The sequence below is a fragment of the Neodiprion lecontei genome, chromosome 1 (genome assembly GCF_021901455.1).
Source record: "Neodiprion lecontei isolate iyNeoLeco1 chromosome 1, iyNeoLeco1.1, whole genome shotgun sequence".
NCBI lineage: Eukaryota > Metazoa > Arthropoda > Insecta > Hymenoptera > Diprionidae > Neodiprion > Neodiprion lecontei.
This window is the reverse complement of record NC_060260.1, coordinates 41,168,385-41,229,481: the sequence shown is the minus strand read 5'-3', so window position 1 is coordinate 41,229,481 and position 61,097 is coordinate 41,168,385. Positions and strand designations below refer to the sequence as shown.

At 38.5% G+C, this 61,097-nt stretch overlaps 6 protein-coding genes across 15 annotated transcripts; 4 read left to right on the top strand and 2 right to left on the bottom strand.

Annotated features, from left to right (window-relative positions):
- Window positions 1-4,950: 4,950 nt before the first annotated feature.
- On the bottom strand, window positions 4,951-10,165 carry LOC107216655 (ADP-ribosylation factor 6). Of its 3 annotated transcripts, none has more exons than XM_046741231.1 (5): window positions 10,021-10,165; window positions 8,352-8,464; window positions 8,075-8,178; window positions 7,611-7,809; window positions 4,951-7,408 (listed from the first exon to the last, which is right to left on the bottom strand). In XM_046741231.1, the coding sequence occupies exons 2-5, from the start codon at window positions 8,431-8,433 to the stop codon at window positions 7,266-7,268; spliced, it is 528 nt and encodes a 175-aa protein (XP_046597187.1). In that variant the 5' UTR covers window positions 8,434-8,464; window positions 10,021-10,165; the 3' UTR covers window positions 4,951-7,265. The 3 variants fall into 3 exon arrangements, with proteins under 3 accessions (XP_046597187.1, XP_046597202.1, XP_015509395.1); XM_046741246.1 differs by lacking the exon at window positions 10,021-10,165 and adding an exon at window positions 9,925-9,946; XM_015653909.2 differs by lacking the exon at window positions 10,021-10,165 and adding an exon at window positions 9,195-9,860.
- Window positions 10,166-12,046: 1,881 nt separating this feature from the next.
- On the top strand, window positions 12,047-18,765 carry LOC107216646 (neuronal acetylcholine receptor subunit beta-3-like). The gene is made up of 9 exons (XM_015653898.2): window positions 12,047-12,317; window positions 12,456-12,622; window positions 14,399-14,443; window positions 14,792-14,901; window positions 15,023-15,236; window positions 15,466-15,643; window positions 16,165-16,317; window positions 16,422-17,105; window positions 18,714-18,765. Exons 1-8 carry the CDS (start codon window positions 12,254-12,256, stop codon window positions 16,781-16,783), a joined length of 1,293 nt encoding a protein of 430 aa, XP_015509384.1. The 5' UTR covers window positions 12,047-12,253; the 3' UTR covers window positions 16,784-17,105; window positions 18,714-18,765.
- LOC107216657 (beta-hexosaminidase subunit alpha) lies at window positions 17,795-23,349 on the top strand. 4 transcript variants are annotated; one of them, XM_046741167.1, is made up of 8 exons: window positions 17,795-17,910; window positions 18,663-19,011; window positions 19,360-19,573; window positions 20,655-20,776; window positions 20,979-21,354; window positions 21,651-21,943; window positions 22,685-22,944; window positions 23,079-23,349. In XM_046741167.1, the coding sequence occupies exons 2-8, from the start codon at window positions 18,829-18,831 to the stop codon at window positions 23,257-23,259; spliced, it is 1,629 nt and encodes a 542-aa protein (XP_046597123.1). In that variant the 5' UTR covers window positions 17,795-17,910; window positions 18,663-18,828; the 3' UTR covers window positions 23,260-23,349. The 4 variants fall into 4 exon arrangements, with proteins under 4 accessions (XP_046597123.1, XP_015509400.2, XP_046597130.1 ...); XM_015653914.2 differs by having other exon boundaries at window positions 17,808-18,089; window positions 18,796-19,011; XM_046741174.1 differs by having other exon boundaries at window positions 17,810-17,910; window positions 18,796-19,011.
- Window positions 23,350-25,977: 2,628 nt separating this feature from the next.
- LOC107216648 (probable dimethyladenosine transferase) lies at window positions 25,978-28,404 on the top strand. Of its 2 annotated transcripts, none has more exons than XM_015653901.2 (5): window positions 25,978-26,193; window positions 26,502-26,868; window positions 27,012-27,357; window positions 27,418-27,524; window positions 28,261-28,404. In XM_015653901.2, exons 1-5 carry the CDS (start codon window positions 26,136-26,138, stop codon window positions 28,301-28,303), a joined length of 921 nt encoding a protein of 306 aa, XP_015509387.1. In that variant the 5' UTR covers window positions 25,978-26,135; the 3' UTR covers window positions 28,304-28,404. The 2 variants fall into 2 exon arrangements, with proteins under 2 accessions (XP_015509387.1, XP_046591335.1); XM_046735379.1 differs by lacking the exon at window positions 25,978-26,193 and adding an exon at window positions 26,248-26,402.
- A 538-nt stretch (window positions 28,405-28,942) lies between these two features.
- LOC107216658 (E3 ubiquitin-protein ligase Topors) lies at window positions 28,943-33,552 on the bottom strand. 2 transcript variants are annotated; one of them, XM_015653915.2, is made up of 7 exons: window positions 33,390-33,552; window positions 32,512-32,996; window positions 32,033-32,260; window positions 31,528-31,802; window positions 30,922-31,080; window positions 30,547-30,760; window positions 28,943-30,442 (listed from the first exon to the last, which is right to left on the bottom strand). In XM_015653915.2, the coding sequence occupies exons 2-7, from the start codon at window positions 32,946-32,948 to the stop codon at window positions 29,200-29,202; spliced, it is 2,556 nt and encodes an 851-aa protein (XP_015509401.1). In that variant the 5' UTR covers window positions 32,949-32,996; window positions 33,390-33,552; the 3' UTR covers window positions 28,943-29,199. The 2 variants fall into 2 exon arrangements, with proteins under 2 accessions (XP_015509401.1, XP_046591314.1); XM_046735358.1 differs by lacking the exon at window positions 33,390-33,552 and adding an exon at window positions 33,199-33,300.
- Window positions 33,553-40,328: 6,776 nt separating this feature from the next.
- Window positions 40,329-50,649, top strand: LOC107216653 (dnaJ homolog subfamily C member 13). Of its 3 annotated transcripts, none has more exons than XM_015653907.2 (19): window positions 40,329-40,498; window positions 40,669-40,747; window positions 41,152-41,419; window positions 42,339-43,184; window positions 43,409-43,852; window positions 44,110-44,520; window positions 44,612-45,180; window positions 45,269-46,184; window positions 46,263-46,619; window positions 46,728-46,919; window positions 47,018-47,530; window positions 47,635-48,213; window positions 48,294-48,723; window positions 48,797-49,079; window positions 49,150-49,363; window positions 49,524-49,709; window positions 49,870-50,010; window positions 50,112-50,352; window positions 50,445-50,649. In XM_015653907.2, exons 2-19 carry the CDS (start codon window positions 40,680-40,682, stop codon window positions 50,558-50,560), a joined length of 6,774 nt encoding a protein of 2,257 aa, XP_015509393.2. In that variant the 5' UTR covers window positions 40,329-40,498; window positions 40,669-40,679; the 3' UTR covers window positions 50,561-50,649. The 3 variants fall into 3 exon arrangements, with proteins under 3 accessions (XP_015509393.2, XP_015509394.2, XP_046591077.1); XM_015653908.2 differs by having other exon boundaries at window positions 40,330-40,498; window positions 43,484-43,852; XM_046735121.1 differs by lacking the exons at window positions 40,329-40,498; window positions 40,669-40,747 and adding an exon at window positions 40,974-41,044.
- The last annotated feature ends 10,448 nt before the right edge of the window (window positions 50,650-61,097 follow it).

Sequence of the window (61,097 nt, the reverse complement as noted above, 5' to 3'; positions counted from 1 at the left end):
TTTGAACAGTTTTGGCCCTACTGAATTAGCACTGTAAGAAGCTGCTCGTCCCGCGTACAGATCCGTTGGGTCCCCAGAGTGAAGGAACATGAGAAAATATTATCCAGAAAATGTTTCCAGGTTGTTTTATGTCTCGTTATAGTACGATGTCTAAAAGACGTGGCACGCCGTCTTTATATCATAAAATGTTTCTCAACCCTTAGCGGCCACACGGGGTAACTGGTTAGCCCAGGCTCGGAACAAGTGAAATTGGAGGTCTAAAACCTTTGGAATTGATACAAGTAACGACATCTGCCGGTAGTAGACAAGTGCGATATAAATAATCAGAAATGTTGAAGAACTCTTCGACAAACATGAAACAATCGGTTAGAAGTCTTAAAACACCCATATGTCTTGTACAACTAGGTTTTTCAGCGTGGGGTAATCAGTTAAATCACGTGGCCGCTAAGGGTTAAACATCGTAAAACGGGACGTACGATCATCCGGAGACGACGTCTCGAATTTTTCACATGTTTTTTTGCTATCTGCAGGGTTGGCTCAGTTTGTCGTGAGGTACGTACGAATGAAATGACACGTATCTATAATATATGCAATTGACTGTTGATTTGTTTTTACCATATTATTAATTATAATGACTATTGTTGTTATTACTACGCAGCTATTGCTATACTAATACTACTAAGAATATGAAATACCAACTTATCTTCAAGACTTTTGACGCCTCACACTAAATCTTGCAATACTATACATACATATGGTCTGAGAAGTTGAGCTGAAAGAACGAATGTGAGTGAAAATAAGATAAATTGAATGCGCTGAGAGTGTAGGGCTAATACACCTGATACATTTATGAACTGAAATGTGGAAGAAGCTAAAAAGTATCGAGCGTGTTGGGTAAATACTTTTAAAGCATCCGAAGGATGCTGTCAAGTCTTCCATTATCTATATAACTCTATCATATTACCAAATTATATTATCAAAAGTAACTATGTATGATATACATATAATATGAATATAGTGAATTAAGCATAACATGGTTATGAGTATATTAAATAGATATGTATAATTGAAATTGTTTGAGGGATGCGAACAATTATATATTAAAACAAATCATTTCATGTAATTGATTACATCATTATACTAAATTTGTATTTAGTGAATTTGAAGACGTGCACTTTTGTTGAACGATTCGCAATCTTTGGACATGTGTGATTATACGCATGTACAATACAAGCCTTATTGAGTCTTCTAGATTGGAAATAATTGTCACTTAATTATCAATATTTCGTTCTCTAAAATAATTCACCTTTTTATCAAGTTAATCTTCCGTTCGTGTTCACATTCAATAATCGCTTTGTTATTGCGTCTGCCTCATATATTGCAACAATATGCCTCTCCAATAACTCATTCGCGTTACTCTTCCCAATTACAAATGAGTCTCATCCACTGGTATGTGACTACACGTCTCATCTTACTAGGCGTTTTCTTCGAAACTCGCTGCTCAGCGCCTATAGATCGGCAAACGAATTGAGTTACATTCACGGTCCATAGTACCTTTTCTAAAAGGATCTTAGTTGAGAATATCTTTTCAGAAATAGCAATACAGATACCTGAAATGTAGCTTCGGCTGCTGACGAGTTTTACAGAAAACTACAATTCAGACATTTGTCCATACATATAGTTCACAAAATAAAATAGGTATGTGTAAGCGCACATAATTGCTCTATTCTACCGCACGTGCTTGAAACCCCGTGTTTTCCAACGTCTGAAACGGTATGGAAGTCACAGTATCCTGTCCGGGATAATAAACAGGGAAAAAACTCGCCACGGGTAACTCTGGCAACAGGTAAGAAAAACTCTGGCGACATAGGTAGAAAAAAACTCTCGTAGCAATAAAATAAATCTCAAAAGTACTGCCCCTAGCGAAGAACTCAATTGAGTACGATGTTTCCATGACGGGTAGTTTAAGAATCGAAGCAGCGCTTTTGATTGTCCTAGCCACGCTTTCATCCGCGTCAGTGGAAAATGAAAGGAACACTCGTTTTTGGGTCAATTTTTTGTTTTTTTTCGATCTGAGGTCTTCGCTCCCTGGACCCCTTTGAATGATTTTTCCAACTTTCCTCTCTATCGAATCCTCCATGTTATACTATTCGTATCCGAGTAAGCTGCCTGGCGTAACCTAACAATAAGTGATTTGTAATTTCAAACATGCCTTTTCACTCGTTTTCAATGCATGTACGGTAGAAAATATCTTATGCACCACGGGAAGGAAGCATTTCTCCCCTAGATGCATAACATACTATTTGTATTAACGGGGAATGTGTGTACCTTTTCAAATAATATTTGTATATTTCATTTTTTTGCGGTCAAATCTGAAATCAGCTGTCGTTTTTAAATTAGCTTCATTCAATTATACCGCATTTCTAGAAATTATTCGGAGCCGCAGTAACCGGCGACCATGATAGTTTGAATAGTGCGTTGCAACTTGCATTTCGAAAAAACATGTACCGGGTAAATGTGGCCGGAACACGTGTATTATAAATGGGGAAATCTACCCTCTTCGGAGCACGGGTTAGAGGTGAGATAAATATCTGGAAAAAATTAGGGAATTGTTTTTGAATTATTTGCAGTAGATTTGAGGGGCGGCCTGGGATAAATTCGTCAACACGCTAAGGAAGAACCACCCCAGTGCACACTATAGAAAATTGAGCGACTTACTCATATAACGCCAAGGTTTATTGACAAACATGTCGACTCCAAAGGTTCAAGTAAACGAGTAAATGCCTTTCATATTTCTATTCAACTATATCATTTTGACTCTCGGGTCCCAGAGACGCGATCCAATTGGAAGTCGTTGGAATTTTAGGGAAAAAAGAAACAGAAATCCATTTTTTGTGCGCTCCAAACATTATTCAATGTTTTTTTGTAATTTAAATATTCTGTTAAAACCTGAACAATTTAAAAGCCTGCAATCAGGTCGCATGTAAAAAGAGGTTAGACGAAAACATGACAGACAATTAAGGCTGCGGGGTCTGCTGCTGCAGATTCCTTTGTGTGATTTTACAATGGATTTTGAAGTGTTAGGAATGAGAGTTAGAAACGAAGAACGAGCATTTCTTATTTGCCGGTGTTTTTAATAACACCGACTGGCTTGCTTACGTACTTATCTAATCAACAGTTAAATTTATCGCTATTGCCATATTAAAATCATATTTTCACCGAATATGTTGTAGAATCAATTCGGCAGCTGAGAGCAACATCCTATCTTAGAATTTGGTACAACAAAACCTAATCTCAAAGTTTGGTTGATCAACAAAATCCCATCTCAGAATTTTGTTCAACAGCATTGTATGATTCGTATGTCCGAAGTGATCTCAAAGGACATACGACGTTTTTAAATGAAATTTTGAGATGGGGTTTTTTTACTCTCGGCGAACGAATTATGCTAACTCCTCGTAGATATAGATTTTCTTTTACAGATAATTAATCCAGCGATGGAGTGTGGTAGAAAATCTTATAAAATAATATTGCATTTTGAATGTAGAAACCAAATTTCATTTTCTTCATAACTTTCGGAGTGTACGATATTCAACCCCCGCCAAGTCACATATCACATGCGTCAGTATTCGTTGTAAGTCAGAACACCATGCAATTCCTTGAAGCTGCATAGCAATGTCGGTAAGGATGTAACGAGTCCACCTGGATTGACTAACAATCTAATAAAGCCGTCCTGACTTAAAGACCTTGATACAACGTGTGCGGTTTACAAATAGTGCAATATGGCAGCAAAATATTTGTGCAGATTATTGTGGGGTTAAACGAGCCTTATAGTTACAAAATATGAAGTTCGCTATTGTTTATCTGTGAGAATATTTGTTTATAAAATAAACCCGCGACTAGGAGAACGCGTCAAACAAAATGAAGGATTTCAAATTGATGATTCATTTGGTTCAAGCAGCATTGTTATTCTGCCACAAAAGTGAAGTAAACTGTCATTGTGACAAGTGTAATAATTTCGTTTTCTAATCATTAAAATATTTGTGGTGCCCATCTTGTTTTTGGTTATATAAAGTGTAATGTACTATGCAAAATAATTATAATATGTTAGTATAAGCTTACGATGAAAAATAAATTCTGGGATTTCCAACTTGTGATGCTGATATTTGAATAATTTACACCTCAAGAATATTTTGTAGTGGGCGAGAGCTTGATCCGAAGGGTCTATACTTCAGTATTGTTCGGGCTGAGGTTTTTTTAGGCTCTATGACTGTCCCAGTTGAGATACGAATGTGTCAAGATCACGGATAGGGCGATACCATTCACGCATATTTCATACCGTTAATATGCATTCTTTCATGGGTACGTTATGGTTACTAATTTATTATAAAAGAAACACGATTGCGCGTGTTCTTAAGCCACTAAGAATTAGGGTGAACGAGAAGTTAAAATTGGAAAACGAAAGAAAGTTGTTGTATTTTAGCTACTGTTGAACACGCGATGTTCCGGTTATTTTTTTCACATTCAAGTTTTAACGGATGTTGAAAAATCCTAGAATGAATTTATTCAGACCTTATATCATCGTAACTTAATGAGCGAAAACTATTGCGCACAGTCTAAAGTCGCTGCACGCACGTCAGGTAAACAATCTTACGGTTAACGGCTCAAGTCGCCTAATCGCTAGCAACTCAAGCAACTACCCCAAGCACCTAATCGTAGGCAACCTTAACGACTTACTCTTCAGTTTCGCTCAGTTTTCACTTCGCTCTTGTAGAACCTGCTACTCATCGGAAAAGGCTAAAATTAATTATTCGATAGACGCGGAAAATGATTGGAATATGTTCCAAGGCATGCTGAAAATATAATCAAAAATCGTAGGAATTTTATTGTATTCGCAAGACACGGGGCCTACGACGTTTTGAGTGTATTATACGATCATTTACGAATACAGTGTTGAATTCGAACAATCTTTATTATACAAGATGTAGTAATGTACATGCAGATAATTGTTTTTCGCTTCTGTTTGTAAGTTATACAGTTTTGCATTTATAAAATGTGACTAATTTTATTATTATTAAAAATTAGTACTAATCAGTAACTGTTACATGAGCGTACCATATAATACGTATAGATGTATAACAATGTTATAAGCAATGTATCCAATTCTGAAATAACTGCACTCAATCGAACTTAGAGAAAAAGATCACCTAACAGCTAAATGGCCCCTAGCATGTCAGAGTACATAACAATGAAAAATTGAAATTTCACTACACGTATTTGCACACTAAACTCTGCTTTTGTTCGATGATATGCATATACATGAAAGGAATATTGTAAAATTTGAAATTTCTATGTAAAAACTTTAAACATTTACGTAATATTTCAGCTTACTCAGTCAAGGCAACGGATGCAAAAATTTGAAAGATTTTGGCAAATTGCATACCTTGGAGACCGTTCATTCAGTCAACTTTGTGTGACAATAATGTAAGTTTGCTTTTAGAAGCACACCAAAATAGTAGAAGAGTGAACAGATCCAATAGCCAATCAAGTATAGCTACTGATACCTAAATACAATTATTATTACAGATTATTGGTGCTCGAATAGCCCTCGTTATTTTGCAGCTATAAAAAATTCCAAGCTCTCTCCACTCAGTTGCACAGATTCGTAATTCATATTTTGGACTTTCATTTGGCAGTAGTCGCACAAGTTACGTATTGGTAAGCATGGATTTTTAAATAAACGTGAGTTTTATTTCGGATACACATCACTAGACAAAGTAATAAAGGTATATGTCAACTTGACGTGGCACGACTCACGACGAGGAACGTATATTATTCACTGATTTCTTAATTGAAACTTTCCTCAAGCTTTCAGCAATTGGAATGAGATTAGGAATCTAGGCAAATGACTGGACGTACTCTCGTGATGAAATTTTAAAGAAAGCACATCGCTGTAGCTGAAAGCTTGTCGATAGTTGGTACAAAAGTATTTTTCTTCGCTTATATAAGACTACCAACGACAGATATTTTTATACATAGTATATAATGTATGTGCAGTAAAAATAATGAATATGATTCTCTGAAAATAATATTATGACATTGGAATTACAAATACCGCAATTTTTCTATCGTCCATTTAGTATTAAATACTTGTGTTGTCTGGTTTCATGTTACTTCCTCTTACCAGATTCCCCTAGCCATACTAAAACTTTAGTCCTGACGGATCATTGCCTCTTGCAATTAGAAAGCAAAATACGTGGCTTGATTTAAATTTTCATATTCTGCAGTTGCAAGTGTGACCAGGATCGCCTTTGATTGTTATCGTCTCTTTCAACAATTTACCTCTCAATTTCATATTCCACAGTAATAATATATAGAAGGTCATTTTGGTTGAGGAATTATATTCACTTAACCGACATATCATTTTATAAATAACGATTTCACCGTGATAAAAGAAAATAACATAAAATTTTAAATGAATACATTACGTTATGTGAAGGTTTGAGCCTAATTGCAGTGTTGTATTTATAAAATACAGCAAGTACTCAATTTTTTTTTATGACTGTGGATAGAATGTTTTTCATTGACAAACTCTTTTGGTACTATTTCATATTTATTACTCTTGAATTGCAACATCTTATTACGTAGACCTTAAAAACTAGAAAGTGAACAAATTTTTACATCTGACGGGGAAAGAAAGAAGGTAGTGGAAAACAACACGCTCATCGAGATGATATCTCGAGATGACTGATGGCTTTATTATAAATACTTGACAATTCGGCTCAATTTCCGAAATGGATTTATCTGAGGCTGCAGGTTGACTAAGTGAAAAGAAAATTTCTTGCCGTCGTTGCGGATCAGAAAATATGCATGCGATTGATATAACTTGTATGGAAAATATTTGTCAATCGTGAACTAATTTTCCTATCAGATCATAGTGTGACAGTATTCTGAGAAGAATAATACCTATCAAGTAAAGATGTGATCACTTATTATTATTTGGAATTTGTACAACTGAGCTTTTCTTGAAGTACTTGAGCTACCAGCCGGCAACATGTAGTCAGTGTCAGAGTTGAAATTAAAAATGACATAGGAACGCTCGTAATTTTGTGATTTCAATTATTTATAAGCTCTAAAATAAAAGAGATGTAGAAAATTGAACTGTTCGTCAAGTATTTGTAAAGTTGGTAACTTGGTCGGATACAATATGATCAGGAGCGTGTGTGGCGGCCCGGTGTTGGATCAAAGGGGCGCGTTAAACTATTTGTTCATAACTTATGATTACTAGTGAGCCACGTAAGCCCCTCAAACAGGCCATCGCCGGTTGTTGCGCACGAAGGCTGGACATACCAGTTTCTATCACGTATCCTGGTCAGCCCAAGTTTTTCCTGGATCTCGTGTGGCTTCATTGCTAAAGGAAGTATTTCCGTTTTCATGATATACCATCAAATTATCAAGGTTCAATAATTGCATGAAAATCGCTCGTCACTTGGCCCCTACGCTTTCAAAATTTGTATCAAGGAATGACGGATGCAAAATAACTCTACAAAAAATATCAACAACCGAAAATTTCGCTGTTGATAATGCTCTAAATAATTATAATAAGTACTTACCATCAGGAAGATCTTGTTTGTTGGCAAAAATTAGAATAATAGCATCGTGCATCTCTCGATCATTTATTATGCGATGTAGTTCTTGTCGTGCTTCGTCTATTCGATCCCTGTCTGCGCAATCGACCACAAATATAAGTCCTTGCGTTCCTGTATAGTAGTGGCGCCACAGTGGTCTTATTTTATCTTGCCCCCCTACATCCTGAACGTACCAAAAAAAAAATTAGTGAACGGTTTGTTTAATGCAAGAAGTACTTATGCGTCAACAAGTATCTAATGACTGTACTTATAAAAATCATATATATTTAATATCAGGTCACAGAAAAAATGTTTCAGAAACTTGTATCTAATCCCTAAATTGTTTGTTTTAGTCATATGCACTGTACAGCCACTAAAAGTACAACACTTTAAATTAGGTACTACACATAAAAAAGAGTCCAATGTGTGTAACTCATACTTGTGCTTACCCAAACGTTAAATTTAACATTTTTATACGTGACAGTTTCTACATTGAATCCTACGGTGGGTATCGTTGTCACAGATTGACCTAGTTTGAGTTTATAGAGTATAGCTGATGTATGAGGTAAGGATTATATGAAAATGCTTAGAAACAGACAGATTAATACAATACTCAAGGAAGACAAGATCTTGTGTTGCATGTATTTTTGGTTCTTTTTAGTTTGGCAACACTATCCCAAGAACTTTGTTTTGGAATATTTAACAATCATTGAAGTGAAAGGATACTGGTTTTCCCAGCAGCGTCCAGCCCCAGCATTAGAATGCGCATCTCTTTGTTGCCGAAAATCTTCGACAGGAGCTTGCCCATCTTGGCGGCTCACTCGCTATATGTTCTGCACCTAAATATGAATGAAAGATATTGAAATTTTGCGGAAAATTATGAAAGTAATAACAATACGAAGTTAAAATATTACAGTATTCCATAATTAGCTGTTATTAACAAGTCAAGCTGGATTGTAAAATTCAGAGTAGCCTTGGCTGTGCTTCAAAAACACTTGTTATTTCGTAAGTGATTTAAACTTTACAGTTGGTTACATGGAAATTTACCATGGAAAAAAATAAGAACCAATGTCGGAAATCTGTTAACTAAGCTAGGATATCAAAAGCAATTAATTTTGTACTACAAATAATCTTCTTCAACAAAATTTTTTAATTCTACTCAATCAAGAACACGTTATCAATGTTTGAAACATGTTTCTACTTGGAAACCTGACTACTGCTAGCAGGAAACATCTGAATTATCCCCTACATCGACCCTAATTGCATTAATTAAATAGGTAATTCTAATCGTTGGAATGACAGTGTTTTAAAAATGAGACACATTATACGACACTCTTAAACATTCTACTTGACTCATTGCGTCGTTGCCACGAATTTTTTATGGTGAATTCATGTATTTCAACCTAACATCAAGTAACGTACATCTGTTACAAACGGCATACCAGAAATTGAACAAATCAGGCATTCTCTACTGTCCATCGTTCTTCACAATTAGCCAATGAGATTGTATGTAGCACTTATAATGGGACGTCGACAGACTAACAGACTTTGAAAGCATATAGAACTTACTGTGTAACGAAATCGGTCAACATTTACAATGATTATTGTTGAACTTGTGTCAAAATTGGGAAGCTCGTCGATTAACCGGACGATTGACATATCATCAGAATATTTAACTGCTTTGTAACAATGTTTGTGCAAAATCACATAAGCATAAAGTAATTTTTAGCAAACCAGCGAAATTGGTTACGGCTGATAAGGGCGAGGCAAGGCTAGGTGATGTCCCCCCTCTGCCCACCCCCGAAGTATGCTGACAGATCTTGAATCGTCAGAATATAAGTGGGGATAGCGGGAATGGGTGTCACTTCCTGGAAACTTGAAGTTAACACTTTTCTTATGGACGAGTTTGGAGTTGGAAGGAAAATGAAGAATTTAAATACATTCGATGATATGCCAAGGGCGGGTGTTGGGCGTGCGTCGAGCTTGATTACTAGATTTAATAACAGGCGTGTATTCTCAGTTTAGAAGGCTAATAAAAACGAAATAATATCAGAGTTCAGAGATAATAGAAAGGTTAGGTATCTTCGATAACGAATGTTTCATCGCGGCTGTGATATCTACTGCCTAACTTTCGGCACGTGAAATTCGAAGGAATTCATTCACGTGGCAATTGATGGACAGATCGTAAGCTGGGCGTGAGCTCTGTGAGAGGAGAATCGGTAAATCGGTGGTAGAACTAAAAGGCGAGTGAAGTTTCAGACCGGAGTATGGCGACTCGGAGCTAAGAGTAACAACTCACATATTACACGATATCTTAACCACCGTGCGCTCGAGTGCTCGGAAAATTCGTGTCGCGTACAAAAACGCGCCTATCAGCGATGATATAACCACTTACCAAGAAACATCTACACAATAGCCGAAATTTATCGTCAACAAACGGGCACATCGCAACACAACACCATTTTCTCTAACGTCCGGCTGGCGCTGGCGGTTGCCTGTCTCTTGTCAGGACTGTCTATTTGCTGTCCGAATTCCATGCCGCAATTCAGGCCCCAGGGCCGTACGAATCTTGCACGCATCGCATCCTGTAACCAAAACTAGGTTTGTATTGGGATTGTCACTTGCAACCGTGACGCGTCATATGGTGGAAAAAAATCAAACTAATGCAACTAGGCTGACAGCTGACCGGTATCCGTGTTTTTTGGCATGTGAATGGTAAAACAGGTATATTATTGATTACCTTTCATTAATTTATCTGACATGAATAATTTGAAACCTCAATAATCACGATTTGACTCCATTAGAATTAAAGACTTAGGTTATGCGGTGAGAAAATGGCGCCGACAACCAGGCTCTGACGTCATGAGGACATTTTCGAATACATTTTGCACGCGGACTAGATATAAGGAAAACGATCGGCATAGGCGTTTTGGCCTTCTTTGCGGCCAGAAAAGAGGAGAATGAACATTTTCTTACAATGTCCACTAGGGTGGCGCTGGTGACGTTAATGTTGGGTTGATGACGTCTGTTCGTCATTGTATTACAGCATTCCCCCGCTTTCTCAGAGCTTGTTATTATATATAATATAGATATATTAGAAATGGACCGGGCGGTCCGTGTACCGAGCTGTCAAAAATACATATCTGTAGTTTAGTATCCTTGCCGAGCTGTAGCCCTGATTAGAAAGAGAAAGCAACAGCGGGAGCCCGACCGCTCACTCTAAGAGGTAACTTGGCGGGGGAAATACCTAGCTTGTATTCCCCGCTTGCCTTATTGCTTTCCCCGCCTGGCGGCTACTCCCCACTCTTTCAACCGTACAACAGAGAGGTCGGACTCCCGCTGGTGCTTCATCTTTTTAATTAGAGCTTCAGCTCGGTGCACAGACGCCGCAGTCTATCTCTATAAGTCTATGCTCTGTCCCCGGCATTCTCCCACTTTCGGATGCTTAAATTTCAAAAAACCTGACACTAGCAACTTTAGCGTCGCTAGTGTAGAAGGATCTTTCTGCAAAGTTTCGGCCGTTTCTTGCACATTAGGATCGTTCTTCATATATCTTAGCGCTCTGAGGTATCGTCATACACAGTAGGTATGTATGTAGGTACACAAAATGCTAACGTGCAACGCATACGTCAAACTTATAGTGTTACGTTGCTGTCGTTACGGATCATCGCTATAGCGTCAGTATAATATGAATGAGTAATGACAGATTATTGTCTCATAAGAAAAGCGATTGGTATTGGAAATGAATGTTAATTTCAGGTTTCGTAAGTTTTAAGCAATCTAAACATTTAGGTAATCGTAATGTTATAAAAAAATCACTCGTTGCAATATAGGACAGGTTCCCGGATTTCAGAAATCCTTCATACGAACTAAGGTCTTTGTTTAAAATATATCTCTCACTGAAACTCCGATTATGTACTCAAAGCTGATTGGCTTCCTCGAAAGTCGAGATATCGAAGTTCGAGAGCAATCATTCGAGAATTTATTGTTCGATCAATTTCGAAATCCTTTAATTCGATCAAGATTAAAAATCTTTTGTCAAGATATTACATTGTGACGTATATCGGTAATTTATCTCAATCCTGCAGAAAAAAAGGTCCAAGTCGGACTCTATAACGTAATATATGCTTATAACGAATCCCAAGAACAAGTCCATGGAACGAATCCTACTTCTTGTACATCACGTCTGTAGAGTGACGTTAGTGCTGGGATAATTTGATTTTTTACCACAGTGAAAATTGGAAAAGCTTAACTGATCATGGGTTATATAGTCAGAATCTTGCATACGTCGTGCGCGGAGGGAATCTGGTGTACGGAACCTGCTCTTGGCGATAAATTAACTGACACATTTATCCCCAACACTAGTGCGGCAATGAGATCTCTGTACTAACGATCGTGATCTAGTACATTTACATTCAAGTGAAACTACGTTTCCCGACCAAGGTATCATTGAATGAAATCGGCCCTTGATAAGCTCGACCTGCCTATGGGGGCGTTATTCACAATCAGTGTCAAATTTCATGGGCGTGATACATGTACCCATTTCACACTTCTCTGTGGCTCATCGTCAGATTTATTAAACTCTTGTTACGCCTTCAATCCACGTTGTGTTGGCCGACTCTCGAGCCATGACGAGGTTGCTGGTGTTGGGGTTCATCTTGTTAGCAATTAATAATACAATACAATTCTCAGGTGAGTGTTGAGAATCAATTCGAACTCTGATTTTACTGATTTTGTTATCGCGCCTGAAAACAATTTATTGAATCATCACATTCGAAAATCTCTCCTTACTACCTCGATCCATGACTTTAATTCAAACTTGTGATATAGTTGACAAATACTCGCAGTGTCCCGAGGATCGAGTGAAGAATCGTTCGATGACTTTACAACTAAGAAAACATTTATTTTGCGACTACGATAATTACGTCCGTCCATCCCTTCAACAAGATAATGCTACGAAGGTGTACTTGGAACTCATCCCAAAGTTCATCGAATTCGTAAGATATTCTAGAGTTTGAGAATACAGATCATCTTTAGAAGAGAACGGGGCTAAGTGAACTCCTCTTTTATTCTTTGGAAATAAGCATGGGACTCCGTAAACCCTTTCAAAAAAAATGAAAAATTGATAATTGATAGTGTAAATAGGGTATATTGAGGATTGTAATCTAACTTATAACATTATCTCAAATTAACGTCAATAATTTTTCAACTCAATAAGTTCATAACTTAATACTCGATTACTTACACTCGCACAAGAATCATATGCTCAATATTCGGCATTGGAAAATTGAATCTGAAATTCAGTTGATTCTGAGTACAATTCTCTAGAATAAATACATGACGCATCGTCTGCGTTGGACTGATTAACACGTGGCGTTGGTTTTGATGATTTTCGCGTTCGTTTTGCAATCCGAGTTTTGCTTTTACAGTTTTCACTTTTCACCGCTTGTGGTGTTACAAGAAAAGTATTAGTTTAACTGAAAAATGACCTTTTTAATTTCAACGAATCTTCAAGTTTTCGGGCTTTTGGTATCCGGGAAACAGGTTTTCATAGAAAAGTCGGTCTTTTTGTCAGTCTGGGCGTCTATCTCAACAAGCTTTCGCAACGATTTTCGAAGCGGTTAGGTCGAAAAAATTTGTAATCTGTCGGACCTTAGATTCGAATGATGTGCTTGAAAAATTAAATAGGATTGTAAACTGGTGAGAAGTACCTGTTTCTACAACTTGTTTTTACTAATCTTAAAACGGTTCGTTTTACCCAGCATTGATTGACTTTTTTTCATTGAATATAACCGAATTCAAGCTACGGTGTGTATTCGAAAAATTAACAAATATATAAAATGACCTAGAAATTATATTTTGTCTTGATTTTTTTTCAGTATGGCTATTTAGCTCCGTTCTCTCTTGCACATATAACGTTTGATAAATAATCATTCTAATTATAGCAATGGTATTTTCTCACATCATTCAAAATACTTTGAACTATGCGGGACCGTTATAACTAGAGGGATTAAGGAATTCATTGATCATGCATGCAGGTATTGGATTCGCGGGAAAATTTTCTGGTTTCTTTCCAAATTCAGCACTCCGGCTAATTTTGTCTGTCAAATACTGCACAGAAGCTGTTGACGCCTCCACAGACGTATCCTACACTACATGGATGCATGATTTGTATGGTTTAATTAATTGATTAATTTTAATATCCCGATCTGCGAAGTGTACAGGTAATTCATCAAAAGGCAGGTATGGCGAGACCATGAGAGTATAAAGCAAGAGCTCACTAAATCAGTTTGATCGGATATCAGCACAGATGAAATGGCGGGCTGGGATTTGAGGGTAACAAACCCGTTGCATAAATACGGACATTGTTAAACTTATAAGGAACATTAGTTTGGTATCGCTCTCCGATGTCGTTTCAACTCATGTATGCTGTAGAGCATTGAAAACTGAAAGACACCTGTTGGCTTACGTGGTTTCATGCAAATCCATTAAGCGCATCAAGAAATCGCCCCGTTGGGTGCCCATTTTTGGGGGTCACGTCCAACATCTTCAAACCGTTTTCCTACCATTAAAAAAAGTACGTGTTTTTTATTGTACAACGTTCTACAACATACATAAATTGCTGCAATTCGAAGGGGGTACCAAATTGGTGTTCCTTGTCAGCGATAAGGGTCTTTTACACGTCTTGTGATGAACGACACTGTACGTTAAACCTGATGTACAGTTTCACACTGACGCACTCTAAATAGCTGTTATAATTTTGACTGTTGTAGGACGATCATGCAAATACCCTCGTACTCCACGCTTGGATGGCATTGGTACGTTGTCGAAGAAGTTCTTTATGATAGGCACATTTATACGTAGAAGTTCTTTATGATAGGCACATTTATACGTATTCTGAAACAGGGTGTTCATTCTTATAAAAACCAGCGCGTAAATTACTTACATACTTCGAAGTAGTATACCAATAACCACTAGTTAAAATGTAAATTAATGTTAAATTAAATTAAGAATAGTAAATTAAATAACTTATTTCAGATCGTTCTGAGTGTCAAACTAAATGAAAATATTAAATAGCTCGAGACATGACTTTTGAAACGTTGAAAGTTGGAGTCATGTCAATTTTACAGACAACGGTAAATTAAAAATTTGGATCTAACTTTCAGATTTGGACGGACGAGCATCTCAGTTGGAATATATCAAAATTTGGCAATCTCAACTCACTTCAGGTGTCCAGTGACGAACTTTGGATACCTCATTTATATGTTTACAACTCGTAAGACACTGTTAAAAATTAGGTTTCGATTAATTGAATTCGTACTTTTCAACTTGTGTTATAATTTAGAATTCCAAAATAGATCGGTTAATGAAGATTTAAATGTTTCTGTTACTCGCAGCGGGAACTTAGACCGTGAACAGTATGGGATACCAAAAACTGATTGTGTACTACATAGCAGTGGACGTGTAGCTTGTGTCCCGGCACTGAAATACACGTCACACTGCATAGCAAATTATCAGCACTGGCCCTTTGACAGTCATAACTGTACCCTTTATCTTGGCTCCTGGTCTCACACAGGGGAAGAGATAGATTATAGCTTTATCCATCGCGGGGTAACGTAGCACAATTTCAATTCCATTCATTTCTCGTTTACCACCAGGTAACAATTAGACAAATCATTAACAGATAGTATGAGCCTGAAATGAAACCTGCCACCTCAATTCCGTGATATTAAGTCACCAAGTTTGCAACTACATACCTGTTACATTTATATGTTTAAGATAGTGAAGTATCCGTAATCTAAACAACAACGGGCTCTCCATAAATTCACTTAATTTCTAGGTGATTCAAATGCCCGATTTTACCCCTAATCCACAATGGAAACTATTGTCAATAAGCGCTCAGAAAAAAGTTGAAAGGTTTGAGGCAATGAATTACACATTCCCCAGATTGGTTTTTAATGTCGTTGTTGAACGGCATTCAACTTTCATGCAGACTACCATCCTTGCTCCTGCAATTGGTGAGCGATTATGCATGCGTGCAGTACACACTTCTTAGCAAGTTTCGATGCAAGTTCATAAGAACTTAAAATCTCACGCGTGTCGAACGTTATTTTCTATAACAGCACGCGTGAAGTAAACTTTTTTTTAGATCGCGATTCCCGTGCGTAAAACGCTTCTTTCTGGCATACCGTGCATAAAGTGAGGTCATTTCGATACAGCGTTTCGAAGTAGATATTCACGTTGCACACGGTATGCCCAGAAGGTAGCACTTTACGCACGGAAATGAGGATACAAAAATCTCACATTACGCAATTGGTTGGAAAAATGTATTTATGCAACGCAAGCGTGGCTTGCGGATCTTTTACGCCTGTGTTCCGTACTTATAGTAGTCTCTTTCGCGACGGTACAAAAAGAGGATCTTTACGTCCACGTACTTGAAAGTCTACGTTTTTGTACTCCGAACAGTACAAAAAAAAAAAAAAATTGTAAACTATACTTTTGTTTCAAAAACTTACGCTCGGCGTATCTACTATTCTAGTACTAATCGTCTTGACCATGATGGTACTGTGGCTAAATCCAATGACCAGTGAACGAATGGTACTGGCTGCCCTCAATTTGATCTGTCATTTACTCTGCATCATCGATGTTAACTGGCAGGTTCCTTTCAACGGTGACACTTTACCCTCGATATGTAAGACATACTATGTACAATTATTTCCAGATAATTGTTCGTACCGACCAATGGTCGGGGAATTAGGTGACATGTATTAACAGTATGGTAACGATAATTTTCAGTGGTCTTCCATCAAAATTCCTTGGTCATTGCCAGCGTGGTGCTTTTCTTAACCGCACTGCTCCGACAGCTGAAACAAATATCGATACCCGCGCCGGTTTGTCTTACATCGATAACTTCCTTTATATTGGAAAGAAAGGCTGGCCAGTTCATTCTGCTCGCAACTTTGGACCCAAAAAACTCTACGACACTGGGAACTACAGACGACAATGTTGGGTTGATCCAATCGAGTGCTACATCGTCTCGAATTAATCCAGAGAGTTTCAACGCGTGGCATCATTTCGCCACTTTACTGAACCGATTGTCTTTCATTGCCGTGCTTTTAACATATGTTATCATGATATCAGTACTCCTTCCTAAGTAAAACAACGAGGGTGTGCCTAACTTATCATCTCTGAGAAAATATTCTGCACAAGAGCATCCTGTCGTCAATATAATCATTCATTATAAATTCATGTACTACGTACCAGTTGGGACTGGTTCGCGTCAAATAGAAAGCTGGAATGTCTGGCAGTTTCACGTTATGGCATAGCATGTATTCGCATCTCGAATCACGTCTTGCGACTGTCAGTATACTTACATGTTGGTGACATAATATTTTGACGATACATTTAATAAAATTACATCTATCCGCGCTACTGTGTCTTATACCTATAATATACCCATGTGAGATTACTAGGTCAAGTGTAAGCTCAAATTGCAGAGTATAAATGTCTATGAGTTGCAGGACAACGATATACATCGTATTCCAACTCTTGTCGTACATGACAGGGCAATTACGCATTTAATACCATTGACCATCACAAAACCCATCGTGTGGCTGCACAATGTAAAATTATTAAATTGTATAGTGTACTTTATTTTGGCACATTCTGAAGTATTTTTGTGAGGTACGGAATTTGCTTACATTATTCAATGAAGCTATTATTATGGCGTTGTTGTACGAGCAAAAATGTATGAGGGCTCTGATTGATTTCTGAAGTGATACTCGAACAAGTTCTTCTAAGGTTTACGGCCTTCAGTTTGAGATCTGAAATTGTATGAAAACGTTTGTTTTTGAATTACTACACATCGATGGATCAACCATGTAAGTTCGAGGACGTGACCCCTCCTTATGATAATTGATAAAAAATATGGAAACATACACTTTCACTTCCAAAATTATATTATACACTTTCAACTACATAGTTTTATCTGATTATTTATTGAAATCGTCGCAGAAGGCAGGGAAATGATCAGCCTACCAATCACCGATTATATATGTGGAAAATAACTTCGAAAGTTGACAATCATGTAGCACTAAAGATAAGTCAGTGGCATTAAATATAACCCCGATGCTTGTTGGGCGCCGTGCACTATAGCCGTTCATACGCTATAAAATATTCAAGTTGCCGAGTCGTTTGTGACGTCGCCAGTCAGTCGCCGCTGCTTGGCCCGACAAAAGGTCCGATAACCTCGTAATGTATTTTGTACGTAACACTCGTCGGTCGAGTAAGTCAAGTATTTTAATTCAATCGTTTACAAAACTTGTTATTCAAGTAAATGACCAAATGTAATCAGTACCTACTAATTGTTACAACCAACAAATTAATTTAAAACCAGACTGTAATTGAACTGGAATAAGAACACTGAACGGTATTAGATAGCTTGGCCGTAATTAAAATCTATAGGTAAGTAATGTACCATTGATACGTCTGAAGTTTTGGAATTCATTAGTTTTTGTCGTATAAGTGTTGGGCAGTCATTTAAATATGGCCAAACCACAAGCACTGTCTGTCACTATCACTGCTACTCCATAACGCAAATGATTGGTGCTAGGTATAACATTCGTCGTGTGTGAGAGACATAGAATTACGACTACAATTATTCATGTAATTCGCGCATTAAATGCACAGCCATACGTGACGAACCAATCATACTCAAATCGATCAGTTTTACTTCTTTTTCGATAGGTTACAGAGTTGAAGAAATACTATGAAGTATCGTGCAGTAAGTAACGCGTATATTTGTCAAAATTGGAGGTTTCTGTATATACTGACCTATGCAATGACATACGACGTTCCAGGACTCTGGATACCAAGAATTAATTTAGCATTATACTTTATTCTTGGAATACGTAACCAATTTTACACTTATTGTTAGGACCAACGTGTAATTTTCGAATAGAGTGTTTTCTTTCTTTTGTATGTATATTAATATCTTCATATCATTTCTATTTATCCTACAGTGTTCTTTTTTTTCAGCATATTCGATCGAAGGACAAATTAACGAGCCTTATTGTTTCATTTACGTAGAAAGTTCTTCGTGTTAGCATTCCTTGCTTCGGATGCATTAACGCTTGGAGCTCAATACATGTGTACTGATCGTTTGGTTTAGAGGTCATCTGGAAAATAACCCTAAAGATAAATAATGATGTTTTGGACATTACTGGGAATCTTGTGCGTATCCACGTCGGTGGTAATTTCAAACCCATATCGTGTTAATCCCGGACCATTGGTGACCGCTACTCGAGGTGAGCCATGGCCTCAACCTTATCAAACCACAAAACACGACGGATTCCTCATTCTTCGGCCATCGGTATTCCAGATCCTGGTGAGTTGGTAACTTAAGAAATACCCTACATCATCGAAAAAATTATATTATATTGGGTCGTTTTCCTTGAGGAGACACAGCACAATCTCAGGGCAGAGAGATCCGATATGCTTTTTTTCCGCAATCGCATCGATTCATCAGATACCTCGGAGTTTTAGCTACACATGCACCAACGTACTTTATAGCTGGTGTACACGATCCGCGTCATAATTAAACTTCAACTTACAGTACTAAATGTCATCGTATGTTTTGGCAGAGATTCAGTGTAATTGTACCGGATTTCGAAGCTCCTTCTAATCGTAAGCCGTAACAATTAATTTTATTTACTTGCTCACTGGTCTCTTGTAGATAACTGGAGAGACTTGTGATATTCTCGAAGACGCGGTTCAACGTTACACAGCCATCGTAACTTTGGAAGCTAGTGTGGCTTCCAGGGAACTCCGATCGGCACCACGGGCACACGCAAGGCAGTACTCTTCTTTTGCCGGAAACCTTGCCTCCTTGAACGTCCGTCTAATAAACCCGTGCGAGGATATGCCTCATCTGAACATGAACGAATCCTGTAAGACGATTTTTCTTCTGACGGCGTATAATTTCAGCCTGACTTCTGACAATGCGGTGAAAACTTTTTGATCATAAGGTATACTTGCAATGGTGCTTTCTACAAAGGTGAAACAGACCAACACGCTACTACACAAAATGGTACCATTGGTTATGTGTGTGATCAACGACACCAGTCATATTCTTTTTGTTGAGTTATGTCATTAGATGAAAAGCACCCGAACTTCTGCTTGTGCTGACAACCGTGATAATTTATACATAGATATACGAATGTACTTCAATTTGCATATTCTTGAGAATTCGCAAACCGAATTAGGTTCATCTAGCAATAATCGGATCAATTATAATTTATTCTATTTTTCTATGCATAGATATTTTCAATATAAATATCTTGTATTATGTATTTTTCTGGCCCGATTATGATCGTGTATCGGACTGAATTTGAATGTGGTGATGCTATTCATGAACGAACGAAAATATTTCTATCAACCACAAGACGGGATGATTAGGCGTGTAAATATTTTTCAATGCCCTGCATGTATCCGAACTAAATTTCGAGGAATTGTACTGTGATAACTCTGTTATTAGACCCCTCGATATCTTGTTTCGCTTTTGCAGCGTATGTAACAACACTATCACAGTATTGCCAAGAACTAAAAAAAAAAAGATTGGCAAAGAACTTCTTTGATTTGGAAATTCTGAACACTCAACGATAGACGTTACATAGTCGATAGATAGATTCAGAAAAAAAAAACAACACATTTCGTGTAAAAATAATTTTTCGACGATATTGAGAAGCAATACGAGTTTCTATTCACTAAAAATGATGTTGCTTTTTTTACAATTGAAGACTATTGGTAAAAGGGACGACCCTATACTGATAGGTTGGCAAAATCGACACGAAGTGATTTTTTGAAACGTGTTTCGACTTCACTTTTGTATTAATCATGGTTCATGTACTTTCATATCACGTCTACCTCTCCTCCATCTACCGGTGTAGGTAATCGTTTTATTTCATCTGTCAATTTCTGTCTCAACACACGCTAAAAATATGACCCAACAAATTATTTTGCCTCAAACAGATGTCTTGGATGTACGCAATACAACAGAAGCAGGAAGCCTCATGGCCAAGAGTATATGGGGCATTCTTCGAGGTCTTGAAACGTTTACCCACCTCCTATCACGTTCCGGGGACGGGCCGAATGTAAGAATAATAAAAAACAATAATAGAACGCTATAATACGTAACGTATTATGTATATTAGTATTAGAGTTATTTTTTCTTAACATTCTTATAATTTAATCCGTAACTCGACTTGCAAAAAAAAAATTCTGTTCTTGTTTGAAGGCGAACGAGACTGATGGTTAATATCTTGTAGAGGTTTTCAACGAATAATTAACTTACAGCTTGCATTGAAGTGTCAGACCATCATTGACAAGCCACTATTACAACATCGTGGTCTCCTTCTGGATACTTCACGTCACTATCTTCCAATATCCGACATACTGCGAACCCTGGATGCAATGTCATACAACAAGATGAACGTATTTCATTGGCATATTACTGATGACCAAAGTTTCCCGTATCAGAGTACCCGATTTCCAGAGCTCTCCGCCAAGGGTGCCTTCCATCCCACGCTAACATATACGCGGGAAAACGTACAGAAGATTATTGAATATGCGAGGTACCGGGGTATCCGTGTCATACCCGAATTCGACACACCAGGTCATACCAGGTCTTGGGGAGAATCTCACCCTGACCTACTCACACCATGCTACAACGGTTGGTGCTGCTTTACTCTTGTTATATTATTCGATAAGTATCTTAATGCAGTTTCCATTTTTACATTTTTCCTTTCAAATGAAGTAAAATCTCCGTGTTCAAAAATGTTTCTGTCCAATCAAACTTTCCAATTATTGTTCACAAGTAGTAAACAACCCTACGGCAGTATCAATTTCCTGGCGATTAAAAATTTTACAAAGAAATGTTTATCTCTACAGCGCATACTGCCATGCGTATCATTTACATTGATTCCTTAAATAATACATGTAAGGTAAATGCGGGGTTTCAATGTTCAGATAGCACAGGAGCTCCGGATGGCACCTTGGGTCCACTTGACCCAACGGAGTCTAAACTCTATCCATTCATTCGTGAATTATTTGCCGAGATCGGCGTCACCTTTCCCGAACGGTACATTCACCTTGGTGGCGACGAAGTGCCGTTTGATTGCTGGGCCAGTAATCCACGCATTCGTCAGTACATGCACGAGCATCACATGAACGATAGCTATGAACAACTAGAGGCAGAGTACATTCAGAATCTTCTGAATATCACTCGGGATCTCAATATGACCTCTATTGTTTGGCAGGAGGTATGTTACAGAGTGACAAATATATTTATGTTCGAGTATCTACTGATATTTAACTATAGGATTTTTCGAACAAGGCGACCACGCCGACCAGAGTAAACTCAACTCTATAGGGATTCTGAGTGTATTGCAATAATATTAGACAAGAATGTTGTATTGTCAAAAAACAATTGACCTCAGATTTATAGGTACACTAAAAGTGTGAAAAACTATTCACTATAGAAATAATTGTTCGATGCAAATGACACTTTAGGGTAATGCAGTATACGAAACGGTTTGAATATTAATCTGCAATTTGTACTATTGAGATGTTTTTGGCATTTTAACCCTAGAACGGTACACTGGTTGTGGCATGCCCAGCTCGTCAATTCCATCGTCCTCTTGGCCACCAAGCTCTACCGACTACGATTTATCTATAAATAATTGTAGCAAAATTCGACTTTATGCTACTTCCCCACATTTCGAATCGTTCAACGTACAATTCTGTGTTGGATTCATGAAGAAATCTTGAGTGCAGACGAAACCACAGTTGCTCCAAGTTCGCGGGGTGGCAAACACTGTTTGCAACCAGGTGCACTGTTACCACACAGTGATCAGTTGCGGAAGTGTACCATTCTTGGGTTAAATACGTTGTCGCCAGTGATACAATTACTGTAATCACTCTAATTTTAAATAATTATATAATTTGAATACGTAAGATGTCACCTTTGACGTACTACAGCAGACCCTTTGTGAATGTTTAAGGTTTTCGATAACGGTGTTCATCTTTCACCGGAAACGGTGGTCCATGTATGGACGGGAAATCAAAAGAGCAAACTAGCGGCTGTAACGAAGGCAGGATTTCATGTTTTGCTATCAGCATGCTGGTACCTCGACCATCTTCAGAATGGTGGGGATTGGCGCAAATTTTACGCTTGTGATCCTCTTGCATTTCCAAGTACCGTTCAACAGCGAGAGTTGGTGTTGGGAGGCGAAGCCTGCATGTGGGGAGAAGTTGTCGACAGGTACTCAAAATAAATATAACGCAAAGAATTAGTATTAGTGCCCCGTCCATCGAATAACGATACGGATACGGATACGGATCTTGATCAGATTCCGAACGTGAAACACGATTGATTGTACATAATTTTTATTCTAGTACGAACGTCCATCCAAGAATATGGCCAAGAGCAAGTGCTGCGGCCGAGAGACTGTGGAGCCACGAACGAAACCCTTCTGTGATTTATGCTGCTCAACGCCTCGAAGAGCACGCGTGTCGTATGAATAGACGCGGCATACCCGCGCAGCCGCCGAATGGCCCTGGATTCTGTATCCAATGATGCATGAATTCGTTTTCCTTCCAAGTATGTTTTATTTACACGGATAATTGCAACAGGAAATAAAATTCCATAAGCATACTGATTGAAAAACTGCTAATTGTATCTTCAAACAGCATTGTTAATTTGGAAAATACATCGATTTCCGGAAAAACATTTCAGTTGACTTGAAATCAATCGAAATGTTGAAAATACATAAACAGAATTTAAATCAGCGACGTTTCGTTGACAGTTTCTGGAATATTAAGTAATGATTCACGAGAAATACTTTGTTTGAAAAATAATAAAAATACCTTATTTCGCGGAGAGAAATTTTATCTCAATCGAATTATTAGAGGATGACTGTAAAAGGAATATCATTGCCGTATAATGTTCAAGTATTGTTGCGATTACAAGAAAATGTCGTACAAGTAACTGTTTGGTGTGATCGGAGTGTTCGATACTACATTTTTTGATGTATAGTATAGGACCTCGATATCCGAACCTCAGTTATTCGACCCCTCAATTACCCAATCCGTGACTTGATTTGACCGAACTCTTTAGCAGTATATGCTCTAAGGACTGTTTTTAACAGCCTTCAACGCTATCTGAGCCCTAATAGTCGCTGTCTTTATCGGCATGCTCCGCTCTTTTAAAATAACGTCGATATAGTGCATCAAGCAGTTGATTCCAGCATCATCCAGAATTGTCAAAATTTTCACTGAATATCCAAAGGGGTTTGCCTTAATTTTTTTAATAAGATATTTTCAATTTCAGAATCGATTTGTATGATCCTTTCTAGGCTAATTAGACCCTCAGAGACGCAGGAAAAGCACCAAGAAGAGCGTAGGACCAACAGCGGAGAAAATATGAGGAAACGACTCGCAGCAGCGAAATTTTAAAAAGGAAATCTGTCATTTTTTGGTTATAGGTAACTCTTGATACGTTGCTCTAAGCGTGTTTGAACCGCGCGCAGTCGATATCTCGTCCAAAATTACGTCGATATAGCGGATCAAAAAATTAACTCCAGCATTATCCAAAATCGTCAAACTGCAGGTAGCGTACCTACTCCGCAGAAACCACGAAGCGCTTGTCCTGGAAGTCAAGTTCCTGCGGGTAGTGGACCTTGAGTTGAGAACCTACCGAGCGCTTGTCCTGGAAGTCGAGTTTCACCAGGTGCCGGACCTGGAGCGCAGTAACTACGGAGCGCTTGTCCTGGAAGTCGAGTTCCTGCAGATAGTGGACCTTGAGCGCAGAAACTACCGAGCGCTTGTCCTGGAAGTCGAGGTTCACCAGGTAGCGGACCTGGAGTGCAGGAACCAGGAGGTAGAGAACCCGGTACTCGGAGCGCGATTCTCATACGTCCTCTCTACTGCGCGGTTGTTTCCAGACTGAGGAATTCGGCCAGCTCATTTCCGTCGTCGACGATTACTATAGATCGATGATGTCAAGAGAAGAAAAAAATTTTGGGTCACGTCACTTTCTGAACATCCGAACATCCAAACTTTGGTTTCAAACTTTAATACTATGTTTGATGCATGATGTATGATGTGTGATGTATGATGATATGATATGATGTATAATGATTTCAGTTTTTACATTTCACAATCAGACAAGAAATACGCACTTTATCTTTTCTGCCGATTGCAGACTCAAGCGGCTAGGCCCTTCGATGGTCAGTCGTTCACTAAAGATATATTCTTCAGTTAACGGGTCTGCTAATAACGCTGCCGTTCTGCGACAGTTGGATGATAACAATTTTTTCTGGTACCTTTCAAATGTGTGTTAAAATGCACTCCAAGTTTTAAGAAGCTCCGTTCTATCTCTCCCTATTAAAAAACAAATCACCGACAATCACCTTTTTAGGTCTTTAAATCAGGACACTGCGCTAAATACTGTCTCATATACGGAGCATCCATTTCATCTCGATCAAAATTAGCGCATCCGTGACGCATTACACTTACTCTGAATTTTTTTCCATACGAACACTTTTTGAAAAACAATTCTCCTTCTTTACCCAACGTATATAATTCACTTGCGACTAGCTGAAACAGCCTCTCGATTCTATGCCTACGAAAATTAAAGATCGAGAGAGCAAATCAAAAGTCGTTGGAATAATTATGAATATTAATGTTTCGAATACATTGAGCGCGTGACGAATAGAATCCGATTTCGGAATGAATAATTCTTCTATTTTCACATTATAGCCGTATTATTGTAGATAATCTAGTTTTTCTGTTGGAAAATATAAAATTTATAGTACGCATCACGTATTAATCGTAAATGGATCATACATATTAATGAGTAAATATATATATTATAAACATATATATTAAACATATATATTAATATTGTACATGGACCGCATATATGTACATATATACTATTTTGGTCTCTGCATCATTATTACATCTGATCTATTATTATTTATGATCTATGTATACGTTCTTCTCTCGGGTACCTATACCTTAACTAAATCACTGTTTTGCTAGGAATTTCGGAAGAAATTTATTCTCATTATTAATTTCTTATATCGCCGACAAGTCGGTAAGTACACACAGGCTACGTTAATGGCTTGGGCTTACCGGGCTGGGCTTACCATTGCGAAGACTGTGTTACTCGGAAGGTGAATGCAGCCGGCATTATGTCGAAATCGGTAACTCTCTGATGTTCTGCAATAAGTTCTCAACTCTACCGTTGGAACATCTCAGGGGACGCGAGTACACGACGATTTTCGGTTGTCACACCAAAGCCCATTAGGGACAACTGTCTTTATATTCTTCAGTCAAAGCTTCAGTCAACCATGTGTATAAATATGTATTAACGTATTGTGCTTGGACCACTAGTATAGTGAAATACATATACCATATAACCTCTACAAGCTGTGTAAACTGTTGAAAATGCCAAAAATCCGCGTTGATAAAAGGTCTCGCATCCACCAAGAGGTTTCCAAACAAGGTTTGTATTCGATACAGCTATCGGTATTCGACACAGCTATAGGTTTATGCGGATTTCGTCGTGTGGCTCTTTCCACTCTTACCGTACGGTTATTTCCATCAAGGAATATACCAAATGTTTTCTATTTACTGTAATAATTGCGAACAGGAGCACAGTTTCTCTAGCATACAACCATTCGTGATGGACGAAATATAAGGGAACTGCACTTGGTGCGTACCAAGTGTAAAAAGTAGAAAACTCTTTCAAACATCGTAAACAATAACTGCTTGAATTCGAAAGAGGATAGTAATGTTTTCCTCTATTTTCAGGCATTGTGTTTAACAAGGACTTTGGTCAGCACATTTTGAAAAATCCATTGATCATACAAGGAATGTTGGAGAAATCTGCTCTGCGACCGACCGATGTGGTCCTTGAAATAGGTCCAGGTACCGGAAACATGACTGTCAAGATGTTAGAAAAAGTTAAAAAAGTTATCGCGTGCGAAGTAGATCCCAGGATGGTCGCTGAATTACAGAAACGTGTCCAAGGTACTCCGTTTCAAGCCAAGCTTAAGATTATGGTTGGGGATGCCCTCAAGACGGATCTGCCATTCTTTGACATATGCGTTGCAAATGTGCCTTATCAAATATCCTCACCATTAGTGTTCAAATTGCTTTTGCACCGACCTTTCTTCAGGTAAACCAAAATCATACTCAAAGTATCTTGTTACTTGAAAATACGTTGGCATGCGTAAATAGAATTTTGGCAGAGACAACTAATACTGCCTGCCATGATTTCGATAGTCAGTATTCTGTATTCTGATATTTTTAATTTTTCAGATGCGCAGTTCTCATGTTTCAACGAGAATTCGCGCAAAGGCTAGTGGCAAAGCCAGGGGATAAATTGTACTGTAGACTGAGTATCAATACACAGTTATTGGCAAGGGTCGATATGCTGATGAAAGTCGGCAAAAATAATTTCAGACCCCCACCAAAAGTTGAATCTAGTGTAGTTCGAATCGAACCAAGAAATCCTCCGCCTCCAATAAATTACAAAGAATGGGACGGTCTGACTAGAATAGCATTTGTCAGGAAAAATAAGACATTGGCTGCTGCGTTCAAACAGACCGCAGTTACGACTCTCTTAGAAAAAAATTACAGGCTTCACTGCAGTTTAAAAAATACTGTGAGTTGACACACATTACCTGTAAAACTCAATAGAGCTGTCAATGTAAAATTTTTGCAGAGCGTACCGGATGATTTTGATTTGAAAACCAAGATCAATGATATTTTGACCGAAGCAGGAGCCACAGAGAAACGAGCAAGGTCCATGGACATCGACGACTTCATGAGGTAATTCGTATTTATTTATGTTTTTATTTCTATTCATAACATCCTTTTTTGAATAACGCTTGTACCTATAAGTAACGTGGCGCTACTTGAAATAAACATTATAGTACAATGTCAGTAAACTAAAAATTAACTATCATATTTCGGGTGAAATTATATATAAAAAAAGAAAAACAATATCTTGCAATTTATTGCCATATTTATATGGACCTAATCCCGTATCCATGAAAGACATAACCCTCTTTATAAATGTCCAATTCAGAAATGTACTGTTTATCTGAATACCACCACTTTCTCAATTAATATTTCAAAAGCATTGAACTGACCATTCAAGTGAACAACGTTGAGTGGTAGATCGCCCCTTACGTCAAATTGATTGCAATTTGAGTCTCGATGTGTGATGTTCACACATTTTTATTGATATTTGTTGGAATTGATACTAAACAGGTAAAACGTATAATAGCTCAACTATATTTCCAATATTGAATATTGATTTGAAGTCAAATTTACAGAGCTCACGAATTTTCGGAATAGGCAAAATTTGTAAAGACATGCATATTATTTCCATGTAAATATGGCATTTTCAGTGCATTTTATTGTTCCTGCAAATATCAAACTGAAGCGTTCAGTACCAATTGCATAGAATCCGTTTGCATGGTATAAATAGGTAACAAAAGATGTCAACTCTTTAATTTTCGGGGACAATAAATATGTATGATCACAATTTTATTTGTTTCAGCCTTCTGCATGCGTTCAACACGGAAGGCATTCATTTTTCCTAACCGAATCTGTGCAGATTAATGCAAGTAAGGCGGTTGTATTGTGTGTAGACTTAAAAAAAAACTTATGTACAATATGAAAGTAAATATAAAATTAAACAAAATTTTGAAGGCTTTTGATTTTATCCTTCAAGAGAATGCGTTTCTGTTTGTATAATTCTGTCTCGTCGCCGCACGTCATCGATTAATAAAGCAGGGAGCTTATCACTTTTGTATCACTTAGAAAAATAGAAGTATTGAATATTGCCATTACTTATACTCAATATTACTAACGTACGTTTACGAAATTACGACAGTTTAAACGCATGGTTTACTACTGAACTTTAAGGCCACGGATCACTAACAGGCCAAAACTGACAATGAATTCGGGAAGGCTCGAAAAAACAGGAATAAAATTAATTAGAAAAGTTGCTCCGACGTACTAAAAGTGTGCTCAAACATATTTCAAATAGGACTTTGAAATAGTGTGAGAAATTTTTTTGACGTATCGAAAATTTAACGTACATTTTTTTATGATTCACGGAATTCTTTCATTCAATTCTGAGCAAAAAAATGATTCAATTCGAAAACGTGTTATCGTTGTATTTTTTTTTTTTTTCGTCCGTATTTACTGCATAAAAAAGAAGAGGGTGGGGGGGGGGCCTTTAATAAAAATAGAACATAGGTGTAAGAAACGTTCAATTACTCTCGTGAATTGTGTATTCTATGATCACCCTTCAATCAATTATTTCCATAACGTATATCTATGAATTATGCAGGTCCTATTTTTGCTAGCGCACGCTAGCGTTGGGAATTATTATCAACAAGATATTTCATCTAGACATGATTTGTGAGAGTTAAATCTTGCCGCGCACGAACAGAGAACTGAACGTTAATGAACAAATTTGTTAATACATGTTTTATTCCGAGTCAGAGCTGGAGGACGATCTAATACGGCGTTTCTTTTTCTTGGACCTTGATTTAGATTCGCTCTTAGATCGTTTATGAGACTTTCTGGATTCCTTGTATTTTTTGTGGGATCTACGTCTCTCCTTAGAACTCGAACGTTTTTTAGAACTGGCATATCTAGATGAAAGAAGTGTGTCACTTCTAATGGATGAAGTTACAGATGCCGTTGAAACACTTGGTGTGCAATTGTCATCGGCCTGGAATGAATCTGTGACAGTAGCAGCAACAGTCTTGCTGTCGGATTTGCGACTTCCCTTTTCTTTTCGTCTATCCTTGTGTTTTGATTTTTTCTTACCAACATATGCTTTACTCGACCGTGCGCTGCAATAGCTACTTGAGCGACCATTCAACACATTCCTCTCAGAATCTGTCGTGCTGTAGTCGACTTTAAAATTAGCTTCTGTTAGTTTTTTACTTGACATCCCATTGTCTTCAAAAGAATTATATTCGTCGCTTTCACGCTTCTTTACTTCTCGCTCGGAATCTGAATCCTTGATCGAACGATATCTCTTCGATCCACATTTCTTGTTTCTACAAGATCTATGTTTGGGAATACTGGTGCTTCGTTGAGAGGCATCGCTTTCTGCACAATTTTCACTGCACCATTCTTCCTTTTTAACTAAGTCTTTACGAACTGTTATCATATTGGATATTGCCGATTTCATTAATTTGGATTTACCTTTTGTTTCCTGACGTTTTTTGTGCCGGTCTGGACTAGAATCATTCCAACTTGAAGAATATTCTCTCTTGTCACTTTCTGGTGATATTGACACGGGTTTGAACATTCCATCTATGATCCGGCCTTCAGATTCGCTGCTACTTGAAATCAATGCTTTAACACGACGCTTTATTCGAACAAACATATTCGTACCCCGCTTGTACTTTTGACCATGTACAGGACTTGTGGCAATGATTGACTTCTTTGTTTTGTTCTTTGATCCGTTACCGCTGTAGGGAGTATAATCCCGATTAGAATCGATATCATCACTCTCCGACGTCGTTGTGTCAGAAAATCGTTTTAAGGATGCCAGAGTATTTTGAGTTGAGCTTCTTTTCCTATCCGTAGAAGTCGTAGCCTCGTTAACTTCGCTTAAGGTTGATACACTCGGCGAATCAAAAGGAGACCGATCTATACAATCTTCAAATGGTGGACATTGTTTTGTCACAACTTGACAGTTATGTCTAGTATGCTCGCTAAAAAATTGTATCAATGATCAGCGAGGCAGATATTCAGCATTAAGAAAATGGAAATTTCATATAAAATTCTAAGCAATTGGCGTAAGAGACACAAGACTCACCTATAGTCTAAATTGGGAGCATCAGGCACATTCACTGTGTCAGCATCCGATGATAATAGATCGATAACTTCTGGTGTTCTTTCATGCCGAGGCTTCACATACCCCACAACTTCACATTCATTATCTGATATTCCTGATGAGCTTGACGAAATTGTCAATACAATATTAGAAGTTTGTGCAGTTTCTCGGAGTGCTTCGGCTACTGTACTTGGACCTTGAGAGAGAGGAAATGCAAGATTAGAGTAAAGTATTACATGAAATCACAAAATATATGCAAGCATGGGCAAGGAAAAAATGTATTATTATTGAGTTTCCCAAAGACTGTGTTAGTCAAGGGTAGATACTTATGTATGTACTTAGTATTAGACTACATACCAGGCATCTCGACTGTATGCGGACCTATTCCGAGCATCTCAATATTCATCCGACTTGCATCGATAGTTTCTTCAACAACTTGAACATCTGAATCAGTAGATATGCTGCTGCTACTAGAACTGGGTGATGATACGACAGGGACATATTCGTTGGACAAACCTGCGACACATATGACATATGAGGATGTCCAAAATCAATTCAGGTATTTCCACAACTATTCTCCGACGAAAATTGTATACAATTTGACCTCATCGGTTATTCTGTTCGCCAAGTTAAATTCTGATACGGAAGTCCAAATGGCCATTATTATTCAAAATAATTTTACACCTTGATATTCACCGAAAGACGTGAAAGACTATAATCCAGTGACCAAAGAGATGTTTTCCATAGCTACAGATATGTAGCGGATTTTAAAGTCCAACAAAAAGCTACATCAATTGGGTAAGAATGCGACAGTAAAATTGTTCAGTTGAAAATCTTTTTAGTTATGTGACTATAGAATGTATAAATTTTGTTGGAAGAAGAGATAGAATTTGAATGGTATGAACCGGTGACATTAATTGGCGGACAATTTTGCAACATGCAACCTTAATCAAATATACTAACCACGATTTGAAACATAGGTAACATATTGATCATAACCAATCAAGTCAAAACTGGTCTGCGCGTAGTTGAGTAGCTCATGGACAAAGTGCTCGGTGTGCATGGCAAAGTAGGGACGAACTGTGTCTCGAAAGTCGGAACTTCTCAAGTCATGCCGTGTGATAGATTCCATGATAACACGCATCACGTAACTTATTTGCGGAGCATTGTTGTTAAGCAATACTTGCAGTTCGCGATTCAGCCAAGGAATCAATCGATTCAATTGGTTTGGGTTTCGCCTGTAAAATAGATCAATACAACACATGTCTTAGTATCCTGGTAAACATTGAAATTTAATAAAATTCCAAAACTAAGTATTTTGGACTTTGTATCTAAATAATTAAAATAATCTTCAGATTTGAAGTCATGGAAATAAATGGTAGGAAAAAGTAGGAATTCAAAATTGAAACTGTAATAATTCATTTTAAATAATACAAGTAAAATGCGAAACATAAGCAGTGTAACTTACCGATAGTATTCAGCACTGCATTCCCTAAAGTTTCCAAATATGTCTGGTAGAGATGTCGCCCAATGTCCAAAACGATACACATTGCGCCGATAGTCAATAGGATTAGTACGTCGCAGTCTTCGTTCCTCTCTAGTAACTAGTGACGTAACAGCAGGTAGTTGTTCATTCCTCATAACTTGTTCGGGATTTAAGATATTTCGGTATCGATGATTAGGTGTCATTGTTGTACTAAAACAGAAGGTTGTCAATAAAAACGATTTCTAGCATTCAAATAAATACGTTCTTGAACGACATGTAAATAGTTTTCTAGCGGGAACCAGGCCTTATTGTTTTGGCAGCATATCATATCCATATTAAATATATTGTAGGAACATGAAGTTTTTTCTGTGCAGAACGCTTGATTGTGATTTCAAAATTATTAGCTGCCATTGCCAGTAACCGACAACCAAGAATGAAGAATCTCTCTTTAGCTAACTTACCGGTAACTAAATCCATGTGTTTCCCTCGGCAGGTTTATACTGCTGACCAGATCAAAATGAACATCCACTGTTGCAGCCATTTGTGACGCAGACAGTGAGACAAACTGACGGGGAACATGATATTGATCATAGTCGCCCTCGGATCTAACATTATGTATGATGGATTTGAAAGTTTGTTTACACAGAGGGCATTCTGTTTTTATTTTCGACCACTCTAACAAGCAGCTGAAACAAAACTGATGCAAGCAGCTGTCGGTGAAAGATTTGTTGACGAGCTTGCCCAAGCAAATGCTGCAATTAGGTGGAGGAGACGTGGTGCCGTCACTTCGCTCGCTTGGTTCATTGTCTGGGCTACTTGGAGATATTTCTTCCGTCTTTAGCGGACCCTTTGGAATAGCAGCGGCGGCCGCACGTATGCTTTCTATTTCTTCATCCATTTTGCGTCAATTCTTTTCGTGGTCCATTGGTCCTTGCATTACCTTTTCCTGTATTATGCACACAATTAAAGATATTATGACCCAAGTGTGGATAGGTCCAGCAATAAATTACTTGATTTGAAAAATACGCAGTACTGGATGATGGAAATGCAAATATCTACAGATATTGTTTACGATTACTCTCTTTATACTGTAATGTACAAAGGGTATTGTATACAGCACAGTTGATACTATACGCGTAACTGCCTACTTATATCAATACAGGCAGAATCTTTTGGATTCCGAGGCAGAGAATATAAATATTCAAAGCCGTAATTAAATCCACGAAAATTTCAACTCCCAATCAAGCTGCCCTTGAGTAGTAGCTTTGACTGAGGAAAAGTTAAGTGATTAAAACTGTGGAATAGCCGAAAGGTAACGCATCACATGACATCCGCTCACCGTTAAAATGTTGCCTACCACCGAAGGAAATGCGACAAGTTACGTTGACAATTAAAACTACAATCAGTAGCAGAGATATGAAAGGGCTCAACGCAGGCACCGACTGCCATCATCGGCTAATTTGATCATAAAGCTCGCAGCTGTACCAAGGGCGTTAACTGGTTATTACTAACCAGCCAACCATCCGTGCTCCAGCTGCACTGCCAGTCGTGGTCACATGATTCGTGTGGAATTGAACTCGTATTTTGTTTCAGACCGAAACAAGATAGCCGAAAGATTAAAGCATTTATGCATTTCACTGTATTCATATTTACATACATGCATGCCGATAAAGCAATATGTCAACCGTTTAATTAAAAACAATGCAAACAATGGACTTTTAAGAATTCCCATGATTTAAGGAATTCCCTAAATCTAGTGGATTCTTCATACTTCAGTCCTCACATCATGATAGTCAACCGATTTGAAGTTCGATGGAAACGCAGTATTAACATTCGATCGTGAGCACCGTGAGCACGGTCAGCCCCACGGTCTTACATACAGGTCTGGAAACTCCATTGGAGGGGGTATGTCGCTTATTGAAGCAATTTCTGTGTTCACTAGTCGCCACTAGGTTCGTTGCGATCTTATCAACAGCGTTGGCGGGGCCGGGGGTCCAGACAAGGCCGTGGTATTCGCATATATGTATATGAGTATTCGCTCACTCACGCTCACTCATCGTATTTATTGAGATTATTGTTATCCTGGTAACTAGACCGCAGCGACAATTGGTGGTGCCGCTAGAATCGAAATTTGCACTCGTTAAGCGACACGAATAATCGTGGCTCCCAGCATAGGAGTTTCCAGACCTGTATATAAAACCGTGGTCAGCCCCTTGACACTCACCGCTGCTCGTATACTAAAAAATTGTACGCGTTTTTTCCCTATTTTTTAGTTCCTCTATATTTAGATAGATATAGATATATACCGATAAAATAATCTGCGCATCGAAGTTTTTGACAGTTCATAACTCAGTGTAAAGTGTGTAAACGGTGGATCATCTCCACAAGATCTAAAACTGTCTCAAAAGTTGTGAGCCCTCGCTTGATGTTTATGGATTTTATTGACTTAAACATTTGAGGATTTCGTTAAAATAAAACAATTATCACGCCCGCCATGGAATGCTAGTAAACATCTCAATCATTTTTTATTCGCATCTTTCTTCATTTTTGAGTGTTATTCAGGATTGTCGATTCCGAAAAAATTGGCTCACCCCGAGGGGGCAGCGCTGCAGACGGCGAAGACGAGAACCACGGTTTTGCCTCATTATCTGAGTCATTCCCCCACCCTACTAGCAGAGATGAGTAGGGAGATCTCCAACGCTCGGCTTTTCGTGATACCAGCTAAGTTGGAGCGTCGACGTGACACCTAGGCGGCCACGCACCGAAGGTGGCCCATTTCCGACCTGACATCAAGCGGCCATGCACCGAAGGTGGCCCACAATCGTGTATATATAGATACACTCGGCTGCTCGAGCAAGTGGTTGCCAATCGCATCCTTGTCCCCGCTCGCACAGATGTTTCCAGGAATGCAAGAATTGGGATTTTTTTTGTTTCAGTTATGAATGTCAGCGAATAAAAGTATCTCCAGATTTGATAAATCTTGGAATCAATTAGCGGACGCTGAACCAAATTAGTTAACTATTCCCAGTCCGAATACTTTTTTTTTTTTTTTTAATACATATTATTTTTTTATTGATATGAAAATATGTGACGCCTGGTATTCTCGAATATTTGTGCACGCAGTCTATGGAAAAATATACGAAGCCAGCTCGATAACATTTATGCAAAATGTGCAATGGGCAAGTGGTTGGGGGAAATTTTTTTTTTTTCTCGAACTGAATCTTCCAGAGAAGCATCAGCGAATTCCAAGCAAGCTCCATAAACATACCGAGCAAACGCGCGCTCACGGACGTAGCTGTGGTGTGGCTGAGTGGATACCACATGAGGATGAATTTTCAATCACAGGTTTTTGCGCGAAGTTTTCCTGTATTTAAGTTAATTACTGCTGCCTTTGCTATAATACTGTATTCAAGTCTTAAACAAAACACTAAAAAATAAGTTAACCACTTAATGTAAAACAAAATGTTAGATTGAGCTTAAAATTTAAGCCGGAGTTACATAAGCTAAGATAATTACAAGTGCAACATTGTAAATATTGTACATTTATTGTTCATCTAAATAAATATGGTTTCTTTCTCAAAAAAAAAAAAAAAAAAAAAAAAAAATGAGGATGGAGTGATGCGGGACACGGGTTCGATCGCAGTTCACTCTTTTTTTTTTTTTTTTTTTTAAATTCAATCCCGGCTTTTGTTTTTGTATTTTCGGAGAGAAAAAACAAATGAAAGAAAGAAAATTTCCAGAGCCGGTCGATTTTTTCCTTCTTTCCTTTTGCTTTTTGTTTTACTGAACCCACCCTTTTTGTAGTGGGGGTAATCCAGAAGAGAACAAATAATTGAAACAATAAAATTCCGAGTGTGAATCGATTTATTCCCCGTTTTTGGCGCCTCTTTTTTAATAAGGAAAAGTTTTGACAGTAATGAAAAATAGAGATTACTAAAAACAAATGTATTGTTTTTTAATAACACCGGTCCACAAAAATAAAAAAAAAGAGGTCTGTACTTTTGACCGGACCTACCTATCTTTATGTATTTTGACGCACTGAATCCGAATCTGAAGTCAGTTTTGCCCGTACACCCTCAAAATTTTGAGTAAATTGCAAAAAACCATAAAAATAGCCAAAAATTAGCAGTTTTGGTAAGAAAAAAATTTATGGAAGTATAGACCAAGTATGATTTTTATGCATTTTGGTCCGCTAAACCAAAATCTGAAGTTTATTCAACCATAAGCCTTTTAAAATTTAATTGGGCCGGTGTTATTAAAAAACAATACATTTGTTTTTAGTAATCTCTATTTTCCATTACTGTCAAAACTTTTCCTTATTAAAAAAAAAACGCCCATTTTATATCAGTCTTGACGAGCATTTCTTAAGAATTTTGAGAGATGCGAGATCGGAACGACAAAATTATTTCAGTAGCAACAATGTATGGACCCCTCTCCTTTTCTGATATTGGCAGCCAGTTAAGAGGCTTCACAGTGTTCAGTTTAATGCCAGCAGCTCTCGAGGTATCAAGATGGTAAGTGAATTACATAATTATTTTACATGCATGCAAAAACCGGCAGGTTTGACGCTCGTCTATTTACTTTATAGATTAAAAAGAGAAAAAAAGGGAAGGACCTGTAGTCGTATTTTATACTTTATTTAATTTTCCTTGAATTGTCAAACTTTTTTATTTTTAATTGTATAGGAAGAAAATGTGTGGGGAATTCCATTCTAGTGCCCAAGAATGTAGTACACATTTTCGATCGTTTTAACTTTTTTTTTTTTTGGGAAAACATGTTCCTCAATTTCCAAATTTCCTTAATTTTTTGGTATTCAAATCGATTCTTAACAATTTTGCGCACAGGTGGGATTTCTTTAATTATTTTTTCCCTAAACCTGAGGATATTTCCTATCTGAGATCACTGTCAATAGGCGAGATTCCGGAAATCATTAATTACCTTTTTTTCTAATTAAAAAGAAAATCACATAAGGCCACTAAGAGCTCGAAATGAAAATCTGAAAAAATTAGAGATGGTTTTTTGTATTCGAAGCCATTAACGTAAAAAATCCGTTTAACGACCATCCCAATAGATATACATTGTATGTTGGGCATTCCACGTCAAATTTGCAACCCATGTACCTCACCCTCTTCGCTTTTGATAATTGTTTGGTATGATGTTGCAACCACGGTTTCAATCGACTTAAAACAGTGTCGGAATTTTTTTTGCAGATTTCTTTAGCCACCACTGAAATAGAAAAAAATTGAAAAACCAATTCCGAAAACGCTTCTTTCAAAATTCTGAAAAAATTCACACTGATTTTATAATTAAAAATATGATTCTTAAGCACGACACGATAAAGGGATCTCTACATTTACTATAGTTTTCGCAAGTTTTTAGTTTTCTTGGATCTTTGAATAACTTGAAAAAAAAGAATGAAATGGTATGAACTATATTCAGGCCTTCTGGCATTCCTCTAGATTTCAGAAAAATTGAAATCCATTAATAATAGAGAAATTTATGACCGAATAAATAAATAGAAACTCCAATTCCGGCATGAGAAAAAAAACTTGCTAGAAAAGTAGTAGATGTTGAGATCACGTTATCGTGTCGTACTTACAAATAATATTCTTAATTATAAAATTAGTTTGAATTTCTTCAGAATTTTAAAAGAAGCTTTTTCAGAATTGGTTTTACAATTTTTTTCTATTTCAGTGGTGGCTAAAGAAATCTGCAAAAAAAATTCCGACACTGTTTTAAGTCGATTGAAACCGTGGTTGCAACATCATACCAAACAATTATCAAAAGCGAAGAGGGTGAGGTACATGGGTTGCAAATTTGACGTGGAATGCCCAACATACAATGTATATCTATTGGGATGGTCGTTAAACGGATTTTTTACGTTAATGGCTTCGAATACAAAAAACCATCTCTAATTTTTTCAGATTTTCATTTCGAGCTCTTAGTGGCCTTATGTGATTTTCTTTTTAATTAGAAAAAAAGGTAATTAATGATTTCCGGAATCTCGCCTATTGACAGTGATCTCAGATAGGAAATATCCTCAGGTTTAGGGAAAAAATAATTAAAGAAATCCCACCTGTGCGCAAAATTGTTAAGAATCGATTTGAATACCAAAAAATTAAGGAAATTTGGAAATTGAGGAACATGTTTTCCCAAAAAAAAAAAAAGTTAAAACGATCGAAAATGTGTACTACATTCTTGGGCACTAGAATGGAATTCCCCACACATTTTCTTCCTATACAATTAAAAATAAAAAAGTTTGACAATTCAAGGAAAATTAAATAAAGTATAAAATACGACTACAGGTCCTTCCCTTTTTTTCTCTTTTTAATCTATAAAGTAAATAGACGAGCGTCAAACCTGCCGGTTTTTGCATGCATGTAAAATAATTATGTAATTCACTTACCATCTTGATACCTCGAGAGCTGCTGGCATTAAACTGAACACTGTGAAGCCTCTTAACTGGCTGCCAATATCAGAAAAGGAGAGGGGTCCATACATTGTTGCTACTGAAATAATTTTGTCGTTCCGATCTCGCATCTCTCAAAATTCTTAAGAAATGCTCGTCAAGACTGATATAAAATGGGCGTTTTTTTTTTAATAAGGAAAAGTTTTGACAGTAATGGAAAATAGAGATTACTAAAAACAAATGTATTGTTTTTTAATAACACCGGCCCAATTAAATTTTAAAAGGCTTATGGTTGAATAAACTTCAGATTTGGGTTTAGCGGACCAAAATGCATAAAAATCATACTTGGTCTATACTTCCATAAATTTTTTTCTTACCAAAACTGCTAATTTTTGGCTATTTTTATGGTTTTTTGCAATTTACTCAAAATTTTGAGGGTGTACGGGCAAAACTGACTTCAGATTCGGATTCAGTGCGTCAAAATACATAAAGATAGGTAGGTCCGGTCAAAAGTACAGACCTCTTTTTTTTTATTTTTGTGGACCGGTGTTATTAAAAAACAATACATTTGTTTTTAGTAATCTCTATTTTTCATTACTGTCAAAACTTTTCCTTATTAAAAAAGAGGCGCCAAAAACGGGGAATAAATCGATTCACACTCGGAATTTTATTGTTTCAATTATTTGTTCTCTTCTGGATTACCCCCACTACAAAAAGGGTGGGTTCAGTAAAACAAAAAGCAAAAGGAAAGAAGGAAAAAATCGACCGGCTCTGGAAATTTTCTTTCTTTCATTTGTTTTTTCTCTCCGAAAATACAAAAACAAAAGCCGGGATTGAATTTAAAAAAAAAAAAAAAAAAAAGAGTGAACTGCGATCGAACCCGTGTCCCGCATCACTCCATCCTCATTTTTTTTTTTTTTTTTTTTTTTTTTTGAGAAAGAAACCATATTTATTTAGATGAACAATAAATGTACAATATTTACAATGTTGCACTTGTAATTATCTTAGCTTATGTAACTCCGGCTTAAATTTTAAGCTCAATCTAACATTTTGTTTTACATTAAGTGGTTAACTTATTTTTTAGTGTTTTGTTTAAGACTTGAATACAGTATTATAGCAAAGGCAGCAGTAATTAACTTAAATACAGGAAAACTTCGCGCAAAAACCTGTGATTGAAAATTCATCCTCATGTGGTATCCACTCAGCCACACCACAGCTACGTCCGTGAGCGCGCGTTTGCTCGGTATGTTTATGGAGCTTGCTTGGAATTCGCTGATGCTTCTCTGGAAGATTCAGTTCGAGAAAAAAAAAAAATTTCCCCCAACCACTTGCCCATTGCACATTTTGCATAAATGTTATCGAGCTGGCTTCGTATATTTTTCCATAGACTGCGTGCACAAATATTCGAGAATACCAGGCGTCACATATTTTCATATCAATAAAAAAATAATATGTATTAAAAAAAAAAAAAAAAGTATTCGGACTGGGAATAGTTAACTAATTTGGTTCAGCGTCCGCTAATTGATTCCAAGATTTATCAAATCTGGAGATACTTTTATTCGCTGACATTCATAACTGAAACAAAAAAAATCCCAATTCTTGCATTCCTGGAAACATCTGTGCGAGCGGGGACAAGGATGCGATTGGCAACCACTTGCTCGAGCAGCCGAGTGTATCTATATATACACGATTGTGGGCCACCTTCGGTGCATGGCCGCTTGATGTCAGGTCGGAAATGGGCCACCTTCGGTGCGTGGCCGCCTAGGTGTCACGTCGACGCTCCAACTTAGCTGGTATCACGAAAAGCCGAGCGTTGGAGATCTCCCTACTCATCTCTGGCAGTACTGCGAGTATGTTTCGGAATACACCCTAAAGGGGGTCTCCGAGTGCCCATTTCCATTAGCGTGACACCCCCTAGGCCAAGGTATCATGGCGGCACTTATAGGTTGGAAAAGTTATCGAAAATGACATTTATGTCATGAATTAGTAGTAAATACTGTTTGAATTATATTTGTTTCTACAGAGTCCCACTCGTAAATGTAAGTTGATTTAGATAATACTTATTGTTTATTCCGTAGTGGGTTTATTGTCAAAGAACACGTTGTTATGCGATACGTTTGACAGTTCCCATAAGTCTATTATAATTATTCACAGTATTCACATTCTATAATAATTATTGTTTTTAAATAAGATAACGAAATATTTACAGGAAATGAGACAATGATGCCGATAAAGGATAATCAAGATGTGGCTTGTTTTCTTGTCACTAAACACTCGTGGAAGGGAAAGTAAGCAGTTTCGTATTTTTTCCTTTTTTTTTTTTTTTTGTTCGCTGGTCAATACACTTTCATCAGATGTTTTTCTTATCCCCTGCAATGGCTCGTACTATGCTTCTGCCTTCCTGTATTTGTTTTTTACCTGTGGATGATTTCTGTATTAGTAAAACTTGCACATACATTTTTACTCTAAAGATAAACACTTGTGTTTACTTACACAAATGAATATGCTTATCAGTAAGTGTATCCGTAACTGGATATCTGACTGTCGTCCATTACAAAGGACTCTGAAAATGACATCGTGTGAAGGTGAATAAAAACATCTTCAGGGCTTTATAACCACTTGAGAAGAACATTGCAGTCACTATCGACGAAAACAAAATGTGTCATATATGAAGTTCCTCTTAATGTTTTAGGTACAAACGTGTTTTCTCTATCGGATCCATGGGTATTACAACATATAATCCCGGCAATCTCGAGGTTACTAATAAGTGGGCATATTCAGATTTTATCAGCCTACAGCCGACAAATAAAAGTCAGACTGGCCTGTATGAGTTTAGTATCACGATGCGCAAGGAACGAAAAGTAGATACTATGAGATTCAGCTCTGAGTACAGGTTACAACTTTTGACTGAGGCTTTGAAATTCAGAAATCAATTTGCAGAAAAACCAAAGGAGATTTTGGTGAGTTTCTCATTACGATTATGTAATTAACGTCACTTTCTACTAATGCTGCAGTTTTATGCTTTAAAATACAATGCGACAGGTACGATAGAAGTATACAGGGTGTCCCAGCGTAAATCACGCATTACAATATCTGAACAAAAGATGCAATATCCAAGCAGAAGGCTATGGATTTTTTATTTTCCATAGCGATAATTTGCGAAGCGAGATCACTGGGCACTTTTACCACCTATCTTCGAATTTGTCTTAATGTAGGGTAAATTTTTTGTATTGGTAAAAAAATCGGTAGCCATTTAAGAAAATCTAGTTTGGGTCGGTATCTTGGAAGCAGTGATACGACAGAACTGATATCAGCAGATTGTGTCCCCCCTAGTAACCACACAATTACTGTCTCAAACAGTTTCCAATAGCAATATTCTAATGTGTGATTTACATTTGGACGCCCTGTATATCGCGTTATCAGCCATATGGTCATTTAATACTGCAGGCTACATGGATCAAAGCTCCATATTTACTAAAACACAATTTTAGGCATGAGTGAATGGTGCGAGAGAATTTCGTCAATACTCTAGTTGATTATTGTTCATAAATTCAAATTTGCTGTCAAAAATGCTGTTATCTTACCATTAATGAAGCTGAAGTTGGCAGCCAAAAGTGTTAAAATTTTTGCAAACAGTGAAAAGCATTTCAGCTTTATACTCGTAATTGTATAAAAGTATCGGGTGTTCCACGTATTTTAAAAAAATTTCATTTTCGGAGTTCACTACCTTATTCGAATCAAGATTAGAACGTTTGGCTGCTAATTCTGGCTACTAGCTTCAGCCTTGTTCACCATTAATCATTTTGCCTTACACAAGTTCTCCAGTGTTTTGATTATTTCAACAATTGTGGGTTCAAGATTATACATTTTTTTTCTCAGAGATACCAAGCTTATAAGCATCATTGGTCGGATACGAGATTGCCCGTGGTCCTTGAGGTGACACCATTTAGTCTTGACCAGTTGGATCCTGCCACAAACATGTTATTGGCTAGCTATTGTTACAAGGATTTTGAAGGCCTTGCTACAATGAAAGACTACCCAGGTGGCTTTGTGATAGTATGTGGGGGCTTTGGACGTCTGCACCTATTTGCCTCGCATCAAATTGAAGAGATAAAGAAAAAAATGCTGGAATCGGCACTAAATAACTTGGGAATCAATATAAAAGTATTGAAAGAACAAATAATCCTCGACGATTTTCTCACTCAAAGACTGGGAAAGTTCAGTGGCGATGAGCACATAACCAGTGTATCGGAGTTCACTGTTCACAAGCTGTCATCCAGGCACCCGGATCCTCAACGAAGAACATTATGCCTTTCAGATACTTGCCTTGTTGAAAGAGACCCTCAGACGTATAGCATTTGCACCCTCAGACCATTGTCTGATATTTTTACTCTGGTTCGAGATAATTCAAATCCGCAATTGTTCACGATACAGTACCTGAATGGTCAAATGCGGAGTTACACAACCACTGACAGGGATTCTTTACTCGCTTCTTTACTAGATGGTGTTAGGGCATCTGGGAACAGAGATGTTCATGTTAAAATGTATCCTATATCTCGTGGCAAGAGACTTGGTCCATTGAACCTGCCTGTCGATGAAGAAGTCGAGACTTCTCATGTAAAATTTTTGCAACAACCACCCGGGAATAAATCATTCTCCGAGATGTTGGAAAGATTCAATGCAAACGCTCCATACAACGGGCTACACTATTCCACCTCCCAAGATGTGAGTAATCTTCAATAAGTGTTACTTGTTTTTGTATTTACAAAGTGGAGACATGGTCTTTCACCTCAAATTTCCTGTAATAATGTCAGTAACTGACGAATGACAAATTGTTGTGTTACCCGTCGAGCATGCTTTGTAATTGTGTCGTTCACTCGATTGGTTCGATAACTTGCTCTTTGAGGAGATACCTTGTTTAGAACCAACCTGTGATATTTCTTGTTCAGGATAATAAACCGCTTGATTGGACTGTAACTACGTTACAACTTCAAGTCCACAGGGTTACAAATGACTATTTACAGGGCCTATTTACCGAGAACAAAGACAAGGTAATTCTCGGCGCCCTGAATGCTTTAGTGAGCAAGGAACTGGAAACTAATAGCGAAGTCGAGGCGCAGTTTCATGCCCTAAGAAGGCTAGTTGCAAGCAAAGTTGGTTTCACAGCGTTCACAACGTTGCCAGGCTTTAGAGAAGCCATTGGGAATAAAGTTGTCAAAGCATTGAAGCGACAAGATTGTGGAGTGACGCAAGCTGCAATGGATTGTATTTGTGCTCTCATGCAGCCCATGCACGAAGACTGTGACTTAAGACAAGAACAATTGAACAAAAGCAGTCTACTCAGTAGTACCAAGTTCCTTGACAGTCTTCTAGATATGTGGATCAGTCACGTTGTGAGTATTTGACAAAAGAATTACGACGTACATGTTTTCTGTTGTCATTCGGAACATTTTGAATCACTTATCAAACCCTAAGTCATTTTCGCATTTCCAAATCAACCACAATTAGTTTCACAGTCTTAATTTATGAAGTCCAGTGTAGGGTGGTAATAAACTATATTTCTTCAAAATGAAATTAATTGATTGGATGAAAAACACTGGGGATAAATTTCTCATTTTATGTGATTTTCCATTATTTATAAATATTTTAGAATCATGGCACAGGAGCTCTTGTGGTTTCTGCCATGTTGGATTTCCTAACATTCGCGCTCTGTGTACCATACAGCGAAACAACAGATGGCAAACACTTTGATAATTTACTGGAAATGGTCGCTGCTAGGGGTAGATCGTTGTTTCGACTGTTTCAACATCCTTCGTTAGCAGTTGTCAAAGGAGCAGGGCTCGTGATGCGGGCTATAATTGAGGAAGGAGCACCAGAAATTGCAGCAAAAATGCAAGAATTGGCACTAGCCGAGGGCGCTTTGCCGAGACATCTGTTGAATAGCTTATTCACTCTAGGCAGTGATGGCAGACTTTTGACACATCGACAATTGTGCCGACATTTGGTGGGCTTGTGGGTCACCGGACACCCTACTGCGATGGGGTTACTAAAGAGAATAATGGTACATGCTTGACAATAGTTATCTGCTTGCGTACTCCGTCACTGACACTGTTTAAATTTTTGAGTGACTTATTTTGAATTTGTAATTACAGCCAGTTGGTTTGCTGAATTATCTGGATTCAGAGGAGACAGTGCCGGATTCTTTTCTGGAAGAAGAACGATTGAATAATCGTGATAATTTAAAAATTGCGATCGATCATGCCTCGAAAAACAGAAAAAGTCCACAATGGATAGCCATTGAGCGTCAAATGCGAGTACTTGAAAGGCATGTGGAAAACGCCCTTCAACACTGGGGTGCTAGAGTGGGTATCGAGCGGCGTGAAAAAATTAAAGAACGACCGATTGTGCTGAGAAAGCGTAGAGAACGGATTAAGTCCGAAGCAAATTGGAAGCTATTTTATTACAAATTTAATCAAGATCATGCGCTGCCGAATTTAATCTGGAACCACAAAACACGAGAGGAGTTGAGAACCGCTTTGGAAAACGAAATAAGAGCTTTCAGCTCTGACAAGGATTTGTCGGGTGGCACTTTGATAGCCTGGAATCACAGAGAATTCGAAGTACAGTATCATTCTTTGTCCGACGAAGTGAAAATTGGTGATTATTATCTCCGACTGCTATTAGAGAAGGAAGACAGTCCTGATAGCCCTATAAGGAAGTCGTAAGTCGATGTGATATTCATTGTTCAAAATGTATCTAGTTTCGGTACATCAAAAGAAATATGAGATTAACGCCCTATTTCATTCTAGGTATGAATTTTTCAACGACTTGTATCATAGATTCCTGTTGACTACAAAAATTGAAATGAAGTGCCTTTGCCTGCAAGCAATGACTATCGTGTACGGTCGATATTTTGAAGACATTGGCCCTTTTTCCGACACTAAGTACATAGTTGGTATGCTTGAACGGTGTTCAGATAGGATGGAGCGTGATCGGTTAGTTATGTTTATAAATAAGCTGATACTACATCGGAGAAATGTTAAAGATATTATGGACCAAAATGGCGTTAGAACTCTGGTCGATCTCTTGACATTGGCTCACTTGCACACGTCGCGTGCTGTTGTTCCGACTCAGACGAATGTCCTAGAGGCAGGACCAGATCAAGAAAGGGTCATGGAGAAAGAATGGTACTACAATGACGGAGACCAGCGAAAAGGTCCAATTTGCATCACTGAATTGAAGAAATTATATGCAGCTGGTAAAATTAACAACAAAACTAAGGTCTGGGCACAGGGGTTAGATGGTTGGCGAATGGTGATGCAAGTTCCTCAGTTGAAGTGGACTTTAGTTGCCAAAGGCAGTCCAGTAATAAATGAAAGCGAATTGGCAACCCTAGTTTTGAACATTCTCATCAAAATGTGCGAATACTTTCCAAGTCGCGATGCTGATGATGCTATAATTCGGCCACTGCCTCGCGTTAAAAGGCTACTTTCCGATCCTCAGTGTATGCCACATGTAGTTCAGTTACTCTTGACTTTCGATCCAGTCTTAGTAGAGAGAGTATCGACTTTGCTATGCGAAGTGATGAAGGATAATCCAGACGTGTCAAAAATCTATCTAACGGGAATCTTTTTCTTCATATTGATGTATACTGGGTCCAACGTTCTACCGGTTGCAAGATTTTTGCAGCTGACGCACACCAAACAGGCGTTTAGGGGTGATGAAGTAAGTGCAGCTTAAATTGTCTTACCATTTTTAGATCATCTGAACATTGATGTGTTTGTTTACATTTTGTCAACTCAGAACACAGCATCTGACATAATGCAGAGGAGTATATTGGGCCAGCTTTTGCCAGATGCTATGGTTAGCTACCTTGAGAATCACGGAGCAGAAAAGTTTGCACAGATATTTTTGGGTGACTTTGACACACCAGAAGCCATCTGGAATGCTGAAATGCGCAGGATGTTAATAGAAAAAGTCGCTGCGCATATAGCAGACTTCTCGCCTAGGCTACGAAGCCACACACTGGCTCGCTACCAATACATCCCTATACCAGCTATAAGATATCCTCAGCTTGAGAATGAACTGTTCTGTCAAATATTTTACCTCAGGCATCTTTGTGATACAAACAAATTTCCCCAGTGGCCGATACCTGACCCTGTAAGTATATTTTGTTTTACATAGGTATAACATTTTTTTAAACTCAAAGTTCTTGATAAATAATGTGTATCTTTCGTTACAATTCAATCAAGCATTATTTATTATCAGGTAAGGTTGCTGAAAGATGTGTTGGATGCATGGAAAAAGGAGGTGGAAAAAAAGCCACCGGTGATGACAGTGGACGATGCCTACAGAGTTTTGGGATTAGCCGGTGGGAAACAGCACAATGAAGCTACTGTGCGAAAGTCTTATTATAAACTAGCACAAATGTATCATCCAGATAAAAATCCTGATGGCAGGGTAAGGAGCCAATGACTTGTTCTTTGAGCGAGCGTGGACTATTACAGATCTGTTGAAAACTTACGAACATACTTGTCTTGACGTTTAATATTTTCTAGGATAAATTCGAAGCTGTTAATCAAGCATACGAATTCCTGTGTAGCCGTAGCTGTTGGACCGCGGATGGTCCAAACCCGGATAACATTGTTCTCATCCTTCGAACGCAGAGTATTCTGTTCCATCGATACGCCGATGAGCTTCAGCCGTACAAATACGCGGGTTACCCACAACTGATTAAGACAATAAAGTTTGAGACCAATGATGATCAATTGTTCTCAAAGTCTGCACCTCTCCTGGCCGCAGCAAGCGAACTTGCCTATCATACCGTTCACTGTTCTGCTTTAAATGCCGAAGAATTGAGGAGAGAAGGTGGCCTGGAAGTTATGTTAGAAGCATATTCAAGATGCGTTTCAGTCTTAAATAACTCAAGTAAACCCAATGACGTCGCTGTTCAAGTTTGTACACATATCACAAGATGCTTTGCTGTTGCCGGGTTGTTCAGAGGGTGTAGAGAAAAGATGGTCGAGTTGCCTCAATTGGTCAGGGATCTCTGCAGGCTCTTATATTTCAAGGTACGGCTGGCGTATTTACGATGATAATCTGCTCGGAATTATGAGCAAAGCTCTTTTCTTCAATGTACTTTCAAATAACTTGCGGACCGGATAACTTGTTTCAGCATTTAACGAAACTCTGCTCTGTGGCAACGGAGTGTGTATCATCCTTAGCAACCGATAGCGTGCTCCAGATGCAGTTGCTGCAGTCGGGAGCACTGTGGCATTTGCTCCTCTTCATGTTCAACTACGATTACACGTTGGAGGAAGGTGGCGTGAAAAGAAGTCAGGATGAAAATCGGCAAGAAGTTGCAAACAACTTGGCTAAGCTTGCGGTGAGGGCATGTGCTAGGCTGGGTGGCTATATGACTGGCGATAATGAAACACCAGTTAATCCCGTTACTGTGGCTGCGCTGGAAAGCACCCTCACCCTGTATCTGGCCCGTCAGCTTGGCAAGGAAAAACCTGAAGAAATCCTGAAAATTCTCAATTCAAATTGCTCAAATCCGTATTTGATATGGGACAACGGTACCAGGGCAGAACTAAATGAGTACTTAGAATCAAAGCGGCAAGAAAGACTGAGTGGCAATGGAGACTTTGAACATGATTTCACTGAGTTTAAATATACGGCGCATAGCAGTGAACTTATAATTGGGGAAATCTTTGTTAAAATTTATAATGAACAGCCAACGTTCCCAATTGAGGTAAGCGGCTTGTTCAGGAAATGCCAATGCCTCTGTAACATAATTTATGATTCGGAAAACTTTATCTAGAAAATTTTCAGAATCCGAAGGGTTTTACAATAGACCTCCTCGACTTTCTCTCCAAGTCTGCTGCTTATTTAGCTTCTGTCGGAAGTGTTGCATTGTTAAAGAAGGATCAGGAAAAATTGAGGCATATCGTAATATCCCTTGACGCTCTAAAAAATGTGATAAAAAATAATCCCGGTGTAGAAATGCAGTGCATTGGTCACTTCAAGTTACTTTTTGAACTGTTGAGTTGCAACAGCTTCAAGCCAATCCAAAAGGGAGCTCTGGAAGTTATTAATAATGTCACTAAAAATCAAGAGTGCGTCAACGATATTGCCGCTAATGAGGTAGTGGTGCATTTACTTTTGTGCCTGCACAGTTTGACCGAGTGCCAGCTTCTGACCTTGGAAACATTGTACGCCTTGATGAGTACTACGAAAATAGTAAAAGATGCTTTGACCAAAGGTACCCCGATGTTAGTTTTGGTGTTGCTAAATTTATTTGAAGGTAACTTACAGGCATTACGGTGTTGTTTCAGGTGCTGTTGTGTACATTCTTGATTTATTTTGCAACTCCAACAATACCCAAATACGTGAAGCCGCTGCCGATTTACTGGCTAAAATGTCTTCCGACAAGTTAGCTGGGCCAAAAGTAAAGCTCGATTTATCGAAATTCTTGCCACGGTTGTTCAGCGAGGCAATCCGAGATGCGCCTAAGCAATGTGTACATATGTTCGAATCTAGACATGAGAATCCAGAGTTAATTTGGGATGACGACTCAAAGAACAGAGTTTCCAGAATTGTTTCCGAGATGAAAGAAGAGTAATTATAACTTACTATCCGGTATCTCTATATATTTCAAGATAGAATACGACCAATCTTGATATTTCAGACACTATGCAGCCCAGAGAGTGAATCCAAATACAAATCTGAAGTTGCCTGAAATGCAGACTAACATAGATATCGGAACTAATGAACCTGTGGTAGCTGGAGTTTACCTCAGATTATTTATAGCCAGTCCTACATGGGCCCTCAGAAAACCTAAAGAGTTTTTGAGCGAGCTGATGGATACGACATTGATTCTAATGTCAAAGGAAAAAACTGACGTGAGTGGTTGTCAATTTATTTCCACGATTTCCATTAATTTGGTGTGGAAGTTACATACGCTCCGATGCAAAATTTTGTTTCCATTTTGATGTGTAGTGATTTTTTGGAAACTTGGTTCTCTAAAATGCTCTGTAACTCTACCCATTTTTTTCTTGCTAGACCGATTTGCTAGAGTTAGCTGCGCAAGCTTTGGTGTGCTTGTTGCAAGCTCAGCCAGCGTTGGCTGATCAGGTTCCATCTCTAGGCCATATACCAAAGTTATGTCGACAAATGTCTGTTCCCAATAGTCAACCGGCCGTCTACAAAGCTGCCATATTAATATTGCACCAATTAGCCGCTAGTGAGGTAGGAAATGGAAGTTTTTAATCACGTTTTCAAACTAAAACAGTTTGATTCTAACAGAGAGCTCTTACTATCTGCCCTCACGGGCTCAGAAGCTGATACAATGATTTTTTATTTTATTTTCACTACACCGAGATAACACCTACATAAATTTCAATTTCAGATATGTATAACATCAATATGTCAGACAGAGTGTATAAGTCCTCTAAAGTATGCAATGCAATCGAGGAAAGACATGATAGCCATAGCTTGCGAGGCATTAAACAGATTATTCTCAACGAACGAGGACAGGCTTGTGAAGCAGGTGCTCTATTGCTATTCATAATCGCGATATCATAACATTTTCTAACTTAGTTTTGACTTTTGTCTATCTGTAAGCGATAAATTTTTACTTCATGCTCGCAGGCATTAGAAGCACAGATGGTCCCGTACCTTTTGACACTTTTGGAGGGTAGATTAGACACCATTGATAATCCTGGCACGACAAAGGCTCAAATAGTGAAGGCCTTGAAAGCAATGACACGGAGTCTGTTGCTGGGTGAAAAAATTACAGCGATATTAGACAAATCCTCTGTTTGGGCAGAGTACAAAGACCAGATGCACGATTTGTTTATATCCAACACACCCACTGCGGGTTATTTGACTGGTAACTGAAATCACAATTACATTGGTGTAACGTTATCGTGTCATTTTCATTGTTCGACCTTTCTTATCTTTTTTTCATCAATTTTATTGAAGCTGGTGTACCGGTGTCTGCGGGTTATCTAACTGCAGGACCAAGTGCCACACTTCCCACGGGACCCCCACCAGTCGACAAAGAAGACAATGTGATTAATAGGAACGATAACATTTGATGAAATTCTGATGGCTAAATATGATAATATGAAACAGTGATAAAAAAAAAGAAAAAAAAAAAAACAGTAGCTGGTATATTGTTGGAAAATTGGAAGGTACCGTTATTAATGCTTATCGGCCACATTTCAATACGACTTAATTCGTAAAATATCATCGTTCGAAGATCAAGACGTCTTTCTATCTATAATAAGTGACAATTTTGATATGCACATACATATTTGCTGTAATGATTGGCGCATATTTAGGGTTGATTTTTTGCTTAACTAATTACTCTTTTCTATTCTTTGATCATTCTATTTGAAATCCGTTCTTTACTATCACAGTTTAGATCTTACATGCTCAGATACGTGTACATAAATACATATACATTACTCGGGATCACCCTATATTAATCAGGAAACACCTGATTACCTGTAGAAAAAAGAAGTTACATGTCGCCGTACTTACCAATATAATTTCAGTGTCCACAAACGTAAGACATGCAGAGTCAGACCTTTTACACATGGAATGACGGGTAAATTGTTGTTGTAGTTGGCGAGTGAAGAGTTCCTACATGTATTGCATGCGTATTTCCTTTATCGCGTCAGTCGCACTAGTGAAAAACAAAGTCCGTGTACACATTTTGTTTTGCCGAAATGAAACGAGACTTTAGTTGACCATAATAAAAAAAAAATATTCGAAATAATACATTCCGATTGAATAAAATGTTTGGTAGAATTGCAGAAACAAAGAGAGAAAAAAATAAACTTGTTGTATGCATTACTCTTGTTATAAATGGAACGACTTTTTTTCATTGCTGTAATTCTGATATACATGATAAGACGTTATTGTATAATTTACTTATGCCGTCTACGCTTATCAATTTATGAATTAATATTGGGATGGAAATTTGTTAGATTTTATAATTTGTAATATTCGTTGTGTCCTTGGTTAGGAAACAATTCTCTGATTACTTGAATCGCAAATTTTTCAATCATCAATTCTATGAGAGCGCGTGGATGCTTATATGAGTATAAATGAAAAAAGATACACTCACATGTCGTACGATGTTTTCATTCGCTTTACAATAGTGGCCTATCTAGAATTAGTCCAGGCATTACTGTACTGTTTGTAATATTATTATAAATAAGTGATTAACTGATTAATATGATGATTATCAACGCCTTATGCAATGTATTATTTTCTCCGAGTCTATATCTCAGTTTTTTCTTCCTTTTTTTATTTTTGCTTCATAGATTTAATGCAAAAAAATGAATGTATATACAGGTATATATGTATATATATATATTATATATTAAATCACGGAAAATTTTTGTCCATGTATAGTAATAAAAAAAAAGAAAAAAAGAAAAAAAAAACAATATTCAAAATATACAATTTTGCACATGGTTGAAAGTGACGCTACAATTGTTTTATTGTGCAACAGCGATAATATGTTGCATCATTTTTCTGAGTTCGACAGCAGCCTTGGGTAATGTTTTGCGCCATGTAGAGGGGCAAACCTGGTTGGTAATTTTATAATCAATGGTGTTTATCGGTGAACGAAAAGATTGCCGATTTCTTACTTTGTCCTATTGTGCCGGACACTACAGATCGCTTACAGATCTGCTGTATCGCGTTGAACTGATGGATCGATGAGAGAGGGAGGTATCCGAATTTTCTGCGTATACTTATTTTTTTTATAGAATTTAGTACTGTTATTTGCTTCAATTATTTATTTGAGCTCGCTTTTCTCTGTATTCATATGATTTCCGGGGCCGAAAGAAAATGAGGTATGTAAGCGCGAGGCTGGGATCGGGGTTTAGAGCCGCATACGCACGTGCGTGCATCCTACCCGCAACCTCAGCCATCTATAACGAACGTATGTAGAGCGATGATATGTATGAATATATCATCTCAGTCTCGAGTTTATGACTACGTGTATGCAACGTATACCCATGTATACTTACACACGCGTGTGGTACGCGTCATCGAAGATGGGACCAGTAAAAGCAGTTTAACATTGAAATCGTTTAATTTACATACGGCTGATTTATCGCTGGGATTACGGAGAGACGGTGTTACCCGAGGAGCGTAGGACGTCCCAGAAGCCGCGGACATCCGCCGTTCGCGTTCTGGATCTCTCTTCAAGATTATTATGCGCGCACATACTAGCAGCCTGCCTGGCTCTATCTTCGTTTGCGCGTATAACGCATGGGTACAAACATATAATACGTGTACGTACACTTCGTGTATTATCCGTTCCTCTATCAGGGATGCACGTGCCGTACATGCTGCAGCGTCGTGAATCTTGTACCGCAGCTTACCGCACGTCAATACACTACTTCGGGTCACCTCGTTTTCTCCAAGTTTTCTCCTTTGGCTGCCATGCAACAGCCTGTCAACGGTTGTCACTAAACACGTAAGGCGTGTACCTACATACGGCCTTTGCGGTTTTCCACGTGAAATCAGACAAGATTTTAGAGTCGAATTTTTACGTCGCTTCGTTTTTTTTTTTTTTTTACTTCAACCTGCCCCATAGAAAGAAGCGTTCTTGATTTTTCAAAAAATTTATGCTTAAAATCTGTTCTTCAGTTACGAAATATCTAAAAGTTTCTTGTTTCTCAGATCTCAAGTGGATATTACTGTGAAACGAGAGGAAATGTTTAAAAATTCAATAACACGTTTCATTTGCCCTGAATCGTAAATTCATAACAAGTGGAAAGAAATTATATCTGATTAAAGTCACCAAGAAATTTAGTCTTCGACATGATGATGAAAAATATCACCATGGACCGATCCATCCTTACGTTACGTATCATCTTTTTAAATTTCAATTTAATTAAATAAAATTTGAATTATTAACCTTTTTAAAAATTAAATTCAATAGAAATGTAACGAGTGATCGGCCCGTAATGATAATTGGTTTAAAAATTTACGAAAAAAATCAATACTTTCCAGTATATGTATTGTTCGCATGAAAATAAAACTTGACCATCTTAAACTTTAAATAATTTGATGATTTCAAGGAGATGTAATTGCGTCAAATTATTTCGGCATTCTGTGATAGATGTAAGATGGAAAAAATGTGTGCCGAATTTTCTCAATATCTTATTTCGTTCTCGAGTTACATCTGTTTGAAATTAAGATTACGAGGAAATCAGGAATGCTTCTTCCGATAGGCCGATTGGAAAAAAAGAGAATGATATAAAGGAAAAATTCGACTTTAAAACCTCTTCCGATTTCACGTGGAAAACCACATAGGTATATAACTTAGTTTCTTAAAGTCTCCAGTCTGGTTTTCACGAGGCGCCAATATCGGTTGCCGATTTGTACTTTGTAAGTCGTTCATTAACGTCGGCAGATATATAACTGATATATCGCTTCGTGCGATATTTATTCGGACGTGTGGTGGAATAAATTTGCGAAATATATACACGCTGAATATTCGTTCTATCGCGAATAAGCGATGATTGCAATAACTCTCTTACTCCTACCCGAGACTCATCGGCTAGTTTACATATGTCGTCGGGGAAAAGAGTTCGGGACTGGTTTTACAAAAGTCTGAGATACCGCTGGGTAGATTTTTTAGCTCTCTCATTGCTGCCGTATTCTTTTATTTCCTTCATTCGTTTCGTGATGACGATACGATTTCTGCTCAGGTATTATTGTACACCCCCAGCCTGTACAATTAACACATATCGCGTCTCAGTATGCAGTTCTAGTTCAAGATCTTCCGGGCAAACTAAGTTGTTTACCCGTCCAAATCGGGCATTCGTTTAACGTAAATATGTACATATACTGCACAGGTATAACAAACCTCGTTTCGAGAGGCTCTCGCGTCGCTCTGGCGACGTTCTCACATTATACCTACATTATACATGTACACATGCATGCATAATGCATATACATAGGTATAGGTATGCTCACACGTTACAATATTTGGCTAAGGTGCGGACTGCAAAGAGTACTGCAAGAATGAGGTGTAGACGGCCGAAGGGAGAAAAAATGTCGATTTACCATTTACAAATACCAGCGCGCACTTTGTACTTGAGTATTTTTCAAGCAGCGTCGGTTAGTTTGACTTTCCAAGCAAACGTAGGAGGTATACCCGCCGCCGACCTTTGCAGGAGTCGAAAGAGGCGCTTCATTGAGAACGGCGAGTAAAGCTCGACTTTCCTTCTGCGGCGCGGCGCGGCGCAACGAAGCGGTTTTAGTTAGCCGTTCGTATAAGCGACGATTTTTCATTTCAAAATTATATCCAGTAGCAAAATATGTATACATACCAACACGTCACTTGTGTGAACAAATTATGTATGGCATAGTTATCGCTGGCGCCTTGGTGCCAGAAGGCACTTAACAAATTAACAAGTACCTTACCCAGGTTATAATAATCGGTAAACATATAACGCGCGGTACGGTGCAAGTCCACTATACATATACAGAGTTATATGGACGTAGAATAAAAGGAAGAAAAATGGACTCGGTGAGGGAAAGACGTATGGTAGGTAGAAGGTGCGCGGCACATACCGACGGATAAATTGCCTTGTCACAAACCCCGAGAAACTTTTTCACCGCTGAAATTGATTGATGCGATCTACGCCCAAGGGTATTTAATTATATACTTTGCAGTATTGTACAGAGTGCAGTTGCGAATATTGATATGCAATATCAGGAGCGAGAAGGTGTATTCTGCACGCAGTTTTATCTCATACTTCCGAGTGTTGCTTTAAGCGATCATCCTAGTGTAACGGGTTGAAAAATAACTCATTTTCCCGATTTTTCTGTTGATAGTTAAAATGCGCTGATCGGTCCGATTTTTTATGTGAATAACAGAAAATAAATTTCTGGACGCCCGTTTTTATGTTTTTAACATTTCTTTCAACAGTTTTCGCGAAACGTGGTTTCTCAAAACGGTGGACACTCTCAAAGGAAGAGTTTTCAAGCTATTCGTGTAAAATTTTGACACGACATTCTTTGCGCTATTCTTTATCTTGTTACCGAAGTTTTTTTTTCTTCGTAATCTTGATATTTTTTTAGCGAAAAACTGTTGAAAAAGCAGGATAAATTCGATCATTTTTTTTCAAGCCCCCGCCTTTTTATCATTTATAATAATAAATGGAAAAAAAAAACTAGCAAGATAATGGCTGTCATACAGATTAATAATCTTTTTACAAAATTTTGTTTCAGATAATATTCGCGGCCAACACCGTATCCACCGTGGGGACTCTTTTTTTTATGTCATTTTCAACCTTATAAAATAAGTGTAAAAGAAAAAAACGTTTGAAAATTTATTTCCTGTTCTTCATGAATGCCTTTATTAGACATAAAAAAAAAAAAAATAATTAGATCAATCAGCGTATTCTGACCATCGAGAAAAAATCGCGAAAATCAACCATTTTTCGAACCGTTACACTAGGATGTTCCCTTAAGCTTGAAGGATGTAACCTAAGCAGGCAAGTGTAGCTTGCGGCTAAGAACCCCGTAGAATGTCTAAACAGTCAAGCTGGCAGTGTTTATTGCCTTGATCTCAAGAGCCTTGCAATCTTCTCCCGTAGAACCGTACTCGTTGTCCCCCGTGCATCGAGGGACCCACGGCGGCACCTCTCTTCCCGTATTCGTTTACGACTTGGTCAAGTGATTCCTCGAAGCTAACGACCCGCTTGCGTACGCTCGGACCTGCACATTACACGCAAGTGCGTATCTTTTACGTCGCAGAGGTCTTGGCTAATAGGAGAGACTCGATGAGTCTGCATAGACTCCTGAAATTGAATTCGAAAAATCCAATTAAGTGACGTGCGACGCCTTCGTCGAGCTCTCGAGGCTCGGCAGTGCGTAAAGTGCGATTTGACGACTCCACTGTCGAGACATGAATTTGCATTTACATGTACAATTACGATATAATGCATAAATTCACGTGAGAGTTGTCCGCAAGCCGTACGGAAAAGCAAACAATTACCTATACACCCCGTAAATGTAAATTACATTTCGTAATTTGTGTCCTTCTCATAAATTCGAAGTCATTTTTATCCGCGTTTCGTAACATTATACGGTTATTACACGACAAGTGCTCGCGTTAAACGCACACCGTTTCTGGCTAAAGAATTCTCGATTATTGCACCCCGCATCTCATCTCGCGTTATAAAGTGGTATACGACAAGTTGCCGCTTGACTTATGCGAACATGACTACTGACAAGGAGTAGCAAGTCGTAAGAGCTGACAGTATATAAAGAACGAGAGGGAATAGGTGTATAGGTAGGGGACGGGGAGAGAAGGAAAAGCAGAGGCTGCATATCCTGCATCTTCCATCTTCCATCTTTCATCTTCCATCTCTACCCGCAGTCCGGATGGTGTATTCGAGGGAGCAACACCTTGGCCGTGTACGATCATACTTTGGCCCCAGCGGTGCAGTCCTTCAGCAGCACGCGTTCCCCGCAGCATCGGCAAGTCCGCAGGGTCCACGTGCTGTTCCCGCGTAAAAGCTCGCCGTGTCCCGACGAGTTTAGAGTGCTTGACAAACAACCGCGATCCTATATTCCATTCGTTTGACCGTAGACGTTTTGAAAAAAAAACAAGGTAACGACAAATTTGAAGAATTAAACTTGGAAAAAAAAAACGCACGAATGCCTTATTCTTCTCAATCGAATCACCTTTAAAGACGCCACTTTGGTACACACCTGCGGTGTTTAGGTATACGTATGTGTTTGCCCACGTTACATACTCTCACCACAACTACAGTTACGCACGAAGCACTTTGACGTCTAAGGCTAATCGAGCCCTCAAAGAATAAGTTATTTTTATACTTGAATTCCGAGGTGACGGATGAACCTTATGAAAACAATTAACGGGAAGAATCATGGGATTGTAATTTTTTTCGTGCAATCCCTCATTAAAATAATGGTATCTGTGTTTAATTGTATTTGAAAATATCGATAAAAAATATTGCCTACCAGCGTTTAGTGGTCTTATTGTTAATCAGTATCCCATGACTGTTTATTTAATAAATGTGCCTACTGTTCTATCACCAGTGCAGCAGAGTGCGTGATCGGTATGACTACATATAATTTGTAGATCCAACGTGTACGCACGTACGAATATCATCAGCGGTATCTGATTGCAAGAAAATCGTTAGCGACCTACTTCGTACCGGCGGTAAGTCTTACGCGTTTCCTCATTTCAAATTATCAATTTTACTTTCGACTCTATTCTTACATCGCTACAGTTGCTATTTATCGACGTCGCAATTTGCGCACGGAGTATAGGTACGTCCTTTCGAAGGTGTCGTATCGTCAACGATCGACGCGATCGACGCCTCATCGATATTCGTCATTCCGACCGGACCTGTCCGCTCCTACGGGCGATCGATTTGTATTACCGGTCCGGTTACGAGTCTTTTGCTTGCGCAGAGTGTGCGCGTTGCGAATGAAACGCGGAGGCTTGCACGATTTATTAGCGATCGTGTTCCATCGAGCGTTTTAATTGCACGCGCCAGACTGTTCGATGCTTCGCGGTGAAATTAAACGACTCGATCAATTACAATTATTCAACATTTTCGGTGGGCAAGCAAACTGAAAGAGAATGAATTCTGAGAGTCATCGCTGCCTGAAGACGAATCTCTTCTTCAACGGAACGTAGTATTTTTTGCTATGCAACGGTTCGCACAATTTCCGGAATTATCTTTATGGAACAAAGCGTCGTTCAGAATCGGTCAAATTTCCGTTCATTTTATCTAAAACGAGTCAAGATGCAGGAGATCTATACCGAAAAGTTTCTAATTCGTCTTGCATCGTAATATAACGTTACTGCGTTAAAACAATAAAATACGAGTCCAGAACGAGTCGAAGGAAGGGAGGGGATGCGAGAGCCCGAGACATTGAAATCAGTGCAGAACTTTGATCGCGTAGAGAAATAGGTCGTGAAAAAATTTCGCAAGAAAAACGGAGAACCGAGCTGCACGCGCGGTGCGTGGGCGCAGTTGCTCCGGTGGTTTGCCGTAACTAGGCGATAAAACGGCCGATCAGCCCCGGTTAACGAGAGCGAGCCGAGACTTTCCAACCCCCTCCCTGGACCTCTTCTCAATCGACTTTACGTACCGTCCGTATAATTGGCACACCCCGTGTCAGCCGACGAACCTATTGCGATTTACGCTTCAGATATCTGCGCTCTTATGTGCGGCTAATTTGAGAGACTGACTCGAATCCAGGCGCAACCCGGCGAATCCCTGAAGGTACCGCAGAGCAATTCCGAGCACACCTATGGCGTAAGGTAGGTGTACCGGTTATTGAACTTTTTTGGCTCTGTCTGTTTGATCCTTGGTTCTAAAATTGCCAAAAATCAAATTTCCAGTCCTCGACCCTCGATCGATTGGTTTCTTAGTTATCAAGAAATTCGCAATTTCTGTTCTAAATTTGTAATTTTGGAAAATAATAGAGTCTAAACGTGTCAATAACCGGTAGACTTACCTTGTGCGATTTTTAATCGCGACGTTCGTATAACGAGATCTGTAATTGACGTACAATATTGATATACCTTACACATTCTCTCACAAGTGCGCCAGGAGTTGATTCTTTGAAGTTTTCTTCCAAAAATTTTCATCCTTCCTTCGGGGCCCTCCCGGAGTGTGTCGGGGCTCTTATTGTTAACTCAATCCCTCTCGTGTCTTTCGACACGGTCGAGTTTCGGAGGCAGGAATACGGGGGTAACCGGCACACGTGCGAGGCATGTCCCCCTGTTGAATTGAAAACGCGAAAGGACGATTCTCCGCTGCTGGTATGCAAATCAACCGAGGGCCGGGCATGTAAGTAGTCAGTAACGAAGGATCGAGGGTTTTGCATATTATCGCGTTTATCGGTGCTGAACGGAGGTGCGTGCGCGTTTAAAAGTCCGAATCGGTTCCGATAGGGGAAAATGACACCCTCAAACGCTGTCCTTTTATTGATAGAACCACACTTTTTTCTACCCACACTCACGTCTCACTCGATCCGTGTAGTTCTTGTCTTTTCTTTTTTCGCCGTTTGTCCCGAAGAAGATGTCTTCGAATTCCAGCGTGTTAATCCTGCGACGGTGAAGCTTTTATTGCTGGCAATATTCTAGATCTACTATAGTTGTAACCGGGTCGAGAATTTTTCAGGAACACGGATCAGATTTCTTCGGTCCAACTTGAGAGCAGGGATCCAAAATATTATTTTTAAAAAAACCTTTGGATTTTTATTGACAAAATATTCTTCTATCATGAATTTCTCTCACTTATCGAGCAAATCACATCGGATAGAATGAGAGAGACCGGCTCTGTGGTGTGTTTAACTATTTAGATATAATGGGTATTCCCAAATTCAAAGGTCGGGTTATTTTGAAAGTACCGGTTCTGCATAAATGACATTCTTCATTCAGCGATGCACAAGCGTTATTTGCATGATTTCAAAATAATTGTTAGTCTTCGTAAATAAAAATTTTCGCGATTAAGAAACCATAACTTTACACGGAATGATTAAAACTAACGAGCCTCAGACGAGTCTCTCCACCAATTGTATTCTTTGACTTTGCGATTGTTTATCCGATACGAATCGCGTCGTTTCCTGCAGTAACATAATATTTATTTCTGCATCACGCTGTTGTTCTGATTACAGGTATGTAACGATATTATTACACTGATATAGTACAGGTATATAAGATAAAAAATATTAGGGCTTGATGGGGGAAAACAACGAATTCAGCTGTAACCTGCAGGGTTCCAGTTTGAGTTTCAAAGGTCTGTATGCACATACATATCAGCGAACGTTGAAAAGAGCGAAAGGTTCTATGTCTGTCCCGATTCGTAGGCACAGAGTGATTTAACCGTGTTTTATCTGCGTCTCTTGAACCTTTCGGAATATGGATTGAGATAAGGACGCTGGGGGGAGGAGGACAAGCGGGAGGCACGGATGCTCGAAAAGACCGTGAAAACGAATGGCACGTATGTAGCGTGCGAATAGGATCGTTGCCAAATGTCCTGTTGCCGGTCTTGTTGCCCCTTCGAGAGACGGCAGAAAGAAAAGTGGCGAGGATTTGGCGAGGCTCGCTTGCTCGGGAGGATCGCGCGTTAATCTTTTATATCCAGAAAGTGTAGTGAGAAATAAATCGCGTTTGATAATGGGTTCCAGCCGGCTCTGGAAGATATGTCGGCCGTCGCGTCGTTTCGTGCCCACGCCAGGCGAGAAAACGAGCCGAGAAGGTCGAACTCGAACCCATCCGCGTTCTTTAATATAGACATGGCGCTATCAATGATTTAGGATTTTCGAGCCACCTTCGGGCGTATCTTTGCCCGATAGCCTCGGACATGTTCCACGGTTTTAACCGGGGACTCTTTCGCTCCGAAAGCGAACCCGTGCCATGCGTCTAGAATCCATGAACTCTAATTCACACGACTCGACGGATGGAGCGTCGTTAACGTTCCTTACAAGGATAACAACACTGAAATCCCTGGTCGGAAATCGCGACAAAGATATAAATGAAAAAAAGTCACAAACTCATTTTATTTCGGACTTGCAGACTTGTTAGTACGTACCTACTCGAATTTT

Coding starts and splice junctions, on each gene's coding strand:
- LOC107216655 (XM_046741231.1), bottom strand. CDS start 8,433: ATGGGCAAGCTCCTGTCGAAGATTTTCGGCAACAAAGAGATGCGCATT. Junction 7,810..8,074: donor ATGTTAAATTTAACGTTTGG/GTAAGCACAAGT, acceptor TGGTACGTTCAG/GATGTAGGGGGGCAAGATAA. Junction 7,409..7,610: donor CAAACAAGATCTTCCTGATG/GTAAGTACTTAT, acceptor TACTTCCTTTAG/CAATGAAGCCACACGAGATC.
- LOC107216658 (XM_015653915.2), bottom strand. CDS start 32,948: ATGGATGAAGAAATAGAAAGCATACGTGCGGCCGCCGCTGCTATTCCA. Junction 32,261..32,511: donor ACACATGGATTTAGTTACCG/GTAAGTTAGCTA, acceptor CTTCTGTTTTAG/TACAACAATGACACCTAATC. Junction 30,761..30,921: donor GCATACAGTCGAGATGCCTG/GTATGTAGTCTA, acceptor CTCTCTCTCAAG/GTCCAAGTACAGTAGCCGAA.
- LOC107216653 (XM_015653907.2), top strand. CDS start 40,680: ATGATGCCGATAAAGGATAATCAAGATGTGGCTTGTTTTCTTGTCACT. Junction 40,748..41,151: donor AAACACTCGTGGAAGGGAAA/GTAAGCAGTTTC, acceptor TTAATGTTTTAG/GTACAAACGTGTTTTCTCTA. Junction 48,724..48,796: donor AAAAGATGCTTTGACCAAAG/GTACCCCGATGT, acceptor GTGTTGTTTCAG/GTGCTGTTGTGTACATTCTT.
- LOC107216646 (XM_015653898.2), top strand. CDS start 12,254: ATGACGAGGTTGCTGGTGTTGGGGTTCATCTTGTTAGCAATTAATAAT. Junction 14,444..14,791: donor TCCACGCTTGGATGGCATTG/GTACGTTGTCGA, acceptor TCTAACTTTCAG/ATTTGGACGGACGAGCATCT. Junction 15,644..16,164: donor CATCCTTGCTCCTGCAATTG/GTGAGCGATTAT, acceptor CTACTATTCTAG/TACTAATCGTCTTGACCATG.
- LOC107216648 (XM_015653901.2), top strand. CDS start 26,136: ATGCCAAAAATCCGCGTTGATAAAAGGTCTCGCATCCACCAAGAGGTT. Junction 27,358..27,417: donor ACTGCAGTTTAAAAAATACT/GTGAGTTGACAC, acceptor AAATTTTTGCAG/AGCGTACCGGATGATTTTGA. Junction 27,525..28,260: donor GACATCGACGACTTCATGAG/GTAATTCGTATT, acceptor TATTTGTTTCAG/CCTTCTGCATGCGTTCAACA.
- LOC107216657 (XM_046741167.1), top strand. CDS start 18,829: ATGATGTTTTGGACATTACTGGGAATCTTGTGCGTATCCACGTCGGTG. Junction 21,355..21,650: donor ACTCACACCATGCTACAACG/GTTGGTGCTGCT, acceptor TTCAATGTTCAG/ATAGCACAGGAGCTCCGGAT. Junction 22,945..23,078: donor TGGGGAGAAGTTGTCGACAG/GTACTCAAAATA, acceptor TTTTTATTCTAG/TACGAACGTCCATCCAAGAA.